The sequence below is a fragment of the Mytilus edulis genome, chromosome 6 (assembly GCF_963676685.1).
Source record: "Mytilus edulis chromosome 6, xbMytEdul2.2, whole genome shotgun sequence".
NCBI lineage: Eukaryota > Metazoa > Mollusca > Bivalvia > Mytilida > Mytilidae > Mytilus > Mytilus edulis.
This window is the reverse complement of record NC_092349.1, coordinates 26,178,684-26,250,772: the sequence shown is the minus strand read 5'-3', so window position 1 is coordinate 26,250,772 and position 72,089 is coordinate 26,178,684. Positions and strand designations below refer to the sequence as shown.

The following is a 72,089-nucleotide window of genomic DNA, read 5'->3' as shown; positions in this document are numbered from 1 at the left end:
TTATAGTTTAAAGGTTTACGAATACTTTATTTCTCATAAAACTTCAGTTACTAGTTATACAATACATACATAAAAATAACTATAAGGTACAATTAGTACATGCATGTGTGAACCATACAATTAAATTAATTTGGAGGAATGACTGACTGACTTTCATATTTATCTAATATTACAATATTTGATGAGTTAAACAGTTGATAACATTTATAGATATAAGGGTTTGACCAACGGTAGTTCAGTAAAAATGTCTTTCTTTCTAGTTTAAATGTTCCACATTTCATAATGTAATGGTACTCGTCACCAATCTCGTTTTAGTCACAGAGACGGCATATTCTGTTTTCTCTCTGTAAAACCTGCCACCTTCCAGACTCAATCGGCAAGTGGTGACTTCCACATCTATATTTGCATTATATATAGTTGAATTTGTTAGGTAAAAATGAAAAGTAGTTTTCAAATTTTAAATTCTTTTTAAAAGTCGAGAACATAAAGTTTTATGCGGTTCTGCAACAAAAGCAAACCATTCTTGTTGAAACTAGTCTTTGAGTTTTTGCTCAATACATTTGACAACCATTTACCAGCAAACTGCATTCCATATATTGGACATAGTTATACCGCAATTATCAAAAATATTTTTTATCAATGATATCCACTTAGTTTCTATTCCGTTATCATTATAGTATAAAAACGCAAATTGGATAATACAACACAAATGTTACTTTCTTTTCCATTAAGAAGTCTACTCTAGAAATGTATCATTCGCAACTCTACAGACATAGTAATCGGGTATCTGCCAATCACTGCAATCCATACACTATGAAATTTTGAGTAGACTGTTTTAAATGCAAGGAGCATTATCGTCTTTTGCATCTAGATCAAAGACTAAAATGAATTATTTTTGCTATTGCATACAGGAAAAAGAACTATTTCATTTTTTAATTTGAGATAATTACTGGACCACAGGTGATTTTTTTGGTTCATTCAACCTCTGCCAACATTTTGAAATTAACGTATAAAATTGTATGAAAATAAATGTTGGCTGATGGTCAAGTTATGCAATTAAATAAAGGTATTAAATGAAGACTGGGACATAATCAGATTTTATATTGTATAATCATGATGATAGTCCCAGGTAAAAAATGTTATGAACAAATTAAATTATTGGAAACAGTTTTACACGGTACACCGCTAGTTAATTATGGCTTTAAACTTTGAGAGAATCCATAGAATAAATTGCTCTAAATTAATTTCCCTATATTTACTTGTTTCATAAAGCTGGCAACAGTTTCTATGTTCCTTCATAAAGTTATAAAATGACAGAGCATAGTTATTTAAAAAAAAATAGAGAATTGATATTTTGAATTTGAAATTGATGGTGATATTTTATCTAGGAGAATAAAACGTTAATATATATGAATTTTTGCTGATTTATACAAAATGAACATGCCGTGTGGAGACAGTAGAGTGCCTCCCCGTGCTTCAGGTTTATGCTCTTATAATATGCTAGTTAATGGAGTGTGTGTCCGGGCGAGGACATCTCTATGTTTATTTGTGTGCCTGTCCCAAGTCCGGAGCCTCTGGCCTTTGTTAGTCTTGTATGTTTTTTAATTTTAGTTCATTTATATGTTTTGGAGTTTAGTGTTACGTCCATTTTCACTAAATTATACACAATTGTATTTAGGGGCCAGATGAGGACCACCTCCGGGTGCGGGATTTTCTCGATGCGTTGAAGACCCATTGGTGACCTTCGGCTGTTGTCTGCTCTTCGGTCGGATTGTTGCCTCTTTGACATATTCCCCATTTCCATTCTCAATTTTGTGATAACAATTTTACATTTTTTCTGCGGAGTTTCTCTTTAACTTTTTTTTCTGTAGTATTTTGTTTTATTTTGCTATCATGACACTATATCAAAATTCAATATTATACAACGAATGAATTATATATTCTCTCAAATGGAATTGAGTATTTCTCTTTTCGGTTCATATTACAACAATATTATATTTCATTTTCGTTTTTGTTTATAGTTTGTATTACATGCATTTCTATTTTGTGTTTCGTCATTGTCTTATGTATTTTATGTTTGTATTTGTATAAGGAGATGTGCTCAATCCCATTTGCTACTTTTGGAAATAAAATGTGTTTAAACAAAAACAAAACAAAAATAAGGTAAACGGAAATTAGTCACACAAAAAAATATACGTGAAAAGTAACATTAAACTTGTACATTTGATACATGTACGTGTATATGTAAGAAAAAACAGTCAAAGCAATCACTAATCAATATTAAGTTTTAAAAACAATACAACAGAGACTAATAATATGACTTCAATTTACTATTTTCTGTTCTTATAATTTATCTACAGACCGACTGCTGATACTCCATGCACCACTTATTTATAGAGAGAAATTAGGTTTGTATTAAATTTCAAAGATGTCATTGAGTTTCGAAGTTCAAATGGAACCTACAAAAAACATGCACCTTTTAAAATGGACATACAGCAGAATCATCGGACGAACAGCAAAACGGAGAAAAAGCAAAAGTGTCGGACAAAAAACAAAATAATCAGCCAAAAAACAAAACGAACCGAAAGCAACGGTCAAAAAGCAAAAGTGTCGGACGAAAAACCAAATTATCGGATAAAAAGCAACGGACAAAAAGCAAAAAATATCTGACAAAAAGTAAATCGCGGACCGAAAGCACCGTATCACATGTGTAATGATCATATTTTCTTGTTTAATGTGTAATGGCCGTATTCTCTTGTTTTATTTGTTATTGCCGTTTTCTCTTGCGGTGTGTGAAATGGTAGTTTTCTCCTGTTATATGTTTAATGGCCGTATTATCTTTGTATGTGTAATGGTCGTTTTCTATTGTTTTTCCTGTAATGGCCGTTTTCACCTGTTTGATGTATAATGGTCTATCCTCTTGTCTTATGTATAATAGCGGTTTTCTCCTGTTTTACGCGGAATGGCTGTATTCTCTTTTTTATGTTTAATGGCCTCATTTTCTTGTTTTATGTGTGATGGCCGTTTTCCCTTGCTGCATGTGTTATGGCCGTATTCTCTTGTTTTATATGTAATGGTCTTTTCTTCTTGTGTTATGTGTAATTGCCGTTTCTTCTTGTTTGTATGCGAACTGCCGTTTTCTCCTGTTATATGTGTAATGGTCGTATTCTCTTTTTTATTTGTAATGTCTGTACTTTCTTGGTTTATTTGTATTGACCGTTTTTCATCTGTTGCATGTGTAAGGGACGTATTCTGTTGTTTTATGTGTAATGGCCGTATTTTCTTGTTTTATGTGTAATGGTCGTTTCCATTTGTTTTCTGTGTAATGGCAATTATCCCTATCCTTTATGTTTAATTGCCGTTTTCTACTGTTGTCTAATGGTCGTTCTCTCCCGTTGCATGTGTAATGGCCGTTTTCTCTTGTTATATGTGTAATGGCCGTTTTCTCTTGTTATATGTGTAATGGCCGTATCCTCTTTTTGATGTGTAATGGCCATTTTCCCTTCATTTATGTGTAATGGCCGTTTTCCCTTACTTTATGTGTAATGACCGTTTTCTACCGTTGTCTAATGGTCGTTCTCTCCCGATGCATGTGTAATGGCCGTTTTCTCTTGTTTTATGTGTATTGGCCGTTTTCTCTTGTTATATTATGTGTAATGGCCGTTTTCTCTTGTTATATGTGTAATGGCCGTTTTCTCTTGTTATATGTGTAATGGCCGTATTTTCTTTTTTATGTGTAATGGCCGTTTTCACCTGTGTTATATGTAATGATCGTTTTCTCTTGTTTATGTGTAATGGCCATGGCCGTTTTTCCTGTTGCTTGTGTAATGTCCATATTCTTTTTTTTATGTGTAATGGCCCTTTTCTCCTGTTGTATGTGTAATGGCCGTTTTCTCCAGTTGTATGTCTAATGGTCTTTATCTCCTGTTGCATGTGTAATGACCGCTTTTTCCTGTTATATGTATAATAGCTATATTATATTTTTTTTGCCGTTTTCTCTTGTTTTATGAGTAATGGTCGTTTTCTCCTGTTGCATATGTGATGACCGTATTCTCTATTTTATGTGTAATGGCCCTTTTTTCCTGTTGTAATTTAAATGGTAGTTCTCTCTTATTGCATGTGTGTTGACCGTTTCCCCTTGTTTTATGTGTAATGGCCGTATTCTCTTTTTTACGTGTAATGGCCGTTTCCTCTTGTTTATGTGTAATGGTCGTTTTCGCCTGTTGCATGTGTAATGATCATATTCTCTTGTTGTATGTGCGATGGCCGTTTTCGCCCTTTGATGTAAAGGAGGGGGAGAATGGCCGTTTTCTCATGTTTTATGTGTAATGACCATTTTTACCTTTTGCATGTGTAATTGCCGATAGTCTTGTTTTATGTATAATGGCCGTTTTCTCCTGTTGTATGTCTAATTATCGTTGTCTACCGTTGCATGTGATAATTATTTTATGACTGTTTTCTCCTGTAATATGTGTAATGGTAGTATTCTCTTTTTTATGCGTAAAGGCCGTTTCCTCTTTTTTTCTGTGTAATGGCTGTTGTCACCTGTTTTATGTGTAATTATAAAAACGATAAAAACGAAGATGTGGTATGATTGCCAACGAGACAACTCACCACAAGAGACCAAATGATACAGAAATTAACAACTATATGTCACCTTACGGCCTTCTACAATAAGCGAAAGCCCATACCGCACAGTCAGCTTTAAAAGGCCCCGAAATGACAAATGTAAAACAAACGAGAGAACAAATGGACTAATCTATGTACAAAAAATTTACGAAAACAAATATATAACACATAAACAAACGACAACCACTGAATTACAGGTTCCTGACTTGGGACAGGAACTTACATACACAATGTGACAAGGTTAAACATGTTAGCTCTTTTTCTCTTGTTGCATTTGTAATGGCCATGTTCACTTGTTTTATGTCTAATGGCCGTTCTCGCCTATTGCATGTGTAATGACTGTTTCCCCCTGTTTTATGTGTAATGGCCGTATTCTCTGATTTACGGTTGATGGCCGTTTCCTTTTGTTTATGTGTAATGGCCGTTTTCATCTGTTGCATGTGCAATGATTAAATTATCTTGTTTTATGTGTAATGGTTGTATTCATTTGTTTTGCGTGTTATGGCCGTTTTCTCTTATTTTATGAGTAGTGATCGTTTTCTCCTCTTGCAAGTGTAATGGCCATATTCTCTTTTTTATTAGTAATGGCCATTTACTCTTTTTTTATGTGTAATGGCTGTTTTCTCCTGTTGCATGTGTAATGGTCATTTTCTCCTGTTATATGTATAATGGCCTTTTTTTTTGTGTAATGGCTGTTTTCTATTGTTTTATGAGTACATACATCATTTTCTCCTGTTATATGTATCATGTCCATATTCTCTTTTTTATATGTATTGGCCGTTTCCTCCTGTTTCATGAGTAGACAAGTGATCGTTTTCCCCTGTTGCATGTGTGATGGTCGTTTTCTCTTGTTTTATATGTAATTGTTGTTTCTTCTTGTGTTATGTGTAATTGCCGTTTCTTCTTGTTTTCATGTGTACTGGCCGTTTTCTCCTGTTATATGTGTAATGGTCGTATTTTCTTTTTGATGTGAACGGCCGTATTTTCATGGCTGATGTCTAATAGCCGTTTTCATCCGTTGCATGTGTAAGGGCTATATATTCTATTGTTCTATGTGAAATGGCCGTTATCACCTCTTTGATGTCTAATGGCTGATTCTCTTGTTTGATGTGTAATTGCCATTTTCTCTTGCTGCACGTGTAATGGCCGTGTTCACTTGTTTTATGTCTAATGGCCGTTCTCGCCTATTGCATGTGTAATGACTGTTTCCCCTTGTTTTATGTGTAATGGCCGAATTCTCTGTTGCATGTGCAATGATCAAATTCTCTTGATTTATGTGTAATGGTTGAATTCTTTTGTATTGTGTGTTATTACCGTTTTATCTTGTTTTATGAGTAGTGCGGTACCGTTTTCTCCTCTTGCAAGTGTAATGGCCATATTCTCTTTTTTAATAGTAATGACCATTTACTCTTTTTTATGTGTATTGGCCTTTTTTTGGTGTAATGGCTGTTTCTCTTGTTTTATGAGTACATACATCATTTTCTTCTGTTATATGTATAATGTCCATATTCTCTTTTTCATATGTATTGGCCGTTTCCTCCTGTTTTATGAGTAGACAAGTGACCGTTTTCTCCTGGTGCATGTGTTATGGCCGTTTTCTCTTGTTTTATATGTAATGGTTGTTTCTTCTTGTGCTATGTGAAATTGCCGTTTCTTCTTGTTATCATGTGTACTAGCCGTTTTCTCCTGTTATATGTGTAATGGTCGTATTCTCTTTTTGATGTGTAATGGTCGTATTTTCATGGTTGATGTAAAATGGCCGTTTTCATCCGTTGCATGTGTAAGGGCTGTATTCTGTTGTTTTATGTGTAATCGCCGTATTTGTTTTTGTTCTATGTGTAATGGCCGTCATCACCTCTTTTATGTCTATTGGCTGATTCTCTTGTTTGATGTGTAATTGCCATTTTCTCTTGTTGCATGTGTAATGGCCGTGTGCACTTGTTTTATGTGTAATGGCCGTTTTCTCATGTTGCAGGTGTAATTGCCGTTTTCTCTTTTTTCTATGAACTGGTCGTTTTCTCCTGTTGTATGTCTAATGGCCATTCTCTCCTATTGCATGTGTAATGACCGTTTCCCCCTGTTTGATGTGTCATGGCCGTATCTTCTTTTTAACGGTTGATGGCCGTTTCCTTTTGTTTATGTGTAATGGCCGGTGTCATCTGTTGCATGTGCAATGATTAAATTCTCTTATTTTATGTGTAATGGTTGTATTCTTGTGTTTTGTGTTTTATGGCTGTTTTATCTTGTTTTATGAGTAGTGCGGTACGGTTTTCTCCTCTTGCAAGTGTAATGGCCATATTCTCTTTTTTATTAGAAAAGGCCATTTACTCTTTTTTTTTGTGTAATGGCTGTTTTCTCCTGTTATATGTATAATGGCCTTTTTTTTTTTTGGTGTGATGGCCGTTTTCTATTGTTTTATGAGTACATACATCATTTTCTCCTGTTATATGCATAATGTCCATATTCTCTTTTTTATATGTATTGGCCGTTTCCTCCTGTTTTATGAGTAGTCAAGTGACCGTTTTCTCCTGTTGCATGTGTGATGCCCGTTTTCTCTTGTTTTATATGTAATGGTTGTTTCTTCTTGTGATATGTGTAATTGCAGTTTCTTCTTGTTTTCATGTGTACTGGCCGTTTTCTCCTTTTATATGTTTAATGGTCGTATTCTCTTTTAGATGTGAACGGCCGTATTTTCATGGTTGATGTCAAATGGCCGTTTTTATCCGTTGCATGTGTAAGGGCTGTATTCTATTGTTTTATGTGTAATGGCCGTAATTTTTTGTTCTATGTGTAATGACCGTTATCACCTATTTTATGTCTAATGGCTGATTCTCTTGTTTGACGTGTAATTGCCATTTTCTCTTGTTGCATGTGTAATGGCCGTGTTCACTTGTTTTATGTGTAATGGCCGTTTTGTCCTGTTGCAAGTGTAATTTCCGTTTTCTTTTTTTTTGTATGAACTGGCCGTTTTCTCCTGTTGTATGTCTAATGGCCGTTCTCTCCTATTGCATGTGGAATGACTGTTTCATCCTGTTTAATGTGTAACGGCCGTATTATCTGTTTTACGGTTGATGGCCGTTTCCTTTTGTTTATGTGTAATGGCCGTTTTCATATGTTTCATGTGCAATGATCAAATTCTCTTGTTTTATGTGTAATGGTTGAATTCTTTTGTTTTGTGTGTTATGACCGTTTTATCTTGTTTTATGAGTAGTGCGGTACCGTTTTCTCCTCTTGCAAGTGTAATGACCATATTCTCTTTTTTATTAGTAATGCCCATTTACTCTTTTTTAATGTGTAATTGCTGTTTTCTCCTGTTGCATGTGTGATGCCCGTTTTCTCTTGTTTTATATGTAATGGTTGTTTCTTCTTGTGTTATGTGTAATTGCCGTTTCTTCTTGTTTTCATGTGTACTGGCCGTTTTCTCCTGTTATATGTGTAATGGTCGTTTTCTCTTTTTTGATGTGAACGGCCGTATTTTCATGGTTGATGTCAAATGGCCGTTTTCATTCGTTGCATGTGTACGGGCTGTATTCTATTGTTTTATGTGTAATGGCCGTATTTTTTTGTTCTATGTGTAATGGCCGTTATCACTTGTTTTATGTCTAATGGCTGATTCTTTTGTTTGATGTGTAATTGCCGTTTTCTCTTGTTGCATGTGTAATGGCCGTGTTCACTTGTTTTATGTGTAATGGCCGTTTTGTCCTGTTGCAGGTGTAATTTCCGTTTTCTTTTTTTTTGTATGAACTGGCCGTTTTCTCCTGTTGTATGTCTAATGGCCGTTCTCTTCTATTGCATGTGGAATGACTGTTTCATCCTGTTTAATATGTAATGGCCGTATTCTCTGTTTTACGGTTGATGGCCGTTTCCTTTTGTTTATGTGTAATGGCCGTTTTCATCTGTTGCATGTGCAATGATCAAATTCTCTTGTTTTATGTGTAATGGTTGTATTCTTGTGTTTTGTGTGTTATGGCCGTTTTCTCTTGTTTTATGAGTAGTGTCCGTTTTCTCCTCTTGCAAGTGTAATGGTCATATTCTCTTTTTTTATTAGAAAAGGCCATTTACTCTTTTTTTTATGTGTAATTGCTGTTTTCTCCTGTTTTATGAGTACATACATCATTTTCTCCTGTTATATGTATAATGTCGATATTCTCTTTTTTATATGTATTGGCCGTTTCCTCCTGTTTTATGAGTAGACAAGTGACCGTTTTCTCCTGCTGCATGTGTGATGGCCGTTTTGTCTTGTTTTATATGTAATGGTTGTTTCTTCTTGTGTTATATGTAATTGCCGTTTCTTCTTGTTTTCATGTGTACTGGCCGTTTTCTCCTGTTATATGTGAAATGGTCGTATTCTCTTTTTGATGTGAACAGCCCTATTTTCATGGTTGATGTCAAATGGTCGTTTTCATCCGTTGCATGTGTAAGGGCTGTATTCTATTGTTTTATGTGTAATGGCCGTAATTTTTTGTTCTATGTGTAATGGCCGTTATCACCTGTTTTATGTCTAATGGCTGATTCTCTTGTTTGATGTGTAATTGCCATTTTCTCTTGTTGCATGTGTAATGGCCGTGTTCACTTGTTTTAAGTGTAATGGCCGTTTTGTCCTGTTGCAGGTGTAATTTCCGTTTTCTTTTTTTTTGTATGAACTGGCCGTTTTCTCCTGTTGTATGTCTAATGGCCGTTCTCTCCTATTGCATGTGTAATGACTGTTTCATCCTGTTTAGTAAGTAATGGCCGTATTCTCTGTTTTACGGTTGATGGCCGTTTCCTTTTGTTTATGTGTAATGGCCGTTTTCATCTGTTGCATATGCAATGATCAAATTCTCTTGTTTTATGTGTAATGGTTGAATTCTTTTGTTTTGTGTGTTATGACCGTTTTATCTTGTTCTATGAGTAGTGCGGTACCGTTTTCTCCTCTTGCAAGTGTAATGACCATATTCTCTTTTTTATTAGTAATGACCATTTACTCTTTTTTTTATGTGTAATGGCTGTTTTCTCCTGTTGCATGTGTAATGATCATTTTCTCCTGTTATATGTATAATGGCCTTTTTTTTTTTGGTGGGATGGCTGTTTTCTATTGTTTTATGAGTACATACATCATTTTCTCCTGTTATATGTATAATGTCCATATTCTCTTTTTTATATGTATTGGCCGTTTTCTCCTGTTTTATGAGTAGACAAGTGACCGTTTTATCCTGTTGCATGTGTGATGACCGTTTTCTCTTGTTTTATATGTAATGGTTGTTTCTTTTTGTGTTATGTGTAATTGCCGTTTCTTCTTGTTTTCATGTGTACTGGCCGTTTTCTCCTGTTATATGTGTAATGGTCGTATTCTCTTTTTGATGTGAACGGCCGTATTTTCATGGTTGATGTCAAATGGACGTTTTCATTTGTTGCATGTGTAAGGGCTGTCTTCTGTTGTTTTATGTGTAATGGCCGTAATTTTTTGTTGTATGTGTAATGGCCGTTATCACCTCTTTTATGTGTAATAGCTGATTCTCTTGTTTGACGTGTAATTGCCATTTTCTCTTGTTGCATGTGTAATGGCCTTGTTCACTTGTTTTATGTTTAATGGCCGTTCTCGCCTATTGCATGTGTAATGACTGTTTCCCCCTGTTTTATGTGTAATGGCCGTATTCTCTGTTTTACGGTTGATGGCCGTTTCCTTTTGTTTATGTGTAATGGCCGTTTTCATCTGTTGCATGTGCAGTGATTAAATTCTCTTGTTTTATGTGTAATGGTTGAATTCTTTTGTTTTGTGTGTTATGACCGTTTTATCTTGTTTTATGAGTAGTGCGGTACCGTTTTCTCCTTTTTTAAGTGTAATGGCCATATTCTCTTTATTATTAGTAATGACCATTTACTCTTTTTTATGTGTAATGGCCTCTTTTTTTTTGGTGTAATGGCTGTTTTCTCTTGTTTTATAAGTACATACATCATTTTCTTCTGTTTATGTATAATGTCCATATTCTCTTTTTCATATGTATTGGCCGTTTCCTCCTGTTTTATGAGAAGACAAGTGACCCTTTTTTTCCTGTTGCATGTGTTATGGCCGTTTTCTCTTGTTTGATATGTAATGGTTGTTTCTTCTTGTGCTATGTGTAATTGCCGTTTCTTCTTGTTTTCATGTGTACTGGCCATTTTCTCCTGTTATATGTGTAATGGTCGTATTGTCTTTTTGATGTGAAAGGCCGTATTTTATGGTTGATGTATAATGGCCGTTTTTATCCGTTGCATGTGTAAGGGCTGTATTCTATTGTTTTATGTGTAATGGCCGTAATTTTTTGTTCTATGTGTAATGGCCGTTATCACCTGTTTTATGTCTAATGGCTGATTCTCTTGTTTGATGTGTAATTGCCATTTTCTCTTGTTGCATGTGTAATGGCCGTGTTCACTTGTTTTATGTGTAATGGCCGTTTTGTCCTGTTGCAGGTGTAATTTCCGTTTTCTTTTTTTTTTGTATGAACTGGCCGTTTTCTCCTGTTGTATGTCTAATGGCCGTTCTCTCCTATTGCATGTGGAATGACTGTTTCATCCTGTTTAATATGTAATGGCCGTATTCTCTGTTTTACGGTTGATGGCCGTTTCCTTTTGTTTATGTGTAATGGCCGTTTTCATCTGTTGCATGTGCAATGATCAAATTCTCTTGTTTTATGTGTAATGGTTGTATTCTTGTGTTTTGTGTGTTATGGGCGTTTTCTCTTGTTTTATGAGTAGTGTCCGTTTTCTCCTCTTGCAAGTGTAATGGTCATATTCTCTTTTTTTATTAGAAATGGCCATTTACTCCTTTTTTATGTGTAATGGCTGTTTTCTCCTGTTTTATGAGTACATACATCATTTTCTCCTGTTATATGTATAATGTCGATATTCTATTTTTTATATGTATTGGCCGTTTCCTCCTGTTTTATGAGTAGACAAGTGAGCGTTTTCTCCTGTTGCATGTGTGATGGCCGTTTTGTCTTGTTTTATATGTAATGGTTGTTTCTTCTTGTGTTATGTGTAATTGCCGTTTCTTCTTGTTTTCATGTGTACTGGCCGTTTTCTCCTGTTATATGTGTAATGGTCGTATTCTCTTTTTGATGTGAACAGCCGTATTTTCATGGTTGATGTCAAATGGTCGTTTTCATCCGTTGCATGCGCAAGGGCTGTATTCTATTGTTTTATGTGTAATGGCCGTAATTTTTTGTTCTATGTGTAAAGGCCGTTATCACCTGTTTTTTGTCTAATGGCTGATTCTCTTGTTTGATGTGTAATTGCCATTTTCTCTTGTTGCATGTGTAATGGCCGTGTTCACTTGTTTTAAGTGTAATGGCCGTTTTGTCCTGTTGCAGGTGTAATTTCCGTTTTCTTTTTTTTTTTGCATGAACTGGCCGTTTTCTCCTGTTGTATTTCTAATGGCCGTTCTCTCCTATTGCATGTGGAATGACTGTTTCATCCTGTTTAGTAAGTAATGGCCGTTTTCTCTGTTTTACGGTTGATGGCCGTTTCCTTTTGTTTATGTGTAATGGCCGTTTTCATCTGTTGCATGTGCAATGATCAAATTCTCTTGTTTTATGTGTAATGGTTGAATTCTTTTGTTTTGTGTGTTATGACCGTTTTATCTTGTTCTATGAGTAGTGCGGTACCTTTTTCTCCTCTTGCAAGTGTAATGACCATATTCTCTTTTTTATTAGTAATGACCATTTACTCTTTTTTTTATGTGTAATGACTGTTTTCTCCTGTTGCATGTGTAATGATCATTTTCTCCTGCTATATGTATAATGGCCTTTTTTTTTTTGGTGGGATGGCTGTTTTCTATTGTTTTATGAGTACATACATCATTTTCTCCTGTTATATGTATAATGTCCATATTCTCTTTTTTATATGTATTGGCCGTTTTCTCCTGTTTTATGAGTAGACAAGTGACCGTTTTCTCCTGTTGCATGTGTGATGGCCGTTTTCTCTTGTTTTATATGTAATGGTTGTTTCTTTTTGTGTTATGTGTAATTGCCGTTTCTTCTTGTTTTCATGTGTACTGGCCGTTTTCTCCTGTTATATGTGTAATGGTCGTATTCTCTTTTTGATGTGAACGGCCGTATTTTCATGGTTGATGTCAAATGGCCGTTTTCATCCGTTGCATGTGTAAGGGCTGTATTCTGTTGTTTTATGTGTAATGGCCGTAATTTTTTGTTGTATGTGTTATGGCCGTTATCACCTCTTTTATGTGTAATGGCTGATTCTCTTGTTTGACGTGTAATTGCCATTTTCTCTTGTTGCATGTGTAATGGCCGTGTTCACTTATTTTATGTCTAATGGCCGTTCTCGCCTATTGCATGTGTAATGACTGTTTCCCCCTGTTTTATGTGTAATGGCAGTATTGTCTGTTTTACGGTTGATGGCCGTTTCCTTTTGTTTATGTGTAATGGCCGTTTTCATCTGTTGCATGTGCAGTGATTAAATTCTCTTGTTTTATGTGTAATGATTGAATTCTTTTGTTTTGTGTGTTATGACCGTTTTATCTTGTTTTATGAGTAGTGCGGTGCCGTTTTCTCCTTTTTTAAGTGTAATGGCCATATTGTCTTTATTATTATTAATGACCATTTACTCTTTTTTATGTGTAATGGCCTCTTTTTTTTTGGTGTAATGGCTGTTTTCTCTTGTTTTATAAGTACATACATCATTTTCTTCTGTTTATGTATAATGTCCATATTCTCTTTTTCATATGTATTGGCCGTTTCCTCCTGTTTTATGAGAAGACAAGTGACCCTTTTTTTCCTGTTGCATGTGTTATGGCCGTTTTCTCTTGTTTTATATGTAATGGTTGTTTCTTCTTGTGCTATGTGTAATTGCCGTTTCTTCTTGTTTTCATGTGTACTGGCCATTTTCTCCTGTTATATGTGTAATGGTCGTATTGTCTTTTTGATGTGAAAGGCCGTATTTTCATGGTTGATGTATAATGGCCGTTTTCATCCGTTGCATGTGTAAGGGCTGTATTCTGTTGTTGTATGTGAAATGGTCGTATTTTTTTGTTCTATGTGTAATGGCCGTTATCACCTCTTTTATGTCTAATGGCTGATTCTCTTGTTTGATGTGTAATTGCCATTTTCTCTTGTTGCATGTGTAATGACCGTGTTCACTTGTTTTATGTGTAATGACCGTTTTGTCCTGTTGCAGGTGTAATTTCCGTTTTCTTTTTTTTTTGTATGAACTGGCCGTTTTCTCCTGTTGTATGTCTAATGGCCGTTCTCTCCTATTGCATGTATAATGACTGTTTCATCCTGTTTAATGTGTAATGGCCGTAATCTCTGTTTTACGGTTGATGGCCGTTTCCTTTTGTTTATGTGTAATGGCCGTTTTCATCTGTTGCATGTGCAATGATTAAATTTTCTTCTTTTATGTGTAATGGTTGTATTCTTTTGTTTTGTGTGTTATGGCCGTTTTCTCTTGTTTTATGAGTAGTGACCGTTTTCTCCTCTTGCAAGTGTAATGGCCATATTCTCTTTTTTTTATTAGTAATGGACATAAATTTTACTCTTTTTTTATGTATAATGGCTGTTTTCTCCTGTTGCATGTGTAATGATCATTTTCTCCTGTTATATGTATAATGGCCTTTTTTTTGGTGTAATGGCTGTTTTCTATTGTATAATGAGTACATGCATCATTTTCTCCTGTTATATGTATAATGTCCATATTCTCTTTTTTATATGTATTGGCCGTTTCCTCCTGTTTTATGAGTAGACAAGTGACCGTTTTCTCCTGTTGCATGTGTGATGGCCGTTTTCTCTTGTTTTCATGTGTACTGGCCGCTTTCTCCTGTTATATGTGTAATGGTCGTATTCTCTTTTTGATGTGAACGGCCGTATTTTCATTTCTTTTTTATTAGAAAAGGCCATTTACTCTTTTTTATGTATAATAGCTGTTTTATCCTGTTGCATGTGTAATGATCATTTTCTCCTGTTTTATGTATAATGGCCTTTTTTGTTTTGGTGTAATGGCTGTTTTCTCTTGTTTTATGAGTAGACAAGTGACCGTTTTCTCCTGTTGCATGTGTGATGGCCGTTTTGTTTTGTTTTATATGTAATGGTTGTTTCTTCTTGTGTTATGTGTTATTGCCGTTTCTTCTTATTTTCATGTGTACTGGCCGTTTTCTCCTGTTATATGTGTAATGGTCGTATTCTCTTTTTGATGTGAACGGCCGTATTTTCATGGTTGATGTCAAATGGCCGTTTTCATCCGTTGCATGTGTAAGGGCTGTATTCTATTGTTTTATGTGTAATGGCCGTATTTTTTTGTTCTATGTGTAATGGCCGTTATCACCTCTTTTATGTCTAATGGCTGATTTTCCTGTTTGATGTGTAATTGCCATTTTCTCTTGTTGCATGTGTAATGGCCGTGTTCACTTGTTTTATGTCTAATGGCTGTTCTCGTCTATTGCATGTGTAATGACTGTTTCCCCCTGTTTTATGTGTAATGGCCATATTCACTGTTTTACGGGTGATGGCCGTTTCCTTTTGTTTATGTGTAATGGCCGTTTTCATCTGTTGCATGTGCAATGATTACATTTTCTTGTTTTATAAGTAATGGTTGTATTCTTTTGTTTTGTGTGTTATGGCCGTTTTCTCTTGTTTTATGAGTAGTGACCGTTTTCTCCTCTTGCAAGTGTAATGGCTATATTTTCTTTTTTTATTAGTAATGGCCATTTACTCTTTTTTATGTGTAATGGCTGTTTTCTCCTGTTGCATGTGTAATGATCCTTTTCTCCTGTTATATGTATAATGGCCTTTTTTTTTGGTGTAATGGCTGTTTTCTCTTGTTTTATGAGTACATACATCATTTTCTCCTGTTATATCTATAATGTCCATATTCTCTTTTTTATATGTATTGGCTGTTTCCTCCTGTTATATGTGTAATGATCGTATTCTCTTTTTGATGTGAACGTCCGTATTTTCATGGTTGATGTCTAATGGCCGTTTCCATCCGTTGCATGTGTAAGGCCTGTATTCTATTGTTTTATGTGTAATGGCCGTATTTTATTGTTCTATGTGTAATGGCCGTTATCACCTGTTTTATGTTTAATGGCTGATTCTCTTGTTTGATTTGTAATTGCCATATTCTCTTGTTGCATGTGTAATGGCCGTGTGCACTTGTTTTATGTGTAATGGCCGTTTTCCCCCGTTGCTGGTGTAATTGCCGTTTTCTCTTTTTTCTATGAACTGGTCGTTTTCTCCTGTTGTATGTATAATGGCAATTCTCTCCTCATGCACGTGTAATGACCGTGTCCCCCTGTTTTGTGTGTCATGGCCCTGTCTTCTTTTTAACGGTTGATGGCCGTTTCTTTTGTTTATGTGTAATGGCCGTTTTCATCTGTTGGATGTGCAATGATTAAATTCTCTTGTTTTATGTGTAATGGTTGTATTCTTTTGTTTTGTGTGTTATGGCCGTTTTCTTTTGTTTTATGAGTGGTGACCGTTTTCTCCTCTTGCAAGTGTAATGGCCATATTCTCTTTTTTATTAGTAATGGACATTTTCTCTTTTTTATGTGTAATGGCTGTTTTCTCCTGTAACATGTGCAATGATCATTTTCTCCTGTTATATGTATAATGGCCATATTTTTGTTGGTGTAATGGCTGTTTTCTCTTGTTTTATGAGTACATACATCATTTTCTCCTGTTATATGTATGACCATAGAACTAAACACATTTATTCTAAAAACAGTTGTTGGCATGACACGGGTTATGTTCTTCTCATATATGTTATGATGGTATGATACTAAACCCCTAACGGGAAGGATTGTGCCTGGTGTTCATATGATGAAATCACAATCTTTCAGTCAGTTTAATTGAAGTCTGGAGCTGGCATGTCAGTTAACTGCTAGTAGTCTGTTGTTATTTATGTATTATTGTCATTTTGTTTATTTTCTTTGGTTACATCTCTTGACATCAGACTCGGATTTCTCTTGAACTGAATTTTAATGTGCGTATTGTTATGCGTTTACTTTACTACATTGGTTAGAGGTATAGGGGGAGGGTTGAGATCTCACAAACATGTTTAACCCCGCCGCATTTATGCGCCTGTCCCAAGTCAGGAGCCTCTGGCCTTTGCTAGTCTTGTATTATTTTAATTTTAGTTTCTTGTGTACAATTTGGAAATTAGTATGGCGTTCATTATCACTGGACTAGTATATATTTGTTTAGGGGCCAGCTGAAGGACGCCTCCGGGTGCGGCAATTTCTCGATACATTAAAGACCTGTTTGTGACCCTCTGCTGTTGTTTTTTATTTGGGCGGGTTGTTGTCTCTTTGACACATTCCCCATTTCCATTCTCAATTTTATAATGTCCATTTTCTCTTTTGCATATGTAATGGTCGTTTCCTCCTGTTTTATGAGGAGTGACCGTTTTCTCCTGTTGCATGTGTTAATGCCGTTTTCTCTGTTTTATGTATTTTGGCCGGTTTCTCCTTTTGTATGTCTAAGGGCCGTTTTTTTCCTATTGGATGTGTAATGACCGTTTCTCTTGTTTTACGTGTAATAGTCGTTTTCTCTTGTTTATGTGTAATGGCCATTTTCACCTGTTGCCTGTGTTATGGCCGTGTTCTCTTGTGCTATATGTAATGGCAGTTGCCTCGTGTTTTATGTGTAATGGCTGTTTTTCCTGTCGTACATGTAATGGCCGTTTCGTTTTGTTGTATGTGTAATTGCCGTTTTCACCCGTTGTGTGTGTAATGGCCGTATTCCCTTGTTTGATGAGTAATGGTCGTACTCTCCTGTTTTATGTGTAATGGTTGTTTCATCTCGTTTTATATGTAATTGCCGTTTTCTATTTTTGTATGTTTAATGGCCATTCTCTCCTGTTGATGTGTTATGTTTTCTCCTGTTCTTTGTAAAATTATCATTTTCTCTCGTTGCATGTGTAATGGCCGTTTTCTCCTGTTTTATGTGTAATGGCCGTTTCCTCTTGTTATAGTTGTAATGGCCGTTGTCACCTGTTTTTGCGTAATGGCCGTTTTCTCTTTTTTTATACCTAATGGCCGTTTATTACTCTTTCATATGTAATGACTGTTATCTCTTGTTATATGTATGATGTCCATATTCTCTATTTTTATGCAATGGCTGTTTCCTCCTAATATATGTGTAATGGCCGTTTTGTCCTATTGCATGTGTAATGGCCGTATTCTCTTTGTTATGTGTAATGGCCGTTTCCTCTTGTTTTATGTGAATTGACTGTATTTTCTTGGTTGATGTCTAACGGCAATTTTCACCTCTTGATCGTGTTATTGCCGTATAGTATTGTTTTATGTGTAATGGCCGTTATCACCTCTTTTATGTCTAATGGCCGATTCTCTTGTTTGATTTGTAATTGCCATTTTTATCTTGTTGCATGTGTAATGGCCGTGTTCACTTGTTTTAAGTCTAATGGCTGTTCTCGCCTATTGCATGTGTAATGACTGTTTCCCCCTGTTTTATGTGTAATGGCCATATTCTCTGTTTTACGGTTGATGGCCGTTTCCCTTTGTTTATGTGTAATGGCCGTTTTCATCTGTTGCATGTGCAATGATTAAATTTTCTTGTTTTATAAGTAATGGTTGTATTCTTTTGTTTTGTGTGTTATGGCCGTTTTCTCTTGTTTTAAGAGTAGTGACCGTTTTCTCCTCTTGCAAGTGTAATGGCCATATTCTCTTTTTTTATTAGTAATGGCCATTTTCTCTTTTTTATGTGTAATGGCTGTTTTCTCCTGTTGCATGTGTAATGATCATTTTCTCCTGTTATATGTATTATGGCCTTTTTTTTGTTGTTGGTGTAATGGCTGTTTTCTATTGTTTTATGAGTACATACATCATTTTCTCCTGTTATATGTATAATGTCCATATTCTCTTTTTTATATGTATTTGCTGTTTCCTCCTGTTTTATGAGTAGACAAGTGATCGTTTTCTCCTGTTGCATGTGTGATGGCCGTTTTCTCTTGTTTTATATGTAATGGTTGTTTCTTTTTGTGTTATGTGTAATTGCCGTTTCTTCTTGTTTTCATGTGTACTAGCCGTTTTCTCCTGTTATATGTGTAATGATCGTATTCTCTTTTTGATGTGAACGGCTGTATTTTCATGGTTGATGTTTAATGGTCGTTTTCATCCGTTGCATGTGTAAGGGCTGTATTCTATTGTCTTATGTGTAATGGCCGTATTTTTTTTGTTCTATGTGTAATGGCCGTTATCATCTGTCTTATGTCTAATGGCTGATTCTCTTGTTTGATTTGTAATTGCCATATTCTCTTGTTGCATGTGTAATGGCCGTGTGCACTTGTTTTATGTGTAATGGCCGTTTTCTCCTGTTGCAGGTGTAATCGCCGTTTTCTCTTTTTTCTATGAACTGGTCGTTTTCTCCTGTTGTATGTCTAATGGCAATTCTCTCCTATTGCATGTGTAATGACCATTTCCCCCTGTTTTATGTGTCATGGCCCTGTCTTCTTTTTAACGGTTGATGGCCGTTTCATTTGTTTATGTGTAATGGCCGTTTTCATCTGTTGAATGTGCAATGATTAAATTTGATGTGTAATGGTTGTATTCCTTTGTTTTGTGTGTTATGGCCGTTTTCTTTTGTTTTATAAGTAGTGACCGTTTTCTCCTCTTGCAAGTGTAATGGCCATATTCTCTTTTTTATAAGTAATGGCCATTTACTCTTTTTTTATGTGTAATTGCTGTTTTCTCCTGTAACATGTGTAATGATCTTTTTCTCCTGTTATATGTATAATGGCCATATTTTTGTTGGTGTTATGGCTGTTTTCTCTTGTTTTATGAGTACATACATCATTTTCTCCTGTTATATGTATAATGTCCATTTTCTCTTTTGCATATGTAATGGTCGTTTCCTCCTGTTTTATGAGTAGTGACCGTTTTCTCTTGTTGCATGTGTTATTGCCGTTTTCTCTGTTTTATGTATTTTGGCCGTTTTCTCCTTTTGTATGTCTAAGGGCCGTTTTTTCCTATTGGGGGTGTCTAAGGGCCGTTTTTTCTTATTGGGGGCCGTTTTCTTGTTCTTTGTAAAATTATCATTTTCTCTCGTTGCATGTGTAATGGCCGTTTTCTCCTGTTTTATGTGTAATGGCCGTTTCCTCTTGTTATAGTTGTAATGGCCGTTGTCACCTGTTTTTGCGTAATGGCCGTTTTCTCTTGTTTTATACCTAATGGCCGTTTATTACTCTTTCATGTGTAATGACTGTTTTCTCTTGTTATATGTATAATGTCCATATTCTCTATTTTTATGCAATGGCTGTTTCCTCTTAATTTATGTGTAATGGCCGTTTTGTCCTATTGTATGTGTAATGGCCGTATTCTGTTTGTTATGTGTAATGGCCGTTTCCTCTTGTTTAATGTGAATTGACTGTATTTTCTTGGTTGATGTCTAATGGCAATTTTCACCTGTTGATCGTGTTATTGCCGTATAGTATTGTTTAATGTATAATTGCCGTTTCCTCCTGTTTTATGTGTAATGATTGTTTCTTCTTGTGTTATGTGTAATTGCCGTGTCTTCTTGTTTTATGCGTACTGGCCGTTTTCTCCTGATATATGTGTAATGTCCGTATTTTCATGTTTTGTGTGTAATGGCCGTTGTCACCTGTTTTTAGTCTAATGGCCGTTTTCATCTGTTGCATTGTAAGGGCCGTATTCTCTTGTTCTATGTGTTATGGCCGTTGTCACCTGTTTTAAGTCTAATGGCCGTTTTCCCTTGTTTTATGTGTAATTGCCATTTTCTCCTGATGCATGTGTAATGGCCGTGTTCACATGTTTTATGAGTAATGGCCGTTTTCTCCTGTTGCAGTTGTAATGGCCGTTTTCTCCTGTTGTATGTTTAATGGCCGTTATCTCCTTTTGCCTGTGTAATGACCGTTAAACTTTCCCCGTGTTTTATGTGTTATGGCCGTATTATCTCTTTTACGTGTGATGGCCGTTTCCTCTTGTTTTATATGTAATGACCGTTTTCACCTGTTGCATGTGTTATGTCATATTCTCCTGTTTTATGTGTTATAGCCGTATTCTTTTGTTTTATGTGTTATGGCCGTTTTCTCTTGTTTTATGTATAATTTCTGTATATTTTTTTTCTTTGGTGGGGGGGGGGGGGGGGTAGATGGCCGTTTTTCTCATGTTTTATGTATTATTGTCGTTTCCTCTTATTGTATGTGTACTTGCCGTTTCCTCTCGTTTTATGTGCAATCGTTGATTACTTTTGCATGCGTAATGACAGCTTTCTCCTGTTGTATGTAAAATGTTCATATTCTCTTTTTCATGTGTAATGGCCGTTTCCTTGTGTTGTACGAGTAATGACCGTTTTCTCCTATTGCATGTGTAATGGTCAAATTATCTTTCTTTTGTGTAATATCCGTTTTCTCCTGCTATATGTCTAATGGCCGTTCTCTCCTATTTTATGTGTAATGACCGTATTCACTTTTTTTATGAGTAATAGTCGTTTTCTTTTGTTCATGTGTAATGGCCATTTTCACCTGTTGCCTGTGTAATGACCGTATTATCCTGTTGTATGTATAATGGCCATATTTTTTTTATGTAATGGCTGGTTTCTCTTTTTTGCATTAGTAATGGCCGTTTTCTCCTGTTGTGTGTGTAATGGCCGTTTTCTCTTTTTTTTTTATGTCTAATGGCCGTTCTCTCTTATTGCATGTGTAATGACCATTTCCCCCTGTTTTATGTATAATGACTGTATTCTCTTTTTTACGTGTAATAGTCGTTTCCTTTTTTTTATGTTTAATGGCCATGTTCACCTGTTGCCTGTGTAATTGCCGTGTTCTCTTGTGTTATATGTAATGACTGTTTCCTCTTGTTTCTATGTATAATGTTGTTTTTCCTATTGTACATATGTATGTAAAGGCTGTTTCATTTGTTTTATGTGTAATGATCTCTTTTTTTTTGTTTTATGTGTTATGGCCGTTGTCTCCTGTTGTATGTCTAATGGTCGTTCTCTCCTGTTGTATGTCTAATGGTGGTTCTCTCGTGTTGCATGTCTAATGGTCGTTCTCTCCAGTTGTATGTCTAATGGTCGTTCTCTCCTGTTGTATGTCTAATGGTGGTTCTCTCGTGTTGTATGTCTAATGGTCGTTCTCTCCTGTTGCATGTCTAATAGTCGTTCTCTCCTGTTGTATGTCTAATGGTCGTTCTCTCCTGTTGTTTGTCTAATGGTGGTTCTCTCGTGTTGTATGTCTAATGGTCGTTCTCTCCTGTTGCATGTCCAATGGTCGTTCTCTCCTGTTGCATGTCTAATGGTCGTTCTCTCCTGTTGCATGTCTAATGGTCGTTCTCTCCTGTTGTATGTCTAACGGTCGTTCTCTCCTGTTGTATGTCTAATGGTGGTTCTCTCCTGTTGTATGTCTAATGGTCGTTCTCTCCTGTTGCATGTCTAATGGTCGTTCTCTCCTGTTGCATGTCTAATGGTAGTTCTCTCCTGTCTGTTGTATGTCTAATGGTGGTTCTCTCGTGTTGTATGTCTAATGGTCGTTCTCTCCTGTTGTATGTCTAATGGTCGTTCTCTCCTGTTGTATGTCTACTGGTCGTTCTCTCCTGTTGTATGTCTAATGGTGGTTCTCTCCTGTTGTATGTCTAATGGTGGTTCTCTCCTGTTGTATGTCTACTAGTCGTTCTCTCCTGTTGTATGTCTAATGGTCGTTCCCTCCTGTTGTATGTCTAATGGTCGTTCTCTCCTGTTGTATGTCTAATGGTCGTTCTCTCCTGTTGTATGTCTAATGGTGGTTCTCTCCTGTTGTATGTCTACTAGTCGTTCTCTCCTGTTGTATGTCTAATGGTGGTTCCCTCCTGTTGTATGTCTAATGGTCGTTCTCTCCTGTTGTATGTCTAATGGTTGTTCTCTCCTGTTGTATGTCTAATGGTGGTTCTCTCGTGTTGTATGTCTAATGGTGGTTCTCTCGTGTTGTATGTCTAATGGTCGTTCTCTCCTGTTGTATGTCTAATGGTGGTTCTCTCCTGTTGTATGTCTAATGGTCGTTCTCTCCTGTTGTATGTCTAATGGTGGTTCTCTCCTGTTGTATGTCTACTAGTCGTTCTCTCCTGTCTGTTGTATGTCTAATGGTGGTTCTCTCCTGTTGTATGTCTAATGGTCGTTCTCTCCTGTTGTATGTCTAATGGTGGTTCTCTCCTGTTGTATGTCTACTAGTCGTTCTCTCCTGTTGTATGTCTAATGGTCGTTCCCTCCTGTTGTATGTCTAATGGTCGTTCTCTCCTGTTGTATGTCTAATGGTTGTTCTCTCCTGTTGTATGTCTAATGGTGGTTCTCTCGTGTTGTATGTCTAATGGTGGTTCTCTCGTGTTGTATGTCTAATGGTGGTTCTCTCCTGTTGTATGTCTAATGGTGGTTCTCTCCTGTTGTATGTCTACTGGTCGTTCTCTCCTGTTGTATGTCTAATGGTGGTTCTCTCCTGTTGTATGTCTACTGGTCGTTCTCTCCTGTTGTATGTCTAATGGTCGTTCTCTCCTGTTGCAGTACTTATAGTCATGGAGATATGATTTGATTTGATTGGTGTTTAACGCCATTTTCAGCACTATTGATCCTAGTACTTATAGTCATGGAGGTATGATTTGATTTGATTGGTGTTTAACGCTACTTTCAGCACTATTGATCCTAGTACTTATTATCATGGAGATATAAACTCAGAAGTAAAAAAGACATTGTAAACCATCTGCTTTTTTATGTACAAGATATTAAGATAAGATAAGATATCTTTATTCCAATTAAATAGCTAATGAAGATTAAAGTAGTTTAATACCATGATTTTTCATAATTGACAGACATGTTGTTGACAATCATATACAAATATGAATATAATCAACTAAATGTAAAGATCTTAAGTCACAGCCAATCCAGAGCCATAAGCATGTGTACAAACATCAAGTAATTAAACAGATAATATCATGAATATATAATATTAACAGGCAAATATTCCTAATGGGTTACATATAAACATATCTGTACAAAATTGAGAGTTTTCTGATTTCAAGACATTCATTAATATATACATCATGTACATTCCAATAATTTTTAATACCTCTAGCATGTCTAGGTTTTCTTGAATAAAAAGACAATTTGAAATTGGCATTTGAGTTTGACGTTTTGACACTTTTACAAATGATATTATAGAACTATTTGTTCAAGAGATTATAACATGTATAACGAGGACATTCACATATATACAATGTTCGTCATCTTCAACTTTATCCAACACAACCTTTGTGATTTATCTATATAATTGTTTTTTGCATATCCATCCGGCTCTGTTTTTAGAGGGTGTGCAACTATCTTGCACACTGCTGGTCTTTCTTTAAATGCTTTCAATTCCAAATAATTTGCTGTATTTTTTTAATCATGTTAATTGAAAAACAAGCCAAGAGTTAGTAACCTTATCTGATTTAACTGTATTTTCACTAAAATCTTACCAATTGTACAGAAAAACAAGATATGTATATATGCTTAAAAAGAGATTTGTTAATATAGGCAGCAACCCAACAATACAATAAATAAAAAAAAACAAAATAGCTAAAGGTTAATGGAAGTATTGACTAGTGCCGATACTTCAAACTATAAACTAATTTCAGCTATACGAGGTTTTGAATAAATGAATTATAATGTATGAATTTGTCCAAATACAAACAATAAAAAATATCCTCCACTAGCATTGATCAGTTTGACATCAATGTTGATTTGCTCCTTTTTCTTTCAACAATGATTCTATTTCTATATGTCCTTGCTCCTGTGCTACTTTCAGGGGATTTTTACCTTTAAAGTCACATTTATTGACATCAGCTGAATGTTGTAACAGTTCTTTAACAACATCAACATGTCCTTCCTGACTTGCTATATAAAGTGAGGAACATCCATCATCATCACAGAGATCAATTTCAACATCATCACACTGAAGAAGTACACGTACAACCTCTATCATGTTGGTATAACAAGCAATCTGTAATGGTGTGGTGCCATCATTCGTACATTTATTGACATCAGCTGAATGTTGTAACAGTTCTTTAACAACATCAACATGTCCTTCCTGACTTGCTATACACAGAGGTGATACATCATCATTGGTACACGTATTGACATCAGCTGAATGTTGTATCAGTTCTTTAACAACATTAACATGTCCATTCTGACTTGCTATATACAGAGGTGATGCACCATTAATATTGTTACACTTATTGACATCAGCTGAATGTTGTAACAGTTCTTTAACAACATCAACATGTCCATTATTACTTGCTATAGACAGAGGTGATACATCATTATTGTCACACTTATTGACATCAGCTGAATACTGTAACAGTTCTTTAACAACATCAACATGTCCATTCTCACTTGCTATATACAGAGGTGATACACCATTATTGTCACACTTATTGACATCAGCTGAATGTTGTAACAGTTCTTTAACAACATTAATATGTCCTTCCTGACTAGCCCATAATAAAGGAAACCACCCATCCTCTCTACAATAATTAACATCACTATTCCTACTGATCAACCATTTAACAAGGTCAACTGTACCTATATAACAACTTCCACTTAGTGCTATATCTTTACTGTGAATATCTTTAGTAGAAACAAGTTCTTGTTGTTTTGATAGATCAAGTTGGTTTAAACGTGTTACCAAGTTTTCAGTAAATAAAGTAGAATTCATATTTCTGTTATGACATACACTGTATATATAACCGTTCTCCCAGGCTTTCATCATTCTTTCTATATATCTATTAATATGTTTATCAGGTATTCTTATTACAAACTCTATTTCTGTGCCCATGTTATCTGTTATCTTCCAAAGAAATCTCTCTTTAATGAAACCAGTATTAGCATGATCAATGAAAATCTGTATCATCTTCTCCCCGAAGTATTTGGCAAGGAAATCAAACAATTTATCGTGAATTATTTTGTATGTAGTACCCTCCTTGACCACATATGTACCTTCAAGTGTTTCAAGGGATTTCTTTAAACGTTTGATGGATGTTCCTTTATTCAGTTCACATTCTTCTAGTAAATCTTCTATCATTGCTCCTATCTTCTTATCTTTTGGTGACAAGTTTTCTTCTGTTAATGTGTTGTTAAACATGACACAAAGGACTAAGCTACAATACTGCATCTTACCAGCATCACTTTCTCTGTACATTTGTACAACTTGATCTTCGAAAACTTCAAAAGGATTGCTAAAAAAAGAGGTAATGCTTACATTTTTCTGGAGGTTCTGTTTATCATATAAACTACATAACAGTGGGAAAAAGTCATATTTTTCTGGCAATAACTTTACTTCATCAGTATTTTCCTTAAAGTACACTTCAGCTAAAGCCAATTTTTCAGCAGCACTTAGTTTGAATTCTTTTGAACTTAAATCAATGTTACACATTTTGAAAATAGAGAGATTGCTAAATAGTTCATCTTTGTAAACCTCCAATCTACATGTAGAGATGATTTTACAACATTTGTCTACGAGAAGAGATTTTATATGATCAAGTCTTTGTTTCCAGTCAGTGTAAATTTGTTGATTAAGAGTATATCTGCCACAGACGTCATCAAAGACAAACAAAGTTTTCCTCCCATGTTTAAACCATCTTCCAATATCTTTAGGTTTACTACATGGAATTATAGTATAGCCATGTGTCTTCATTATGAGGGCAATATGTTTAGAAAGAAAACTTTTTCCAGTGCCAGAATTTCCAACCAGGGTAACTGAACTTTGTGTCAAAATTTTTTGCATTACATGTTTCTCTACTTCAGTGCTTACAAACTGTTTATCATCCTTTTTCCACTGTTCCAAGCGTTTTTTGAACTGCTCTGTAAAAAATGGAATTCAATAAATTAACTTTCGATTTTAAGTTTCAAGATGTAATACCACAAAAATAAAGTATGTGACATCCAATTTCATCATGTTCATGTATCTCGGGTGTTTTTAAGCACCTTTTTTTTTATGCAGTTTTCTAATAAAATATTTTAAAAACTTAAGATGATGGTTTTTTTCTTTTATGCAAGGAAATGTGGTTTGAAATTTTCACTGATGAACTAATTTAAGGTTAAATGGTAAAATTGCTTTACTTAAATAAAAGGCACATACTGTTAAATGCCAGTTAAACAAAGACTAAAAGGAGAATATCAATGGTGGTATAACCCCTTAAGAAAAATACTCTATCCTGACAAGTATGTTATTAATTATCATTGTTGTGACATTTTTCGTGTTTAGTAGTAATTTTTATCAGAAATTCTATATGTTCATGCTACATGTACTATGTTTGTTATAGTTTTCTTCATAAAATTAATAAGTGCCGAGTTTATTATTCCAAAGCACGTTTTCTGCATGTTTTTAAGTCGGTGTCACAGATTTCTGAAATGACCATAAATGAACTGTAACATGCAAATAATTTAGATTCTACCTTTTAGTCAAAATACAAGCAGTATAAAAGTAGTCGATAAATACAAACTAGAAAACTTACACCGCCTGCACATTTTTATAGATGGACAGACAAAGTGAAAGTATAACATGTATAAAGCGCATGTATCCTTGATACGAGCCCTTATCAATCTAAACATATGTATTTTCCAGTTCTATGTACTTAAGATGCCTTGTTATAGATCATTAAGTGACATTCCAATGTTCTACATCAATAAACTTACCAAGTATATGTTTAGGAATAACTTCATCGTGATCCATCAGAATATCTAAAAATATAAAAACAACAAACTATGAACATGGTTCTCTCAGATTTGAACTTGTTGTCTGTTGTGTTTTGTATTGATCTGGTGAGTTAATAGAAATACGAAGATAAGCCCTTTTAACTGATTTTTATTTTCTGTTCTTTTGCTGTACTGTAACATCACTGTCACAAGTTAAGGGAGGGTTTGACACTGGTACACATGTTTAACCATGCCACATTATGTATGTTCATGCCCAAAGTCAGGAGCCTGCAATTCAGGGATTGTAATTGATTGCTGTGTACTAATTTCATACATTAATCAGGCTGTAAGTTGTCTTGTTAGAATTGTTTCATATTTGTCATTCCAGTGCCGCTAATAGCTTACTTTGAGGTATGGATTTTGCTCATTGTTGAAGGCTGTATGGTGACCTATATTTTTATGTCATTTAGTTTCTGGCGGATAGTTTTCTCGTCTTTTTGTAATTTTGATACTGTAAATGTTGAAATTAACATAGCAGTACGTTTTCATAGAAGTTATGCAAACATTCAAAGTTAATGAACCATGACTGAAGGTACATGGCTTTTAAAACAATCTCCATAGAAATGAGATGTGCCAATACTAATACAACTGCATGCCAAATACCATCGACTTATCATAAGTCCTTCCCTTAAAACAAACATAAACACAAACATTAACTTGTAAACTATGTAAAAGTGTCCAAGTCCATGAACCATAATGAGATGGTGGGGCTTTTTAATCTCCATGGAAATATGAGACTTGAAAATGCCAATAATTTGCATACCAAATATCATTGACTTAACAGTATTAAGCGGTTCATCAACTAATACATGTAAACTAAGCAAAAGTTTCAAAGTCAACAGACGATGTATGAGGGGCAGGGCACATATTCTCATTGGAAATGAGATGTGTGAATGTTTATTCAATTGTATACCAATTAACATTGGCCTACCACTAATGGTTTCCTTTGAACTAACCTAATGACAAACTAATACATGTTTTCTATTCAGTGGTTGTCGTTTGTGTTACATATTTGTCATGTTTGTTTTTCATTCATTTTTTTGTACTTAAATTAGGCTGTTAGTTTTCTCGTTTGAATTGTCATTTCCGGGCCTTCTTTAGCTGACTTAATGGTATGGGCTTTGTTCATTGTTGAAGGCCATACGGTGACCTATAGTTGTTAATCTCTGTGTTATTTGATCTCTTGTGAAGAGTTGTCTCATGGGCAATCCCACCACATCTTCTTTTTATAAGTAAAAGTTTCAGTCAATAGACCATGACTGAGGGGGTTAGGCCAAATGATCTCCATGGCAATGAGATATGCAAATGCTTATACAACTGCATACCAAATATCATTGACCTTCCACTTGCGGTTCTCCTTAAACTGACCTAATCACAAACTAATACACGTAAACTAAGCAAAAACTGATTTGACTGACGGATGGACAGACAGACAGACAGACGGATGGAGTGCAAATCTAAAGTCCCTTTCGACTTCTTCAGTAAGGGACTAAAAATGGCTGTAGATAATCACACTAAGAGTAAAACTGCTATAAAACAATTAACATCAATTTGAAAAAAATATACATCTTTCAGTCTTGCCAGAAGTTCAGTGAACTATATTATATTATATATGGTTACCTCTTTTGTCATGTCTGTCTTTGAGTTTCTTCATTCCTGAAACAAGACAAACTGCCTAGATGTTTCAGTCTAAATATTTCTATCACTTAACAATTTGTACAAAATAATTTTGTCATAAACATGATAAAGGTAAAGAAGAAACAATATTTAAATCGCCAGTCATTTTTTTATCAATAATTTTACAAAATTGAAGATTTAACAAATTGAACACAACTGACGAACATGAAGAAAGAATTAATAAATTACTATTAGCAGTTAAGATAGACGGGGTGTCTAAATATTGGCCAATAAATTTTTCTTATTCTTCTGTAATACTTCTTTGTCAAGGAACTTTCAAAATTTAGTATAAAAAACTGAAAATTTGGGACCATATTTTTTTGTTAAAATACATTGAAATTTACGAAATCACAGTTATCATGGTTATAAGTGTAATATTGGGGCAACTTAATTCTTTTTATTGAGGAAACAACAAACAATAGATTTTTTTTAAATTCAATGAGGTGATTGCTTTTCAAAATACCTTCAAAATATCAAATAAAATAAGGGGGTCACGGGACTTATTTGCTTGGAAAAAAAACAAGTGAATCTGTGAGCTACTGCTCACAAATGATACCCCCGCCCCGCTAAAAGTATAAGGTAAACAGGAAGTTGTTGAGTGATGAATCTGAAAACACATCACACGCTATACATCTATAGCTGACTCATATAAACCTTGAAACCAAATTTCAGAAATCCTTGTAATGTAGTTCCTTAGAAAGATGCGATGAAAAATGTTCATGGGACGGACGAACAGACTGACGGATGGATGGATGGAGGGACAGACAGACGGACAGACAGAGGTAAAACAGTATACCCCCACTATTTTTTTTAAGTGGGGGTATAAAACATAACTTGTCCTTTCAAATTCAATATAATTATTTGTCCTTGATTTTAAACGGACTTTCCAGAAAATTATAAATACAAGAGTGCACAGAATGAAATGACTCTCCTTCTTGACTAACCATTAATTTTATGTTTATAGTGCTAAATATAAAGCTCAACTATGACTATCACATAAACTTAATAAGATCCAAGGAAATGAGGTCAAGGTCAGATAAACCAAACTGGAAATACATGTACACCTTGCAATCATTCCATACACCAAATATGCTTTAAATATAGTTGACATATCACACATATTATCTAAGAAACAAACTTAACAAGGAAAACATTGATCAATGAACCATGAAAATGAAGTCAAGGTCAGATTTACCCTGCCAGACAGACATGTACACCTTACAATCATTACATGCTTTAAATATAGTTGACCTATTGCATACAGTGTCTAAGAAACAAACTTAACCAGGAAAACTTAAGATTGACCAATGAACCAGGAAAATGAGGTTATGGTCAGATAATAATTTCCAGACAGACATATACACCTTACAATCATTTCATACACCATATATAGTTGACCTATTGCTTAAGGTACAAGAAGAACAGACCAAAAACAAGAATGTGTCCAAAGTACACGGATGCCCCACTCCCATTATCATTTTCCATGTTCAATGGACCGTGAAATTGGATAAAAAATATAATTAGGCATTAAAATTAGAAAGATAATATCATAGGGAACATGTGTACTAAGTGTACTTCAACTTCATCAAAAACTACCTCGACCAAAAGCTATAACCTGAAACATGCACTTTCATTTTCTATGTTCAGTGGACCGTGAAATTGGGGTCAAAAGTTTAATTTGGCTTTAAAATTAGAAAGATCATATCATAAGGAACATGTGTACTAAGTTTCAAGTTTGATTGGACTTGAACTTCATCAAAAACTACCTTGACCAAAAACTGTAACCTGAAGCGGGACAGACGGACGAACGAACGGACGAACGAACAGACAGACAGACAGACAGACGGACGGACGAATGGACGCACAGACCAGAAAACATAATGCCCCTCTACTATCGTAGGTGGGGCATAAAAACAACTTAACATTGAGCAATGAAACGTAAAAATGAGGTTGAGGTCAAATAAAACATGCCAAACTGACATGTAAATCGTAATTAAATTAACGGTACCAATTTTCCTGCACCAGATGCGCATTTCGACAATACATGTCTCCTCAGTGATGCTCGTGGCCAAAATATTTGAAATCCAAAGCTTATATAAAAGATGAAGAGCTATAATCCAAAAGGTCCAAAAAGATTAGCCAAATCCGTGAAAGGAATCAGAGCTTTGCATGAGGGAGATACATTCCTTAATTTATAATAAGTTCTATCATTTTGTAACAGCAAATTTTAATAACACAAAAATCCGTATTTTCATGCCAGTACCGAAGTACTGGCTACTGGGGTGGTGATACCCTCGGGGACTAATAGTCCACCAGCAGAGGCATCGACCCAGTGGTAGTAATTAAATTAACGGTACCAATTTTCCTGCACCAGATGCGCATTTCGTAAAATATGTTCATACACCAAATATACATGATATAGTTGACCTATTGTATACAGTGTAAGAAACACAGACCAAAACACAAAAGCTTAATTTAACCACTGAACCATGAAAATGAGGTCAAGGTCAGATGACACCTGCCAGTTGGACATGTACACCTTACAATCATTCCAAACACCAAATATAGTAGACCTATTGCATATAGTATCAGAGAAATGGACTACGAAAACTTAACCTTGTTCACTGATCCATTCAATGAGGTCGAGGTCAAGTGAAAACTGTCTGACGAACATGAGGACCTTGCAAGGAACGCACATACATGTACCAAATATAGTCACAGAGCTCCAGATAAGAATTCACAAATTGGGTTTTTTTACCCACCATTTTCTTATATAATTGGGTGATAAAGTTTTTTAATTGCATTATCAATTCCAATTCACCCCTCATGTTAATATCAAATTGGGTTTTTCACCACCAAGCTCCTGAATGTATTGGTTTTTTTCATCAACACAATATTGAATATTTAGGCAATATCAACTTCAGATTTTTTTCCATCTTAAATATGTTTCTTTCTTTGTTTAGCTGTTTTATTTGGTTTAGGGTTAGGGTTAGGGTTATTTGCTAGCTGTTTTATTTGGTTTATTCACGGAGGAGCAATTGTAGGTTTAATTAGTGTCCCGTTCCAAACCTTCTGCCAGTTTTGTATTTTCTCACAAAAACAGATATATATGTGTATTCACAGGCACTCGTCTTACACCTTTATATAATAAATTCTGAGACCGCAGTGACTGTGTGTGTATTCATTAATTAACCGTAAAATGAAAACAAAAATACTACATAAACTCTAATTATACTTGAATGATATTGGTTTATTCAATTTATATAAATCTGGGTTTAGTTATCTTTTAGGCCTAAATTAATATATTGTTTGTTTCCCCAATCCCTACCCTGCCAAGCCAGGTGTGGGTAGGTAGGTAGGGAAATAATTTTATTTTTTCCTAAAAGCTGGAACAATGCCGGTTGATCTGGTAAGCATGAAAATCGGAAATGAATAAAATAATATTTGACTAAGTTTGGACAATTAAATTTTATGAGTAGGATCGTTTTTGCAGGGTCGGTCGGGATTGGGGAAACAAACAATATTTTATTTTAGGCCTTATTAGAACTTTTGGTTTCTCATGCTTTATCATGTCATAATTGATTTGGCCTTTCACTTTTTCCAACTGATTTCCTTTTTGACAAAACCCCGTGTTTATTAGCAACGTTCTCGTAAGAAGGTACGCACACACGCCCGTGCTTTCGATGGACGCTTCCTAAAACACTGGCTGAGTCTTGTTATCATAACTTTCCCTCAGCTTTTCAAAAGAAGCCGAAAACATGCTTCTATTTAATATTTTTACCGGACATTCACTTTCGTTTTAATTCAATGTATGTTATGATAAATCTCGAGCAATGCAAAAAAAATATGACTAGATGACACACGCTAATTGGATAAACGCAGAGAAGACAGAAATATTTTCAAAAACATGTGTACCTATTGAGCAACGGAAAACTCCAACAGGGACCCATTTCTGCTACTAGCCGGGGGTCCTGGCTAATCTTGTCAGTATAGCCAGGCGTGTAGCAATATACTGCCTGTTAATGATTGGTTAATACTAATTTTGTCGCGCAATGTTTGTTTAACATCAATTAGTAAAAATTAGACTGTAATATTTTTCTTTATTAATTGATGTATAGTGTTATCATATCTTATTATTAGTATGGTGATAATTAGTCAGCAGAAAAGGGCTAATTCTTATCAGCAATCGCCTGGTGAGAAAGTTAAAAGTTTAAGATTTCACAATAACCAAGGTGTGAATTGGATTTCAATTTTGCTGGTTTACCATGTTTACATCAAACATCAAATTTATGCAAATATTTATTCAGCCTCACTTTAGATTCAGAGTCAACTGGCACTGAATCGATCACATGGTATTTGTTCCCCACCTGGCCCTTACGACGCGCAGCTAGATTGGGCCAGATACCAGGCTATTCTGCTACTTGATGCAGGGATCTATTTCATGTATTTTTAGAACGAAAGGAAATTTCCAATTATAAATATTATAAACATAGATTTACGCGACGACTGTAAACAGATAAGGGTAAATAACGCAAACAGTACGCCAATTAAAGGGTTGAGAACTCATTGTTTGGGCATATAATTGGGTTTTCCTTTGAAATAATTGGGTTATTGAACCCTGCAATGGGCAATTGCATTGGGTTTTTTATTATTTTTATTGCGTGATCACTCAAATACGCAGCTTATCTGGAGCTCTGTATAGTTATACTATTACTCATATTAAGAGAGAAATTAAGAATACTAAAATTCTTAACTTTTTTTTCCAGTAGTCACTGAACCATGAAATTGAGGTCAAGGACATTTGACATATGACATGTGGAAACTTCGTAACATAAGGCATCTATATACAAAGTAGGAAGGATCCAGGTCTTTTACTTTCTGAAATATTAAGCTTTTATTTAAGAAGTTAGCTAACGCCGCTGCCGCCGGATCACTATCCCTATGTCAACAGTCAAGCTTTCTGCAACAGAAGTCGCAGACTCAACAATAACCAAAAACCAGTTTTTAATAGTTCCTGTCTCTTTTCTGATTTAGCAATATGTTTGTTTCCAACACTAGATCATTCATCTTACTGTTAAACATATATTGATGAAAATGTGTCTGTTTTTTTGTTGAATTGGATACTTTTTTTTTAGCATATTATGTATCCGATTAATATAATGGGAGGGGGCACTGACTGCCTGAGAGGGGGGCCTACTCCAGTCATGCTTCAGTGATTCCCTAAATAATCAACCAATTTTTTCTCACAAAAGGGGGGAGTAGGGGCTGGTCCCCTTCCCCCTTAAATTCCGCCTCTCAATACATACACTATGCTTTGATCTTCAAAAAGTTTGATGTATAAAAAAATGGGCAGTTTTTATAATAATTTTATAATTATGTAAAATTTATGAATTATATTGGAATCATCTAAGTAAATCAGGTACAAAATTAATTTCAGAATCTGCTATAATTACCTATTTGACACAATTGTATTTCTTGATCTGACAATTCTGTCTTCTCCATTTCTGAAGCAACATCGTGGTATTCTCCGTGTCTAACAGCTTCAAGAAGGTGTTTGTATGCATCTCCACCTTTGCGAATCAATTTGTTGTATAAAAGTCTATTACTTTCCTGTTGAGTGAGTGAAGAATTACAAATTTCCTCTTTTTCTTCAGCACTTAAAACATCAGACTGATACAGGTGGTCAGCTATGTCTGTTTTGGAGTCAACACCATGGACAAACATCATGTAATTCTTTTGTAGTTTAACTTTGTGTTTATTCAAAACTGAAATATAAGAAAGGTATGAACATGATGAATGAAATATTCTTTTCCTCTTTCACACACATAATTTTTTTCCCCACTGTGATTGGCTGTTTTGTTAAAGTTACTACATTAAACATGTTAAATATCAATTGAAGGAGTAAATTTTTGTGTTTGAAATATTGGTGTTATTCCAAAACACAGAACAAACAACTGTACCAAGAGTGCATAATACGTAATAAATAGAATTACATTATGTATATTAAATTAGACATGTAATGCATGTTAGACAATGAATGAACAAAACAGTATTTTTAAGATTAAAAGGCGGAAGATAGCAAGGGGATATATTCAATACTCATAAGGCTTCAGAGAGTCTGACAATGCCATGGAGAACTGGGGGCTCTTAAGAGTCTTGGTCACTCAACTGGAGCTATGGGAAACATGAAAAATGATCTTTCTCCAACATTGTAGACTACAATTTAATGCATGACTAAAATCGCTTTCTTGTTGACCTTGTATTGCTGAGTTTTTTTATCTTTTTAGTTTCTCCCTATATACTATCGATTCCAAAATTAAAATAAACGTCAAGAACTTAAAAGTTAGAAAAAAAATTGTCTTTTATATAAAGCATGATAAGGGGTCAGCCAATAGTTTGTCATATTGGCATTCTTATATATATACCAATCATTTTTGAGGATAACAGTTTCTATATATATATATAATTCTTTTGTATAGGCCTTGTACATGTTGTATTGTTGATAACTTTTGTTTACAAATTATACTTATCTAATTATCTATAATTACAAAATGAATTATAGTTTTCAAGATAGAAGGCAAAAATTTACAAATAACTCAAAAATAAAATTTGAAGGGCAATAACTCCTGTAAGGTCAAAAAAAAATATGTCTGTTTCCTGTTTCCCGACCGACCCTGACTCAAAGCCCCCGACCCTAGATCTTTTTATTCAATTCCAGAAAAAAAATGTGCTACAATTAAGGTTTAAAAAATGTCCGCACTGGGAGGATTATTCAATTAAAGCTTCTGTAAAGAGATTAAATGATTTTAGGGTACAGGACCCTAACCAAACATGACATATAAGCATCTGCAAATCAGACAGGGAGTGCAAAAATAATAATAAAAAAAAATAAAAAAAAAAATCCTGACCTACCGACCCCTGATTTTTTTGCCTTGGCAGCAGGAAACAGACATATATTTTTTGTTGGCCTAAGGAGTCACCTGATGGTTTGAATTTCATTGTTGTTTTTTTTTGTAGATCTTATATATATGTAATTATTTACCTATCTACCTATCTTATCTATTATCATGATTATCATGATTATAGTCAACCATTATAGTACTTGTCCAAAATATTGCTTATATTAACCTATAGTACATGTAGTACAAGTTTTATAAAAATCTGGCAAGAATTGTACATGTGAGAGCACTAGCGAGGCCATTTTCCATAACTGTAATATTTACAAGGGGTATTATAAACTCTTTTTAAACAAGAGTGCACACGCTGAAATGTCTCGCCTTCTATACTAATCATTGATATTATGTTGATAGTCCTAAGTATAAAGCTAAGCTTTATTACAACTGTCACAAAAACTTAACATTAACCAAGATAACTAAACAAAGACCAATGAACCATGAAAAAGAGGTCCAGGTCAGATGAACCATGCCAGGCAGACAGGTACAGCTAACAATGCTTCTATACAACATATATAGTTGACACATTACTTATAGTTTAAGAAAAATAGACCAAAACACAAAAACTTAACACTGTGCAATGAACTGTGAAAATGAGGTCACGGTTATATAAAACCTGCTCGACTGACATAAAGATCATAAAATATTTCCATACACCAAATATAGTTGACCTATGGCATATAGCATTAGATAAAAAGACCAAAACTCAAAAACTTAACTTTGACCACTGAACCATGAAAATGAGGTCAAGGTCACATGACATCTGCCCGCTAGACATGCTAGACATGTACACTTAACAATCATTCCATACAACAAATATAGTAGACCTATTGCATATGGTATGAGAAAAACAGACCAAAACACAAAAATTTAACTATAACCACTGAACCATGAAAATGAGGTCAAGGTCAGATGACACCTGCCAGTTGGACATGTACACCTTACAGTCCTTCCATACACCGAATATACTAGCCCTATTGCTTATAGTATCTGAGATATGGACTTGACCACGAAAACTTAACCTTGTTCACTGATCCATGAAATGAGGTCGAGGTCAAGTGAAAACTGTCTGACAGACATGAGGACCTTGCAAGGTACGCACATATCAAATATAGTTATCCTATTACTTATAATAAGAGAGAATTCAACATTACAAAAAATTTGAACTTTTTTTTTCAAGTGGTCACTGAACCATGAAAATGAGGTCAAGGACATTGGACATGTTACTGACGGAAACTTCGTAACATGAGGTATCTATATACAAAGTATGAAGCATCCAGGTCTTCCACCTTCTAAAATATAAAGCTTTTAAGAAGTTAGCTTACACCGCCGCCGCCGCCGGATCACTTTCCCTATGTCGAGCTTTGTGCAACAAAAGTTGCAGGTTGACAAAAAACTAAACAAAACCGACCAGAGTTTTAATCCATTTTAAGAAAAAATTCTCAAAAATTATTATTAATTTTGATGATTTTCAAAAAAACAACAGGCATGACAGGACAAATGACTTTCAGGAACACATTAAAACAAGTGAGATTGTAAAGACAATTAAGTCCCTAAAAAATGGGAAAAGCACCGAGCTAGCTCTACTGAATTATTTCAAATGAAATGTTGAAAAATGGAATATCAGTCTTAACAAAACAATTACAAAAGCTATTTAACTTTATTTTAAAAAAACGGCTTGGAACGAATCATTTTCAATACATGTACTTCTACATAAAAAGGGAAGTAAAGGTTACCCTGGTAATTACAGAGGATAATAACCATTACTTTGAACCTGGGAAAATTGTTTAATAAAATAATCCTCTCTCGAATACTCGCTCATATAAATGTTAACAAATTAATAAATAATAACCAGTTTGATTAATTGATCAGGGTTTTCAGGAACAACATGCAAATATTTCAGCATCCTCAAAATTAACATTTTTCCAGAGCGTTTTCAAAATAAGTGAACGGGCAGGTTATGTTGATGCTTTGAGAAATAGATCAGAATCGATCATCATTGTGTAAATTAAGAGTTAGTGCTCATAACCTTGCCATTGAAAGTGGAGGATATTGAAAAGTGCCTAGAGATCAAAGAATTTGTGAAATCTGTAAAGGTGAAATTGAAAATGAACAGCGCATGCTGCTACACTGCAGAGGTTACTCCAGTATTAGAGAGACTTTTGTATTGAAAATGTTCAAAATTACAGGAAAAAAATATAAGGCTGAGAAAAAAAGATCGATGTTTCTGGTAACCCGACCGACCCTGTTTTTTAGCCCCGACCCTAACTTTTTTATTGGATCTTCAAAAAAAAAAAAAATTGTATCAACCGACCCCGTTTTTTGACACAGGGTTCTGATAGATGACATAATATTTTTTCTCTCTTGCTTTTACTTGCATAGAAAGCCAGTAAAACATTTTATTAATGTCAAAAGGTATTCCAAATAGGTTAAAATCCACGAAATTTGCACAGCAGGTGCTTCAAAAACATTGCAAATGGCACACTTCCGGTTTTTGAAACTAATTACGGATCTGGACTTGGAAAAACAATGATAATTTTCCGGATTTCATTTACGATGTCAAAAAAAAAAGAATTCCGACCTACCGACACTATTTTTCAAAATGATGTTACCGGAAACACATATCTTTTTTTTTTAGGCCTAACCACATTGTGCGATAAAAATAAAATTAATCTATTGCAATAGATTTTCATTATACCTTTAATTTTCTATTCACAAATATACAATTAAAATTGAGAATTGAAATTGGGGAATGTGTCAAAGAGACAACAACCCGACCATAAAACAGCTAAGAACAACCAACAGCACAATTCAGGGTTGTCAATAAGATTTAAAGTAGGAGGTTAAATAATAAAAGTAGCAGGCAACAGCGGACGGCGTAGCCCTTTCGGCTCGACGAGCTTGCTCATTGCCCTTCATGGCGAGGGTGTCTGTGGGCCGCTTAAGGCCCCCAGAATTTTTTATAAAAATGGTGCAAAATCCTGCACCCTGGGGCGCTCCTGAACTCTAATTTTGTTCTTCGCAAACACCATTTTTTTAATGATGATAAGGTAAATGAGCAGCAAGATGGTCATATTTTCTATAAAGTTTATCACATATCATCAAGAATTTCAGCTAACAAGTTATTGAAGTTGTTTGCGGATTTTTGAGGAAAATAATGAAGGCATGACTCTGTAAGACATGGTGATCATTCAGGAAAAGATTTAAATTTGATTTTATTAGTTGAAAATATTTTTAATTTAACTGTAGACATGCAATTATTCAAATAGTTCTAACCCATAGAAAACATTTTTCAGTATTAATAATTTCAAATACTGATCACAATAAATCAAATGATGAATTCAGTGGACTGTTGTTTAAAGGCAAAAAGGATGCACTTTGGTGAAATTACAATAATCTAGAATTTAAAATTGATACCATAATTCAGAAGAGCATTAGTTAAGAAGCAAACAAAAGGAAAGAAAGAAATATAAGATCTGCTTAAATTTTGGTATTAAAATGACTTTTTGTGAGTTATTAATTGAAGTCTTATATTTAAGAAAGGAAAAATGGGGTCATCATGGTTATGGGTCAAAATATTTTACACTGTATCATAGGAAAAAAACAGAGATTAAACATCTGACAGAAATTCCAGAACCTGGCCAAAGTACATCCTTGAATGCATAATGCAAGACTCACACTTCTTTATAATCATAGGGAGACATCATCCTCATCCCGACATCCTCATCCTCATTTTTTATTATTATAACTTGGATCAGGTGAGTCAGGGCATGATTGTGTGAGATTTCTTTTTTAATAGCATTGTGTCATGTTTGTTTGGGGAGTGTTAAGCAAGACCTGTCATGTGTGATAATAGTATATCCTCCTTTACACAATATATCTCTTGGTGTCAGGTGGTGCTCGTAGTATTTATGACTCTATTTGAAGCTACACAATGACATGCAGACGAGCTATCTCTACATTTTTTTTCTTTCATTTCAAAAGAAAGGCCATGGGACAGGTATACATATGATTTATGATTTATGGTAAAAATAAAGAGTGCTGTTAAGAGGCTCTATCACAAGTTTGAAAACAAGAAAGTGAAAATCACTTAATGAAAATAATGTGATGTCTGCTTTAAATTTACGAGACAAGACATTGCTCTTTTTTTCATTTCATGGTAGGATGACGATCATGCACTTTCATGAACATTACCAAGGAGGGTGTCTTCGAGGCTGTTTTCGAATAAGCTGTACATAAACTAAATAATTGTAAAATTTAAGCGATTTCTGTAATTTAGTTCTTTTTTTTATTTTGATATTACAGTCAGGGGTACCACTTGTACAAGTGTATTTTATTTACTTGAAGAAGTAAAAAAAAATCTACACATATAAGTAAATAAATAATGTTTGAATAATCTCCCCTTAATTTTCTAAAAAAATTACTTGTATAAGTAAATTTTTCTTACAATCCTACAAAAATCCTCAAGTTTTGAGATGTAAAATCATGCCTTTAATGATTTTTTCCAGGTTTGCTCAAATTTTTTCATTAAAGTTCAATGTTTCATCTCATTAATTCATCAAAGAAACTGATTGAGCAAAGATCTTGTATATTTGCGCAAGGCAATCAAAAATTGCTCCTTTGGGGCTTGTAAATGAGCAGTGTTATGAAGATTTTCATTGTCCATGAAATTACACTTAAATGATAAGTAAAGACATCTGTAAGGGTACACCATTTAAAATTCTATTAGAGCAAAGAAATCTTAAGAATTCAAGAAAAGAAGTAAGGATGATTTTTTTACTTATACAAGTAAAAAATTCTGAATGCCTAAGGGACATAACTAAGCCAATTTTTTTTTACCTATACAAGTAAATAAAATTCACTTGTATAAGTATCCTACAAATTTACTTATATGTGTATATTTATTTTTACTTCTTCAAGTAAATAAAATACACTTGTACAAGTAGTACCCCTGACTGTATTACCGCTATTTCTCCTATTAGTTCAACAGAAAAAAGGACATTAACAAAAATGTATGCTTCTTTCAAATGCAGATTGTGAGCGTAAATGAACGGTGATATAAAAAAGAAGATGTGGTACATGTATGATTGCCAATGAGACAACTATCCACAAAAGACCAAAATGACAAAGACATTAACAACTATAGGTCACCGTACGGCCTTCAACAATGAGCAAAGCCCATACCGCAAAGTCAGCTATAAAAGGCCCCGATAAGACAATGTAAAACAATTCAAACTAGAAAACTAACGGCCTTATGTGTGTAAAAAAATGAACAATGACCCCATTTTTTTATTTCATTTTTCTATTAAGTATAAGATAAAGTATATTTATAGAAAAATATAGCGAATTGTTATATCAAATAAAACTAGAGGCTCTAAAGAGCCTGTGTCGCTCACCTTGGTCTATGTGCATATTAAACAAAGGACACAAATGGATTCATGACAAAATTGTATTTTGGTGATGGTGATGTGTTTTGAAGTTCTTACTTTACTGAACGATTTTGCTTCTTACAATTATATCTATAATGAACTTTGCCCATTAGTAACAGAGAACTATATTTGGTAAAAATTTACATATTTACCAAATTAATGAAAATTGTTAAAAATTGACTATAAAGGGCAATAACTCCTTAAGGGGTCAATTGACCATTTAGGTCATGTTGACTTATTTGTAGATCTTACTTTGCTGAACATTATTGCTGTTTACAGTTTATCGCTATCTATAATAGTATTCAAGATAACCAAAAACGGCAAAATTTCTTTAAAAATTACCAATTGGAGGGCCGCAACCCAACAACCAGTTGTCCAATTCATCTGAAAAATTCAGGGCAGATAGATATTGACTTGATTAACAATTTAACTTCTTGTCAGATTTGCTCTAGATGCTTTGAATTCATAGTTATAAGCCAAAAACTGCATTTTACCCCTATGTTCTATTTTTAGCCGTGGCGGCCATCTTGGTTGAATGGCCAGGTCATCGGACACATTTTTCAAACAAGATACCCCAAAGATGATTGTGGCCTAGTAGTTTCAGTGGAGATTTTGTAAAAGATTACTTAGATTTATGAAAAATGGTTAAAGATTGACTATAAAGGGCAATAACTCCTAAAGGGGTCAACTGACCATTTTGGTCATGTTAACTTATTTGTAGATCTTACTTTGCTGAACATTATTGCTGTTTACAATTTATCTCTATCTATAATAATATTCAAGATAATAACCAAAAACAGCAAAATTTCCTCAAAATTACCAATTCAGGGGCAGCAACCCAACAACCGATTGACCGATTCATCTGAAAATTTCAGGGCAGATAGAACTTGACCTGATAAACATTTTTATCCCATGTCAGATTTCCTCAAAATGCTTTGGTTTTTGAGTTATAAGCCAAAAACTGCATTTTACCCCTATGTTCTATTTTTAGCGGTGGCAGCCATCTTGGTTGGTTGACCGGGTCACGCCACACATTTTTTAAACTAGATACCCCAAAGATGATTGTGGCCAAGTTTGGATTAATTTGGCCCAGTAGTTTCAGAGGAGAAGATTTTTGTAAAAGATTAATTTAATTTATGAAAAATGGTTAAAATTGACTATAAAGGGCAATAACTCCTAAACGGGTCAACTGACAATTTTGGTCATGTTGACTTATTTGTAGATCTTACTTTGCTGAACATTATTGCTGTATACAGTTTATCTCTATCTATAATAATATTCAAGATAATAACCAAAAACAGCAAAATTTTCTCAAAATTACCAATTCAGGGGCAGCAACCCAACAACCGATTGACTGATTCATCTGAAAATTTCAGGGCAGATAGATCTTGACCTGATAAACATTTTTATCCCGTCAGATTTCCTCAAAATGCTTTGGTTTTTGAGTTATAAGCCAAAAACTGCATTTTACCCCTTTGTTCTATTTTAAGCCGTGGCGGCCATCTTGGTTGGTTGACCAGGTCACGCCACACATTTTTTAAACTAGATACCCCAAAGATGATTGTGGCCAAGTTTGGATTAATTTGGCCTAGTAGTTTCAGAGGAGAAGATTTTTGTAAAAGATTACTTTAATTAACGGAAAATGGTTAAAAATTGACTATAAAGGGCAATAACTCCTAAACGGGTCAACTGACCATTTTGGTCATGTTGACTTATTTGTAGATCTTACTTTGCTGAACATTATTGCTGTTTACAGTTTATCTCTATCTATAATAATATTCAAGATAATAACCAAAAACAGCAAAATTTCCTCAAAATTACCAATTCAGGGGCAGCAACCCAACAACCGATTGACCGATTCATCTGAAAATTTCAGGGCAGATAGATCTTGACCTGATAAACATTTTTACCCCATGTCAGATTTCCTCTAAATGCTTTGGTTTTTGAGTTATAAGCCAAAAACTGCATTTTACCCCTATGTTCTATTTTTAGCCGTGGCGGCCATCTTGGTTGGTTGACCGGGTCACGCCACACATTTTTTAAACTAGATACCCCAATGATGATTGTGGCCAAGTTTGGTTTGATTTGGCCCAGTAGTTTCAGAGGAGAAGATTTTTGTAAAAGTTAACGACGACGGACGACAACGACGACCGACGGACGACGGACGACGACGGACGCCAAGTGATGAGAAAAGCTCACTTGGCCCTTCGGGCCAGGTGAGCTAAAAAATGATTTAGACCCGCGAGCCCCCTTTAAGTGTACAGTGTATCTTTATCTATTATAATTTTCCATTATATGTTGCAAAAGCAACAAAAAAACGAGTGTGGATAGTAAACCCCCCATTGACAGAAACAAGTGCCTGTGTGTGATTTACTTGGTAACAGAGACATATATATAATACAATATGTATCTGTTGGTAATCAAATAATCCATACCTAATATACATGCCATAATGCCCATACTGTGAAATTAAAATTTCTCACATGACACCCTTTCTTTGGGATTGTGCAACTGAATCATTACCATTTTAGCATTATGTTTTATATGTTTAAACCCAGTACAAAGGACGTTCCACTCCATTATTGCTGTTTACAGTTTATCTCTATCTATCATTTGTCTATACTAATATTCAAGACGGCAAAATTTCCTTAAAATTACCAATTTAGGGGCAGCAACCCAACAACAGAATCTCAGATTCATCTAAAAATTTCAGGGCAGATAGATCTTGACCTGATAAACAATTTTATCCCCTGTTAGATTTGCTCTATATTCTTCGGTTTCAGAGATATCAGCCAAAATTTACATTTTACCCCTATGTTCTATTTTTAGTTATGGCGGCCATCTTGGTTGGTTGGCCGGGTCACTGGACAAATTTTTCAAACTAGATACCCAAATGATGATTGTGGCCAAGCTTGGTCATGTTGGTTTAATTTGGCCAAGTAGTTTCAGAGGAGAAGATTTTTGTAAAAGTACGACGGACAACGACAGACAACAGACGTAAAGTGATGAGAAAAGCTCAATATGCTTTACGGGCCAGGTGAGCTAACAATGAATAACTTCATCAAATAGATTTCAAAACAAATTATTTCCTTAGTAGAAAATTAGTATTATAAATAGTTTTGATCACAAATTATTTTCTTCTAGTAGAAATTTATTATTATATGCTTATGATTACCAATCAAAGTATTTTAATAAACGTAATCAAAGAAATAATTATCCAATTTTCAATTCTGCATACCAACTTGAGGCAGTATTCCAAACCAATTATAAACATGATAAAAAAGGCTTTGTTCATGTTTTGTTAAGTTTCTTAACTAAAAATACATAAGCCCATAACTGTTAAACTGAAATTTGTAAAAAATATCTATAAATTGATTCCAAAATAAGACCATGAAGACAGACTCTTAACTTTTTTTTATTAGAGAAAACGACAATTGTGATTATAATTCTTTCCTTTTTTGTCTGTTTCTTTTTTCATATGTATGATATTATCAAGTTATCAACTGAGACATACCACATGTCTTATTTTTGTATAAAAAAAAAATCAAATTAAACATATGAAATAACACGTATTTACCATGTTTACATGATTTATGTCTGCGACTTTCTATCCTACAATTTGCATACCTGCTTACTGTCATTATTTGCGGGGGATTTTTCCAAATGAAAGTTCCTAAAAGGAAATTTTGAAATTTTGAAAGAGCAACTTTCAAAATTATTTTGTTCACAACCAAAATGTACTACATCATTTCACATTGTACTAATCAATAGATTGCTGACGTAGCATGGGCTTTCTCTTCTTACATGTATGATGTGGCCAATTAAATATAGAATGGAACTGCTTTGTGTTCATCACCTCACACTGCGACTACTATAACACATGTTATAGTAGTCTCAGCCTCACACCATTCTGAAACAGCAACCCCCCCCCCTTTTTTAATAAACCCTTATCATTGATACGATACAAATTTAAAGAGTTATTTATATTTTATTTCACATTGGGAATTCAATCGTTTTCAAAACATTTAAACTGTGGACATTGTGTACAAGGTTCCAATATAAACTCATCAGAGCATGTTGTGATTTACTTGGTAATCAAATAATTCATACCTAATATACATGCCATACTGTGAAATTAAAATTTTACCATTTTAGCAATATGTTTTATGTATAAACCCAGTACAAAGGAAGTTCCACTCCATGTTTGATGTATCCCGCCTTTTCTACCAAGGGATCAATAGACGCAGGGGAGTGAAACGTAGCCTATGCTTAAAACTTTTCTCCAGGTAAAAACCGTAATAAATGTTTTGCAGAAAAGCATTGTTAAGGATGTTCACTAGTCTACTCTGTTATAAAATAACAAACTTTTTTAAAGACTGTTCTAAATTGATAGTATGTTACAGTAAATAAAATAACTAAAAAAGCAGAAAAAAATGAAGGGTCCGTGTCACAGGCACTTATATATGGATAGTCGACCTTCCTATGGATAGAAACAAGTGCCTGTGGTCCGTGTGCTTGTTTTCGAGATACTTGCCATTGAAAAAGCGGGAAATAATTCTCTTTAGATTTTGCATACATTTAACATTATCACCTTTTTTCTTTCAAAAATGATGAAAAAATAACAAGGATTTTATAAGATTTTCAAAGATAACATTTAAAACTATATGGTAATAAAATTCTGGAAAGAAAAGTATATAGGGATTAAGGATGCTCGCACCTCTTGTTTTTGAATTGTTGCCAGATATTCGTTAGCCTATTAGTTAAGGATGCTCGCCAGGGGCGGATCCAGTCATTTAAAAAAGGGGGGTTCCCAACCCAGGACAAAAGGGGGGGTCCAACTATATGTCCCCATTCAAATGCATTAATCGGCCAAAAAAAGGGGGGTATTCTTGTTTTTGTTTTGTTTTTTGCAATACATTCTTATTAATGATGCAGGCCATTCCCCGGTAAAATTTTGTTTGGAAAGTAGAAATCGAAATTATAGAAATGCAATGTGTGAAAATACGGGGAATTGTACCACAATTAATGCAATTCCGCTAAGAAGCCCATTCGTTACCGAAAAACGTCGCTAGAAAAATAGAAAAAGGAAATTTATTTGTAAAAGAATACCGATAAGATTTTGCGGGAGTGGGAGGGAGGGGAACCACCGTACAGGCAGACGTATAAACTCAGACGAAAATGGTTTGTTTGCATGGAATAAAAAAGAAGGGTAGTTGAACTTGGCTATTTGGCCGAACAACTTTCCCTATGTTTCAAATGTAAACTGTATTTAAAAGCTATTGGACTGCACATGAGAAGTCCGATATATGGTTTCGGAAGATTACTTATTGTTTAAAATAAACTACTAGCATTGTAATCGTATAAGCACAGTCTATACAGGACAGCAACATCGGAATAAGGAGAAAGTTTACAAAGGCTTAAACATATGGGATATCAACACTAAATGTGTACTCGGTATGTACGAAATAAAATTGAATCATTCAGATCCCGTTACATTTTTTTCTTTCAATTCCATTCTGAAAAAAATGATTTTCTCGAAATTTACAATCAAACGATTCATTAAAAACCTGTGGCCCCACCATAAACGAATGATCGGTGCTTCGATGGAGGTAAATCCACTGAGAAAAGCGCTTGGAACGCAAACAAGTTACAAAAAAGATATTTTCATTAACCTATTTATTCAAACGGCAAAAAGAATCTTTTTTCTCTCCCACCTATTTTTTGTCTCCCATCTCCCGCCCCGCCTTCTCATACCTCGCCACCTCCCTCAAAAGCTGTCCATCCCCTAATTTTAGATTCATATTAATTTGCACTTTGGTCTTCTGGGATGTGTGTGTGTTTTTGGTGTTTTGAGTTCGACGTGATGTACAGGTACAGCTGATAAAAAAACGCAACTTTGCACAAAGTAGGGAGACAAAACGACTCACGGACGATTAGTAAAAGTGCCTTTAGGGGGGGGGGGGGGGTGGCATATTGCTCACATAGGCTTCGGGAAAAGCCAGAGAGTATTCGCAGTGTTATAAGGACAAGTTCCTTCCATCTTATGGTGTTTATATATCTCAATTTGTACGATTTGCTCGTGTATGTAACAACGTATTAGATTTTAGCGAGAGAAATTTATGTATTACTAAAAAATTATTACACCAGGGTTTTCGATATCACAAACTAGTCAAAACATTTAGTAAATTTTATCATCAGTATAAGAAAATAATTCGTAAATACACCTCAACATGCAGACATCTTATACGTTTAGGTATTTCACATCCAATCTTTTATGGTAATATTCTTTACAAAGCACAAACATGTCAGTATTCACCTCAAAAGCTAACAAAACCTTTAAACAGGCTTATTAAGAAGGGATATAGTTACGATACTGTTGTCAGGTCATTAAAGATTTCATATTTTGGCTTTAATTTTGATTCACTTATAGGGTCTTTGCATCGGAATTAAACACATGTATTCCAAAACCAGTTGTTGGCATGACACGGGTTATGTTCTTCTCATATATCTTATGATAGTATGATAATAAACCCCTAACGGGAAGGATTGTGCCTGATATTCATGTGATGAAGACATAATATTTCAATCAGTTTAATTGAGGTCTGGAGCTGCCATGTCAGTTAACTGAATTTTAATGTGCGTATTGTCATGCGTTTACTTTTCTACATTGGCTAGAGGTATAAGGGGAGGGTTGAGATATGTTTAACTCCGCCGCAATTTTGCGCCTGTCTTAAGTCAGGAGTCTCTGGCCTTTGTTCGTCTTGTATGATTTTTAATTTAAGTTTCTTGTGTATAATTCGAAGTTTAGTATGACGTCCATTATCACTGTACTAGTATACATATTTTTAGGGGCCAGCTGAAGGACACCTACGGTTGCGGGAATTCTCGCTACATCGAAGACCCATTGGTGGCCTTCGGCTGTTGTCTGCTCTATGGTCGGGTTGTTGTCGCTTTGACACATTCCCCATTTCCTTTCTCAATTTTATATATAGCCGCTGCGATATTGAACGCAATCCAGGAGGTGGTATTTTTAAGTCCGATGGAGATCGATCCTTCTCATTTTTGCAATACTAAAGATCGGCAATCTTTATTGTAAGTGGAAGGGGGTCTTAAATTTCTATTGATTTTAAGTAATTGCTATAAAAAAAAGGAACATAATTCTTAACCGAAATTAGAATTCATGATATCGGAGGCAAAGTTCTGTCTTGTCTTTCAGATATACTTTGACTGAACTATGAAAAGATATATTCACTATTTTAAGAAGAATTTCTGTTCAAGACAGACATGTAAGCATTATAAATAACCTGAATAGAAATGTTGTTTATAGAAATTATTCGTGAGTACATTTGTATATTGCATTGTTTTCCAACCACCGCATTTATATTACGTGTCTGTGAAACTGACTGAAAACTAAGTACTATCATGATGTGTAAATCAATGTGCATTTATTGTAGTTGAAAACAAAAAAAACAACAAAACAGCAAATTACGAGATCTGTTTTGTCCATAATTTGTAAGAATATCGCCCAAACCGGCCGAACGTCTTTCGACGTTGTTTTAGAATTGGCGCAATGTATTCGCCACAATTCAAATTGTTAAACCCTTTTTTTTTTTAGAAATATCTCTTTTTCCATTCCGGTGACCCCATCTTTTTATTTCATGATTTTATTTAGATATAAACAACGCTTATTCTGTTGAATACTCAAAGAGAAATTATTAGTCAATTTTTATTAAACTTATTTTTTCTTATAGGTATTTCACAATAAAAAAGGCGTGAAAACTATTTTTGCAACTTATCGTTATTATTTTCCACTCAGACAATGGTATTATTATTAAAAAAGTTTGTATTAACAAACTATTTGTCTTAGATGCATGATTTTTTATTAGTTGTTAGTGGCTTTAAACTAGCTGTCAGATTACTGCGAGTACTCTCATATCTGTTTTTTGTGTCTTTTTGTGTCGTTATGTATAAGTACCCGGCCACGTCCACTTGTATTTTTGTCCATCTGATGAGTTAAGCCTTTTTCAACTGATTTTTATAGTTCGTTCTTATGTTGTACTGTTATACCACTGTCCCAGGTTAGGGGAGGGTTGGGATCCCGCTAACATGTTTAACCCCGCCACATTATTTATGTATGTGCCTGTCCCAAGTCAGGAGCCTGTAATTCAGTGGTTGTCGTTTGTTTATGTGTTACATATTTGTTTTTCGTTCATTTGTTTACATAAATAAGGCCGTTAGTTTTCTCGTTTGAATTGTTTTACATTGTCTTATCGGGGCCTTTTATAGCTGACTATGCGGTATGGGCTTTGTTCATCGTTGAAGGCCGTACGGTGACCTATAGTTGTTAATGTCTGTGTCATTTTGGTCTTTTATGGATAGTTGTCTCATTGGCAATCATACCACATCTTCTTTCATATAGGTTAACAGAACAAACAAGTTTTTATTGGATACAGACTTTTTAAAAAATATTACACTGCTATTATCTCGAAGTCCCGATTTCCAAATTCCATGAAAAATATGGCGGTTTAAATCGAAAACGAGGTCGGTGACTCCATTTTTTTATTTGCTTATTTTGAAGCTTAAACCTAACCTAAAGTAAAAATAAAATATAAAGAAGATATTATTGGTAGATCTGAATAGCACAATTTTTTACCATAGGATGAAAGAGCAACTATAAATTGACGACACTCTTCTCAATTTATTTTCGACGGTGGACGATATTCAGTATTTTAAACAAAAATATCAATCCTTTGAGAGTGGCAAGTAACCAAGACCATATGATATGCTATGTTTAAGTCTGTGATATTCTCCTGATACATATAGCAAATCTTGACATATTTTAAACTTGCATATTTGGAAAAGAAAAGATATAAGGTATGTAAAAAGTAAAATAACAACAAATGGCAAAATCAAAATTAAACGAATAAAAAACAACTGTTATATTCCTGATTTGGTACAGACATTTTCCTAGTTAGAAACTGGTGGATTGAACCTGATATTACAGTTAACTAAACCTCTCACTTATATGACAATCGCGTAAAATTCCTTGTATTGACAGTAATGTGTGGCCAAAGCAAACAGACAATAATAGGTAAAAAAGTCCAAAATTTGGTATAGCAGTCAATATTGAGTTATTATCTTAATTACTATTAAAACAAACAACTATGTCAACAACAAAAAAAACCAACAAAACGGCATGTAAACACATTATAGACAAAACACATAGCTAACGCGACGTTTACCTTAAGGATGTTCTACTTTGTTTCAAAATAACAATCTATTTAAAAGACCTATATAAATAATAGTATATAAATAACGGAACTAAAGAAGCAGAAAAAAATGAAGGGTTCGTAACCTTGTTTTCGAGATATAAGCTATTAAAAAAAATGCGGAAATGATTCTCTCTAGATTGTTTGTTACCTTTAACATTTTCACATTTTTTCTTTCAAAATCTTTGGAAAAAACAAGGATTTTATAGGATTTTCAAGTATGGCTTTTTTAAAATATATGTTATAAAATTATGAAAAGAAAAGAAAGGGTTACAGAGCAAAACTATGTATCAGCACTACATGGATAAAACTAGAGGACTCCGAGTATCTGACACTATATCAAAAACAGGAGTAACGAACTTCCTTAATATCAAACTGAATAAAACTGTACGTGTATGTATCTTTCTAATCTAATACGATTTTCAATCTGAACTGGACTGAATTATACATAAAGCGACTTTGTATAGTCAAAGTCATGGCAAAAAAACTTGATTAAACAAAAGCATCAGTCTACAAAACACAAAAAGAAAAGTAAAGATTGAGCAACACAAACCCCGCCCCAACGTGAGGGTGATCTCATGTGCTCCAGAAGTGTGAGCAGATCCTGATCCACATGTGAAAACACGTATCTTCTTTCATTCCTATTCATTTATATACCATTTTCTATGGCTTTTTGCCCATGTTAAACACACCCAGGGTCCCAAGTATCCCTATGAAAATCATAGAAGATACAGAAAATCTGGCAGGACACACACAATTTGAAAGTTGTTAAATGAATCCTCATAGTTTTTGCACCTACTGACGATTTTTTACACCAAAATATATTTTTTTTCTTTGTAAAGTGTGTTAGGTATGGGTCATGAATTCCTACACAGATTCCTTAGATTCTTTATGAAACTATTGCAACAGGGTTGCTTTTGGATTCCAGAGAACAAAACCAGGACAGTAATTCAGATGTGGTGATGCCACTTGTCTAAAAACATAAAAATCCAGATTTAATGACGCATATCATGCAGTCAAAGGAATTAAATGGTAAAGAAGAATTACAGATATGTCACATCATCGATAGATCAGGTATTACCAGGGGTTGTAGTATTCACATAACTGGAAACGTTTAACTAATATGGTTAACAGATTATAACAATGTCCTTTTCCATACCGACCAGGGTATCATTCCGATACTCCCATATCAGCCCTGGTCGCTAGCCGAAGGCTCAGATGAGTCAAGGGATGACGGCATGGGCCATACGGAAAAGGAAATGGTATAATCTATTGATCACCTATTACAAAATTGCTTAAAAAAAGTGAAGAAAAAACATATTATTTGGTCTGGCAGGGACAGACATTTTTTCCTCCGCAGACATTTTAATCGACGTTTACAAAATCAGCAGGAGTCGGTTTCACAAAAAAAACTTACGACTAAGATCAGGAGTCGGTTTCACATAAGAACTTACGACTAAGATTTATCGTAAATGAGGGTGGTAAAGGGTTATTTTCGTGCAACGTGATCGCCGTTTTTTATTTCACGTTCAACGTGTTTTTACTTTTTTATTTGACGTTCAGTCGTGCAAGACGGGTGCCTCGTTCAACGTGTTCTGCTCATTTAATTTTACGTGCATCGTGATTTTCAAAGTCTTATTTTGCGTGCTCGGTATTTTTCAAATAAAATTCAAACACTTGGAAGGATCGTCAAGAAATACTTTTTTAAAAGCCGTTAACCAATTATATCATAAATGTGTATACTAAATCGGGAATATTAAGTAAAACAAAGAGTTAATAATATAAAGGAAGACAGTGACTCAGTCACAAAAAGTTCACATAAAAGTATTTATTTTTCGTGCAACGTTCATTCAAGAAATTATTTTACGTTCAACGTGAAATTATGTCTTATTTCACGTTTTTTTCGTGCAAGCACCCCCATTTACTACCCTCGTAAATATGGTGAATTTTTCATGACTTACGATCAATTTTAATCGTAAGTTTGTTTTTTTTAAACCGACTCCAGCTCCCTCGTCCGTCATTGATAGAAACGCCACTGACGTCATTCATAACAGAGCCCACTTATCGGTTGTTTGCCAGGGCAGAACTAATCGGTGATTTCCCCTGGACATAATTTTGACTAGAACAAATCTAAGTGTATTCCATATGCAAAACATAATGTTTGCGTTACAAATATGTGATAGTACATAAAATTGAATGCACTTGTTTTGTGAAAACTATAATCAATAGTTGTTTCTACAATATTTCATGACACGTGCGTCCATGCTTTTTGTTAACATCATAAGCCTATATGTTTTTAATATCTAATCTACTATTTTATCACGACAGATATTGTCATGGTTACCTCTTATAATGTTGACCATGGAGACAATTTCCTATCTTGTCATAATTGCACTTTTACTGTATCTATTAGGCAGCAACCATTTGATTTTCTGAAGGGGGGGGGGGGTGGCTATGGTTTTTTTTGGAAAAAAAGTTTGTTTCCAGTTTTTGGAGAAAAAAAATAATTTGTTTTTGATTCTGAGAAAAAAAAAATTGTTTGTTTCACCCTCAGCTGCCACTATATGTAATGCTAAAATTGAAAGAAAAAAATTGTTTTCGACTTGTCCAGAAAATCAGATGGTTGCTGCCTTAGCGTATGATATATGCAATACATTGAGTTCAATACACACGTTGCATATAATATAATTTCAGAAGGAAAATGTTATCTATGAATACAATAATTTCAAGTAAACGCTGTTAACAGAAATGAAGTAGTCTCCCTTTCCTTAATCATTTTTTTGTCAAATTAATGCTTGAAATGGTTTGTTTCACGAAATAATACATATTTATTGATGCATGTCATCAGCGATGGTTTCAAGATACCGATTAATTTTCAAGGTGCAATATTTTTGAAATTGAAGAGCCGTTTTGATTATCGTATACTTTGGCCAAAAATTTCAACATGTTTTAATACAATCAAAATATAATTCGGCGATAAATGTTGAAGTCATTTTGATACAACATTATCAATTGTACATGTGTTTGAAAAATCATCGAACGACATCACAAACCAAAATAAACTAGTATGTACAAGATAGATAATATATACAACTTTAGCAAAAACATAATTTTGGTCTTTCTTATTAATTTTTTCCCTATATATCTTTAGATAAATTCTCATAAGTTGCCAAATTCTGTTAAACTTTCTGTTTTTTGGTTATCGTCAGGCTTTTATAACGTGGACAACTATTACAAATTACGCAAAGATTGACATACTTTTTGAAATGATCCCTATCAATCCAGGTGATATTGGAACTACCTCTGTGATCTTCAAGTCAAATATATCTTTAATATGAATTCGCATGTACAAACGCATGAGTCACGCAATAGACACACGGTATTCACAAATAGAGAGGTGTCTATGCTATATACGTCAAGATCAAGAATGTATTGAGCATTCACATGTTATAAACGGTTTGGCTCCTTCCTCCTTTTCTTATTCACATGTAACCATTAATCCTTCGTAAAACATGGTGCAATAAAATTGGTACCGTTTATGTTGTTAATTTTAAAGTTCGCGGATCCATTACTGATTAAGCTTAGCGCACCAAAATAGGCTTCTGCGAGTTGTATTTTCCGTTAGAACAATTTATCTACTTAACTTAAACTATTGCTGTCTTAAACGTTGCATAAAATACGTAAAGATTATAATGTATGCATTAGTTGGATCATGGCATGATTACGAATATGAAAATAGATGAGGTCTTGCTTTTTAAATTTGAACTATTAATCAAAGAACAAATACAACAATAATTGCTTACATCCACTTAAATGTGAACTTTGGTGGATAGTTGTCTCAATTGCAATCATATCACATCTCATTATTTTTATATATATATTTAGAATGTTGAAAATAAGAAAAGTGAACGATGTGAATTTTAATGCAAAGGGACAACCAACGCATACGCGTACAGAATCACAGTCTCCTAAACTTCTCTAACAGTCTGGTATTGGGAAATACATCTGTTTGACTGCTTTGTAAACAATCACATCTGATCTGAATGAGAAGATTCATTGAATGCAGTAACCAGCCTTCAGACCGTGTAAAACACATTTATAGCTAGCTATAAAACCAGGTTTAATTCACCATTTTCTACATTAGAAAATGCCTGAACAAGTCCGAAATACAACAGTTGTTATCCAATCGTTTGATGTGTTTGAGCTTTTGATTTGGCCATTTGATTAGGGACTTCCCGTTTTGAACTTTCCTCGGAGTTCGGTACTTTTGTGATTTTACTTTTTTTTCTCCTATTCAGTTGTCCGTTTCGATCCTGTGTGCCAACAAAAACTCAATTGAGTATTTGCTAAATAAGGTATCCTCTTAAATGTGGCTGAAATGTTTTATCACTAGAAATAAGAAATCAACTACAAGATACTTCCAGTAGTCGATACAAGAAGGAAAATCTGTATGATTTATTTGCCAGAAATCAGATCCATGGACGATGTGTCATTGGAAAGTATGGAATTATGGAATTTAGTGTAAACAGTTCCCAATCACTACACTTGGAACCAACACAAATACAATTAATATTAACGTTACTAGAGCTTTCTTTTTCTATTTCTTAAACCGTAATTGATATTTAAACTGTTTTTCTCGTCAAAAACTTACACAACTACCCTGTTTTGCTAAATAAAGACAAAGAAAACAACTTAACTTATTCGCTGTGATAAAACGTTAGAGGGTTATCACTCGCCTGAAATAATAATCTCATAATACGCCTCACAGATTATTTCACACCACAAATCAGGGGTGTTTTTATAAAATACCATCGTATTTAAATGTTTTTGTCGATACACGATATTTCATTAGTCCATTCTTGTTACACTTTGATGGGCAGAGTAATTGTATTAGTTTTTTATAACATATGGGATATTTAACATAGCAGCAGTATAATATAGTTGGATCAGATAAGATTGAATGAATGACTTTTTGATCCTGGTCAGTTACAAATATGACATCTACACTACATCAATAAAGGCCTTTAGGAAAATCAAACAATCGAAAAGCAGGATGTGATTCCCCCATATTTGAAAATAGTTTACTTGGTACAACTACTCATATATATCAAGTCATTCTAAAATTAAAATACGCTGGAAACCATGTGACGAAAAGTTCATATAGTGATTATAGATAAAGGCTTCTGGGAGTCAGAATCACTAGAAGGATGTGTTTCGCCAAGATAGCAAATGAATGCTTCTTTATTCAATCCAAAGGAATAAACAAAACGGTGATTTCCTACTATGGAACATTTCTATATAATTTAATTTTGGATGTAACACGTCTTCTGATTGGCTGAAAATGTTTTATCTATCAGCCCATAGACATTATTTTGTCATGTGACCGTGACGTCACCAACGTTTTTTTTTTTTAAATTTACTCCTTAAAAATGGAATTTAGAATTAAATTATAAGGAATGACTGTAATATTTTTTCTGTCTATTCGAAATAACATAAAAAATGTGGTGTACACTTTTAAATAACCCGCTACGCTGGTTATTCAGTGTGCACCACATTTTTTATGTTATTTCTTCATAGACAGAAAAAATATCACAGTCATTCCTTAAATAATTTGGGTTAACTTCCTTTTTTATCTATTCATAAATAGAAAATATAACAGTATTTCCATAACGATTCGATGTAAACTTTGATCTCGCTGACCTTTTAAATTTTTGAAGTGAGCAACACTTATTACTCCATCACATGATCCCTGTTTAGTTTGTGTCATTGAAATCCAGTCAGAAATATGGAAAAGTTTTCATTAAAAGATACTGCTGCATTGTGTGTGCGCAAATATGCATAAGAACATTACAAGTTAGTGTGGATGGCACACTCTAAATCTTTTTTCAACAAATCTTAAGCTGAAACTACTTACCAATATCATGTCCTTGCCAACTAATGTGTTCGTCCCTACTTTCAGTACTCATCATTCTCTTGACAAGCTCTTGAACACAACTATTGGATGGTTCAGATTCCAGTAAGACATCCTTGAACAAATGGAATGTAGGGTATGGTCGTTCAGTCAAGATATCCAGTAGAACCTTGTTACGTTCACGTTGTGTGGTTGGTTTGACAATTTCTTCTCTGTCCTCTATCATTAAAATACATCTAGAAATCAGGTTATCTAAAACCATCTTGTCAAGTACTGTGTTATCTAATAACTCATCATAGTAACCAATAAGGTCGTGATGTTCATGATGTTCCTGATCTGAAATTTTCAAATTTGATTTTAACAATTATTACAAAATGAGATCTCCTCCAAGTTTGAATTACTATGACTGTCTTAATTTACAGTACTCCATTTCACAACCGAAACGAACTTAAGTTAAGGGAATGTAATTAACAGTTGACATGTACAAATGTAAAGTGTTCTATTTATTACAAACTAAATAACTTGTAACTGCCTACCCGACCTAACATGAGAGTGAACAAAAAATTTGAAAGGTTGTTAATTTACCAGTTCTTACATGAAGTGCTTGTTATTTGTACGTAACAGTATTTGGACGTTAATCAGATTTTATTTCATTGGTTAAAAACTTTTCGTTTTTCTATGTATATTGATAACATTTTTATCAGCAGTAGTCAGCACTATTGTGTTGACATGAAATATAACTGATACATACCTTCTTTGTAAATGTACTGTTTACAAAATGAAGAACTATTTAAAGCACTTATTTTTTTCTATGCCAGGGAAAAAAATGCCTAAGCCGAATTTGGCAACACATCATTTTGTAATTTTCGGTTTTAAAAGGCTCCTCAAATTTGATTTGGTCTTCCATTAGAACACAGAAACTCAGAATTTAACCAATCAAAATACTGGATTTGGCGTTTTTGCGCTCCAAGCACTGAGTAAAGTTTTATGACCGTAGTAGGCCTAAAGTTTCACATTTTAAACCTGATATCTTTGATTTTTTTTATAACCAATGTGTCGAAACAACTGCTGGTGGACGTTTCTTTCCGATCACGTATGTATTGAAATGAAATATGATTAATATGCACATATATTTTTTTTTATATATGAATTAAGTGTGTATAAGATGTTGAATTATTCAAAACGTTTGGGAATGTTCGGTCTTAATTCTCTCCAACTTTGTTTTTTAGTTTGCCTTTAACCTGTTTTGATTCGAGCGCTACTGGTGAGTTTTATATAAACGAAACTTACTTTTGCCGTTCGTAACTATAAGCCTGATATCTTCGATAAGTTTTTACAATTTTAGAAAAAAAGAATGAATGTTGAAAAAAGATTTCATGGATATTGACCCCACAGTTTCTACAATTGCATAAAAAATAAGAATCTGACATCACATGTGTATGCCATTCAGGGGAGTTTTGTATCATAAATTAAACTAGTCTGAAAGAAAGTATACTTCTTCTCTACGCCGACGACATTGTACTGATCTCAGATATAGTAGATGGATTACAATCATTACTTCATTGTGTAACCGATTGGTCAAAGACATGGCGACTTAAAGTGAATACGGCCAAAACGAAGATAATTCCTAAGAATGATTACGAGTTCCAGCTAAACAATATGACTCTCTAAACAGTCTCGAAATACAGATATCTTGGACTTGTAATTACTGAAAATTTGGGTTATAAGGAAACAACAAACGAACTAGTTTCCAGTGGAAGCAGATCATTAGGTTCACTTGTGTCGAAATATTATGCAATGGATGGAATAGACTTTGATACATATACGAAGATTTTTGACTCGACAGTTTTATTTGGTTTTGATGTTATATATATATATATATATATGTTATATTTGTTATTCTCGTGGGATTTTGTCTATGTGTGTTACATTTTAGTGTTATGTCGTTGTTCTCCTCTTATATTTAATGCGTTTCCCTCGGTTTTAGTTTGTTACCCCGATTTTGTTTTTTTGTCCATGGATTTATGAGTTTTGAACAGCGGTATACTACTGTTGCCTTTATTTACCTATACTAGAGTATGGATCCGGTGTGTGGGGACATAAGCGCTATGATTCATTAGAAAGACTACAATAAAGAGCTATACGTACTTTTCTCGGTGTAAGTCTAACAACGCCGATACCCGCAATCACTGGAGATATGGGATGGTATCCGATTTATCATATAATTCAGGTCAATATTGTGCGTCTTTATTGTAGACTAGTTAAATTACCTGACACTAGAGTATGTCGTAAATATTTTGTCTGGGATCAAAATATATCTACCAGATATTGTGATACGTGGTTCAATCCATCAAGGAAACTGTTTGATTCATGCGGACTCAACGATGTATTTTTTCTAGAGAATCGACATATAACGCCATACTTAATCGATTCTGTGATAAACGCATTTAGAAAACGAACATAAACATTCTTGGTTAGACAATATTCAGCAAATGCCTGAACTGAGAACGTACAAACGTTTTTAAAACAGAATTTGAAACAACAAATGGAAGTTTTTAACGACCTTGACTGGCTATACAGCCCTTGCACGGTCGGTAAGAATTTGAAACAGAAACTTTTCTAAAACGTTGCCTAATGTGGGACATTTCCTTTATAAATCGAAAAGGGACGAGTTAGAAACATTCCAGTAGAACGCAGAACTTGTAAAATGTGCGATACAAACTCCGTTGAGGACGAAATACACTTTTTGATCCACCGTCCAAAATATACAAAGAAAAGAAACAAACAGTTTGAAAATATTTGTGTAACATTCCGTGATATATCTGGTCTTTTTGACACTGATAAACTGTATGATCTTCTTTATAGCCATAAACTTAGCAAACTCGTGGCAAGTTTTATAGCTGTCTGTTATCATATCAGAACTATAACACTATGATAATTTGATTTGAAATTATTTATCTTATCTTTTTTACAATTCGCTTATATATATATAACATAACACTAAATTTTATGAACGATGATAAAGTCTCTTAATTATATTTATGTTAAATAACGATTCAAAGAGTGCATCATAAGCCTATTTGGCTTGTTGAAGTTTTATATTATGTATTTAATGTAACGATATACTTTATATTCAGGTTGAACTATAATAAACAATTCTTCTTTTTCTTCTTCTTCTTCTATAATTTTGCCTTTTTAACATACACAGAGCACGTTTTTTTTTGTGTGGGATCGCCCTACTTAATAAAAGAATTTTATCTCAGAAAAATATACATCTAAGGGTCATCATATATCTATATCCAAGACAACCAGAGTTTTGAAGAAACAAATTACCGTTTCATTGAACCACAATGCACTGAAAATCAAAATTCAAGTACATTCCCACGTGTAATACATGGATAAAAATCTGAAAAGAATATTACCTTTGATTACACTTTGTGTGTATTTTTGTGTGGTGTCTTCTTTCGGATGGGCTTTTTTCTTCTCGGATGTCTAAAACAAAAAGGAGTTGAATCAATTATCTTTACATATTACTATTATTTTATCTTGCCGCATCGGATGGATAAACAAATACAATGTCATTTGAAAGGAACTAACCGTATGTAAACAGAACAAGAATATGCGACCATAATAACCATACCCTGTGCACACTATATTAGTTCCATGTTTAGTAAACTGTAATATTGGTCAACATCGGAGTAGGGTATACATAAAAAAGAGTTAACCACTGACCATGTGTACACAGTTTCAAATTAACGTGAGCACAAGCTATCCTAAACAGATCTTCAATCTATACCGCCTCATATCTATATATCATCTGACCTCAGGATATAATTAGTTTTTGTACATCGACATTAAATGTTCAATCAACAGGATTCGAACTCTATGTATCAATTAATACATTAATGACAAAACTACATACAGTGTTTCATGCATCTTAAATTTTCAACCATGCAACTAGACTTTTCTAAACAATACTACTCCTCCAGAGTTTTATTGAAAATATTAAAAAGGTATGTGAAGGTGTTATACCACCATTGATTTCTCGCCATTAGTCTTTGTTAAATTTGCACTTTTAAAAAAATTGTGCAGAATTTATCTTTATTACAAAAACAAAATTACATGGCATGAGTAAAGTTTTATCCTGTCCAGTTCTATAGAAAAAAAAAATCACATAATGTTTCATTGCATATAAGAAAATAACCATCACTGGAAGTTAGCCAATCGAATTTTCACCCTTTTCTTCCTGTGTTCAAGCTTTAGTAACCATGTAAATAAGGCAAGAGTAGTATACCGCTGTTCGAAATTCATAAATCGTTTGAGAAAAAAACAAATCCGGGTTACAAACTAAAACTGATGGAAACACATCAAATATAAGAAGAGAACTACGACACAACACTAAAATGTAACACACACAGAAACGAACTATAATATAACAATGGCCATTTCCTGACTTGGTACAGGACATTTTAAGAAAAATATGGTGGGTTAAACCTAGTTTTGTGGCTAGCCAAACCTCCCGCTTTTATGGCAATGTTAAATATTACATTAAAATGACATCATTACATGACAGGACTCAATACAAATAAATTGGAGAATATATAGGGCAGAGAAACACACAAATAATAGCTATCAAAAGGTACCAGATTTATAATCTAATACACTAGACGCGAGTTTCGTTTACACAAGACTAATCAGCGACGCTCAGATCAATCAAGTTCTAAAGCCAAAGAAAAACCTCAAGTCTGCAAAATATTCTATAAATAAAAAAAAATAATGGTGCTGGAAACACCCAAGATATATGTCTTTGATACAGATTTTTTTTTACTGCAATGAAATGTAGGATAAATTTCCTACAAATGTCAAATTCAAGGGAATATTTTGTTCGACCCTTTTTTGTATGCAACCGGATGTGATGTACTATGATTTGGTGGTATTAAACCTAAAAAGTCTTAAACCTGTACAGTCACACACTATGGCCTATTGAAATGATACAGTTAGCTTATCCAGATAGAGCACATTGGGGCAATGCAGAGGAATATTACCTTCATCTGCATTGTAAAAAATCTTCAGATGTAACTTGAAAAACAAATCCTAGTACTAAAATTCAGAATAAAATAATACTTCTCTACAAACAATTATATTGCGTACAAAAATAAAAGAGCAAATGCGTATGGACGATTCTGGACCCCACTACATAAAATAATTTCTTGACTTATTATCATTTATATTTTAAATTATACTGCAGTAAACAGTTGATATATGTATTTAACCTTATGCATATACATGCATGCATACTATAGTTAAGATTTAAGTGACTGTGTGTCAAAAGTTTGTACAATTGTGAGCGTCAGTAGCCTTTTTTCAGTAACTTTATTCTTATATGATAGATACGAATTAGAAGAAAAAAGTGAACAGTCTTGTACATATTATTCAATGTTTACCCCAAAAACTATAGTAAGGTGTTGAGTTTCAGGGTACTGTAAATCCTGACTCCTGAAAACAAATAAAAGATTATAAAAAACCGTTTGCAAGCATTTTCTTCGGAATACATTATCCGTTTATATTTCGATAAGATTTAAAATGGAACTTTTGCTATTTCATCAATTAAAAAAAATAAGCCGTACATAACTTGTAAGTTCTTCTTTTTCTTTTGTCTTGCTCTCGAGCTCTTGTATGGATTTTTGCAACTGTGGTACCTCGGAATACTTCCCAGGCATTGAAAAGGACACTGTATCAGGCTTCAAGCTTCCTTGCGCTGGAGGCGTTGTAGAATCATCAGATTTCTTGATGTAGCTAGGCACATACTTATCCTTTCCTGACAATACAAATAAAAATGTCAAATTGAAACATAAGCGACGCTTTGTTAAAACGATAAATATGCCTTTTTGCAAGCCCTTTGAAAGTTAAAATGCTTGTAAATAGGATATGGATTGGGTATTAAAATGAATACAGACTTCACCGCAAAATTAGTTTGTTTCTTGATATAAAATAGCTGTACGATAATAATTCATGGTTCACTAAGCAACCTCATATTTGTGCAGGGAGTTAACCAAATGTTAATTCAATTATAACTGCGTTTATAAAATGAAATTGTTATACGATAATGACTGATGTACCCATATTTTGACTATTTTGTTTATTGTGTCTGTTTGTTTAACGTATCAATGTAAATATATCGGAAATTGATGAGACTGTCATTCAAGTGAGAGGGTTAGCGCTATAGAACCAGGTTTAATCCACCATTTTCTACATTTGAAAATGCCTGTACCAAGTCAGGAATATGACAGTTCTTGTCCATTCGTTTTTGATGCGTTTTGTTATTTGATTTTGCCATGTGATTATGGACTTTCCCAATTAATTTTCCTCTAAGTTCAGTATTTTTGTTATTTTACTTTTTTAAGGGTCATTAGCATCGAGATATTTAAAAAAAATATGATTTTTTTTGGTTCAATCATTAATGAAAATGAAATGAAATGAAATCCTACGCTTATGGGAGTGGAAAAAAAAAACAGTATCATCAATAACATCAATAAAGATTATGATAACAGAAAATAAAGGGGAAATCTGTCCATAGGGACACAGAATATGCCCCGCTAGCATATAACGGATATAACGGGCTATAACAAAAGAACTAAAAATGCGAAGCTGCCAATATTTGAACTTAAACTGAGTTAAGTGGTAATAAGCATTATATATACATTTCATTAAATTTAGTTGAGATAAACTTAAATTAGAGAACGGAAACGAAAAATCAGCAATTTTTCCATTCGTAAAGGGGCATAACCCTAGAATGGTAATCAAAGTGCTTGTGAGCACCGAATAGTAAAGATTGTTTTAATTTATCAGTGGGAAGTAAAATTGAATATTGCATTGTATAAAAGCATTGATTGTAGTTGATTCCACTCACATTTTGGACAAAGAAAGATAAATCCAATTTTCAAAGAAGATTTTAGAAATGACACATTTATTTTTTTAGAACAGCAATTTTTCCTTTTGTAAAAGGGCATAACTCTTGAACTGTAATAGTGACGCGACCAAACTTAAAACTTGTCTAAGCTGACTTGTGTTTTGTGGTTATAATCATTGTGTATAAGTTTCATAACATTTAGTTGAAGTAAAATAAAGTATGAGAACGGTAACCAATTGTGGAACGTACGGACGGACGGACAAGGGTAAAACGTAATGTCCCCTGCTACTGCGGGGCATAAAAACTTGTTCAAATCCTAAGGAGATGTATGGTTCACAGTAAATGTTAATTGTAAGCTTACATTTTCAGTTCAATACAAAGATAACTGTTGGAATTAGTTAAAAAATGTTTAAGATTGAAATAAAAGGTATGTTAAGGTATAAATTGGTTAGGTATTGAACAATTTATGCAAACGCACTACTAAGGGGCTTTGCCAAAAAAGAAATATATGTACATTTTCATTTTCATGTCTAGATGTGTTATGATGGTGTTTTATTTTCGGAAAGTACTAAAATCACCTAAAATTATGGTGTGATGAAGCAATTACTCTCTCCTTAATATGTTTTTCAGTACTCTTAACTTAAAGATAACTGCGCAATTATCATGATGAAGGGATCGTAATCTACATTCTTCTTTTTGTATCTAGTAAAGGAAATAATGACGCACAAAAACTCAATTTTTTTAGCCTTAATAAGTTTTGCAGTATAGATGCACCATTCTAGAGTGCATTGCTGTCTGTACCAACATCATGTGTGAGGATGCCGTGACTGGGTGGTATAACTTACAATGGCAGTTGAAGTTGTGATTTGATCATTTTTTAAAAACATCTGTACATATTATATCTTATTTTGGTTTGATATTTGATATTTAATTTTGATAGACTTTTTAGTGTTTAGCACCAGTTTCTTGTTCTCAGGGTTCTCTTCCCTTTTCTTCCTTGCTTCCAGGCTCAAGAGGGTGTAACAATTTACCCTCACAGTTTGTACGGTATTATTTGCCAATCCCAATTATTTAGTTGCACAAACAAACTTTGAATCATGCTTGGCACCGATAATAACCGCAGTATGTATACCAAGGTATAGCTACGTCATACGCATAGGTAAAGGATTTTGACATCTGTTAATGAGATGCCTCGTTGCAAATTTGGAAATGAATGTTAAAGTTACATCCTCTTCAGCCTCAGGCTCCATTTCTAGAATGACTCTCCTCATTTACATTCCAAGTTATACTTTAATGAGAGTCAATGCTGCACAGGCAAGGATGTCCATCGTTAGCAAAGTTTTAAAACAGAATGAAAATATAAACCTGCAAATGGTAATATGAATTCCTATGGATGGATGCTTAAAGAAGTTATGTATACCACCATAAAAGAGGGGTTTGACAGGAATAAGGGAAATCTAGAACTGAAGGACTTAAAGCAAGGATGAAAAGGGAAGGGAACCCAGAGAACAAGAGGAATAGAAAATAGTGATATGATAGAAATGTTTCTGCAAGTAAAGGGGGGAGGGTAGGGAGTATAGGGGAATCAGGGACCTCTTACCTCATGAAAGGAAAAAAACAGACAAATTTATCATGAATGCATAATTGATCAGATCATAGAAAATTCCATAAGGCTAAATTATTGTGTTAGAAAATATATGTTTTTAATACAGTTAAATCCAATGTCAAATTTAATAGAACATTTCAGATACATTTGGATGTAAAATAAAAGTCAAATGAAGGTCAATATAATACTTCCATTGATTTTGATTGGTTTTAACGGAAATTTTAAGCACCGCATTTAGGCTATTTCGTGGAAGCCAGTTTTTATTAGTGAAGGAAGCCGGAGTGCTAGGAAAAAGCCACCGAGCTGCGATAGGAACACTGACATTTCTGGTCAATTAAGATTAGAGTCGAGTGCACTAACAAGAGTGCGGTTCGAACTCACAAACTCAGTGTTTACTTACCAACTCGGCCACCGAGGCCCCGACTTCCATTGATAGACTGACTTAAAACAAGCTTAGGTTGTTATTTACAAATGTTGGTTCAAATAATTTCTGATATGACAAATTACATACTTTACAAGAGATATCCCATAAAATCAGAAATTTTAAGTCTTGCTTCTAACTTAGTTTTGAATACAAGTATTCCGTAATAATAAGTGGACTATTGGGGAAATTGTTTCTCAATAGTCAAAATTTTAGGGAAATTGTTGAACATTAATGACATAAGAAAAAGTTTGTGTAAATCTGTATTTTCATGTGTACCTTACAGAATGACACATAATAATGTACAGTACATGTACACACAACGCAATTAACATTTTCTTTGAATAAAATGCGGTAAACTACTGTTGCCTTTATTTATGTGTCCAGATTGGAAAAATGATTTAACGTCCCCAAACAACCACACACCCAACATAAAATTACTGTATAATCAGTATATTGTCCAGTTCCGGCACTTATAAAAATATCAGATGAAAAAGATACAGAAATGATTTTGCACAAGCATTTCCAGTTTATTGGTTGCGTTACCGGTGAACCACTAAAAACAAAAACTAAAAAAAAATGTATTTTGTAATTTATAAATAAACTTATCATAGATACCAGGACTAAATTTAGTATATACGCCAGACGCGCGTTTCGTCTACAAAAGACTCATCAGTGACGCTCAAATCATAAAAAGTTAAAAAGGCTAAATAAAGTACGTAGTTGAAGAGCATTGAGGACCAAAATTCCTAAAAGTAAAACAGCTAAGGAGATCTATGCCTCAGGTAGAAAAGCCTTATTTCAAAAAATTCAAAAATTTGTAAACAGTAAATTTATAAATGTAACCATATCAATGACAATTCATGTCAGCATTAAAAGTGCTGACTACTTTGCTGGTGATACCCTCGGGGAAATAAATCTCCACCAGCAATGGCATCGACCCAGTGGTTGTAAATAAACTCATCATAGATACCAAGACTAAATAAAAGAGCATAACTTTAGAAAATTCAATCTTGACCTGGATTTGAGGTAATAAGTATTGTGTATAAGTTTCAAATCATTTGGTTGAGACAAAATAAGGTTAAGGAACGGAGACTAAAAAAAAGGTGATTTTTCCATTTATAAAGGGGCAAAAATCTAGAACGGTTAAAGTGAAGCCACCAAAATTCAAACCTAACCTTTTAAACTAAATGTAGTAGTAATAAGCATTGTGTATAAGTTTAATAACATTTAGTTTATGCAAATTCACGTTAGACAACGGAAACCAATTTTGGGACGTACGGACGTATGAACATATGTACGTACGTACGTTCAGACGGACAAGGATAAAACTTAATGCCCCTTCCGTTTTGACGGGGGCATAAACAAAAGTTTTATAATAAGTCTTTTGTAGACAAATCGCGTGACGCGTACAAAATTAAAATCTTGGTAGCTCTTTGAGTTTATTTTATACGCTATTATAAGCTGAACAGAAGCAGCAGTATTTGTAAAAATATATAATGATATCGTCATTTAATATATATGGTAATATCTTCTTTAACTTCCCAAAATAGTAGGGTTCTCTTAAAATGATTCTCTTTTTTCTCCGTTTGATTAGCAAATAAATCTTAAGTTTTATGAATAAAAAACGAATCACTTTTATTAATCCGAGTGTCATCTTTATGTTAATTTTCAATGTTTTTGATTACAGTGAGGTCTAGTTTTAGGTTTTAGGAATATACTTTTAGAAACATTATGTACAAGTTGAAACTATGGTTTTTTAATTCATTTTTTTAAAGATGTAAACTGAGAGTGTAAGTGTGCTGCTAATCGAAGCCATTCCTAGGACATACTAATATATATTTGACAAGTCAATGTATTGACAGTAGAGAGATTGTTTTATTTGTGTAAGTTTGTTTTTGGAAGAAAAAAAGAGAGTTTGTTTTTCACAAATGTTAGAACTGTGGTTGGTCTCAATTCCTGTCCAAGTATGTTTTCTTAATCATAACTTATAAAACATTGAAAATAAACAGATGAAGTATTACGGTAATTTATGTACACATCTGTATAAAAAGAAAAAAATAGTGTTTCTTTCGAGCTCCACAATTTTCATTCAGCGATTAAGCACCTCAGTTTTTATTTAAGAAAATCACTTATGCATAGTATTGCAACTTTCTTAATTTATGGTTTACCTGGATCTTTAGCCCACTGAAGAAGCGTGCTTTTGAACAAACGAACATGTATCGACTTCTTTGCCATTCCAACCTTCTCCATGACATCTTTGAATTTCCCATCGTCTGCTTCAGATAACTGCAGAACATCGCACTCACCTAAAACAAAGTTGAATAGAAGTTTGTCTATTTAGCATATTAAATTAAACGGTACTACTTGTACTGCACTAGATGCTTATTTTGGTAATGAACTTTTCTACGGTGATGTTCTTGGAAACACGATTCGAAAATCTAAACCAAAATATAAACTTTACAGAGATGATTTAACAAACAAAAAAAAAACGAAAAACACAGATATATAATAATGTATTAAAATTGCAATAAATCGTACAAAAAGTAAACTACACGCTGGTCACTTTTTGCTTACTTTTTTATCAGTGTGTTGCTTAAGAAATAAGTGCACAAAAAAGGTGAAATATTTCATCTTCATGTGGCAACTTCCCAGATGCACCTGCATGTGAAGTATATATCTCATTGACACGTAACAAGTATGAGAGTCGTAGTGTAGTGGTTAGTGCATCAGACTACTAACACAAAAATTGCTTGTTCTATTCCCATTCCGGGGTGAAAAGTTCAGGGACTGAATTTAAGGCTCTCTCCTGACACCATTTGCGAGTATGGTCTTTTTGAAACGATGATAGTCCGTCGGAAGGGAACAATAAATGACTGACCCGTGTTATGAGCGCTATATCTTGCTCGTCAAAGACACCCTTGTAGATTTAAAAAAGAGCAGGCTAATGCAGCTACATGGCAGGACTCGCACCGCAAAGTGGGTTAACATACGTTGCAAAACCTGTTTCCCAATACACTATCATTAAATATGTTTAGATTAAGTATCTACAGATAATGTTTATGATTTATAACTTCGCCTAAAGATCGACATCAAATCCCTTAATTGCATTATTCAGGTAGTATATGCATCGACACTGGCGAGATAACTGACAAACGGAATGCACAATAACATAATCACTGGTTAAGCTAAAACAGTTTGTGAGTGTTCATTATTTCTTCCAGTTACAATTAGTAAAATAAGGGTAGGATAAGATTACATATCAGTGATTGGCATACAAATAACCGTCTTCAATTATACGGGCACATACTACACAACACATATCATTCGAAAGTTGACACTGGTGAAAAGAAAACTGTATAATGCCAGAACATCATTTCCATAGTATTTAGTCAAGATAATGTATCTTTCCGTTCCTGAATGTGTGTTGTGTTCATTATGTGATATAAATATGGTAATGTATGATTTTAGTTTCTGGTAGAACAGTCGATGGTATACCTAGAATACTGTATCCAGTTCACTTTACTGAAACTTTAAGTAAACATATAGCAATTCGAATTTTTATTAGTTTGAAAATGCCGGTAACGTAAGGTACTTTTACTAATTCACTAATGAATGACACAATAACATCTTCTTGGATGCTAACTTTTGTCGTTTCTCTTTTGGTAATCAAAAAAGTTCTTTCAGAAAAACAAACAGAAAAATAAAAGAATCATTTCCATTTTGTTTTGTAAAAAAATAACAATGATAAGTACATAAGGTTTTTAAGTATTCATCCCTTGAACATTGTTGAAAAAAAGTTTTACACAACAATGTAGTATTGACTATTTTCAATTCAGGTCACGATATCCGGAATTTAGTTCCTCATCTTTGCTAAAATTATGTTTCTTTAACCTTTTTTTGTCTGAGATGGGTGTTTCTGCCATATTGAATTATTGCTGTCCAAGGAAATAAGACATATGAATAATGCATTGTGGGAACGTAAATCCTCAGTAAAATTTAACCCACGGTTAATTTTTTTAAACCGACGGTTGAACAACAGAATTTTAACCCTTGGTGAAGTAACCGTAGGTAGAATTATTTTACCCTGGGTTATCTTCAACAGAGCGTTGAATTATTTAACCTTGGGTTATCTTTAACAGAGGGTTGAATTATTTAACCCTGGGTTATCTTTAACAGAGGGTGATAACCAAATGATAAACAACTAGTTCCAGGGGTATAACGTAAATAATGTTATTGACTGATTCGTGTACGTCAGACGTCATTTCATCTCGATGACCTTAGTTGCATTCTTAATGAATATCACAACTTTTCAGAACTAGTATTAATTATGTTCTTAAATTAATTCGTTTATCGTAATATCGTTTTATATATGTTGCCTATGTTTTAAATTGCTTCGCCTTGGTGCGAATTGAAATATTATGCATTAAATGTGTATAAATGTCATTTTTCTGTGTAACTAAATTTATTATAACAAAACAAAACTTTGTCCATTCAATATACTTACCATGTTTCATGAAGCTCTCATAATACTGAAGAAGACTTGCTCTTTTTAGAACACAATGCAGCTGCCATTCTAACAAGTTCTGGGGTTCGTTTGAAGCCATACCCTGACGAACACAGCAACAAACCTATGCAAACAAATACTATTAAAGTATTGTGCTTTTATAAAAGAAAATATAGGAATTGTAGTTAACTTCTTTAATAGTTATCAAAGGTACCAGACTTATTGTTTAATACTACAGACACGCGTTTCGTCTACATAATAGATATAGGAAGATGTGGTGTGAGTGCCAATTAGACAACTCTCCATCCAAATAACAATTTAAAAAAAGTTAACCATTATAGGTCAATGTACGGCCTTCAACACGGAGCCTTGGCTCACACCGAACAATAAGCTATAAACGGCCCCAAAATTACTAGGGGAAAACCAACGGTTTAATCTATATAAAATAAAAAAACGAGAAACGAGAAACGAGAAACACGTATAAGTTACATAAACAAACGACAACTACTGTAGATCAGATTCCTGACTTAGGACAGGTGCAAACTCATCAGTGACGCTCAGATTAAAATAATTAGAAAGCCAAACAAGTGAAAAGTTTAAGAACATTGAGGACCCGAAATTCAAAACAGTGGTGCAAATAGAGCTTACGTAATCTATGTCTTGTGTTTTAAATACAAAAATACTATGTAAATGTGCAAGTACAAATACTGTTACTGTTACCCAGATTTGAGTTTTACACATCATAGGCGATGTAGTAAAAAAAATCAATATAAAAACTTTTCTGGCTGAGAAAAATAGCACCTTACTTTTCAGAACTCACCTGTTTATCCTGTATGAATTATCATTAACCAATTTTTTTTATTCATCCCCCTAAATAATCATTCTAATAGTCTGTTGAAGGACTTCCATTAAGTTCATATTTCAGACGGAAAGTTTATGTGTGGTCAATCGTATGTGCACAGTTATAAAAAAGCCTAAACTTTAAATTAACAAACCCCATGATTATCGATATGTTGCATTTAAAGTAATAAGATCACCGGGGTAGATATTTTTTAAAGATATTCTTATAAAAACGCCTTTTAAAGGTAGTTTTTTGTCATAAAACCAATTATGTTTATAAGTGGTTGTTTTTTTTGTCATAAACCAATTATGTTCATAAGTTTTCTATCTTGTATTATGAGTGAAAAAAAGTACTAACGTTTTTCTACTTATTTCGCACAATTCAAATATTTTTGAATACAAAAACAAACTGTGTTGCTAATTTTCCTTTAACTTCCAGCACGTTCTTGAATATATACTTTAAATCTACAAATATACAACCCCTCCCTTTATTTAATCAATTTCGTTTTAAGAACGGCTAATCTTGTTTAAAATGAAACATACAGAAATCATTACACGTAAAATATGTAATTTCAAATACACAAATAGAACTCAGGCCAATAAAAATTCCATAAAAACACTGCAGAATTCGCATAAACTCAAGAAGGAGTGTGACGTAGTATGTCGAGAAGATAAAAAGTAAAATCACAAAAATGCTGCACTTAGAGGAAAATTCATGCGGAAAGTCCATAATCAACATTGTATTAGTATCTTAATCACTATTGAAACAAGTAGTTAAGCGTCTACTGCTATCCCTTATATAATATTACATCAAGACCACATAGTGTAAATCATACATAGTATAAAAAAGAAATAACTGTAATGTATATAAATATTCATACATCTTTAAGTTTCAACATTGCACACCAATTATTGCAGAATACAGACAATACAAGTTAAGTTTGGTCACGTCTTTCTGCACAATCTTAGCCTTTGCCTCGTACAGATGAAACACTTTTCGTCTATATAACTATTACCTACTTGTAATCGCTTCATTTTTAGGAAATACGTTTTTCCGTTTAAAATTTATATATATATATACAGGAAGTATGTTATTCTCTGTAATACAATGTACATGATGTATGATTCACAAATCACTAAAATTTTGAACAGGAAGTTTTTTTCTATTGATCTTAATTATTCGTTACCTAATTAAAACTATTTTTCATGGTATATTGAAAAAAATGTATACTACTAA

General features: G+C 34.0%; 2 protein-coding genes and 1 long non-coding RNA gene across 3 annotated transcripts in view; all 3 read right to left on the bottom strand.

The window, feature by feature from the left end:
• Positions 1-24,306: 24,306 nt before the first annotated feature.
• On the bottom strand, positions 24,307-26,428 carry LOC139526316 (putative ankyrin repeat protein RBE_0220). The gene has a single exon (XM_071321448.1). The coding sequence runs from the start codon at positions 26,356-26,358 to the stop codon at positions 24,307-24,309; it is 2,052 nt and encodes a 683-aa protein (XP_071177549.1). The 5' UTR covers positions 26,359-26,428.
• An 803-nt stretch (positions 26,429-27,231) lies between these two features.
• LOC139526315 (uncharacterized) lies at positions 27,232-64,728 on the bottom strand. The gene is made up of 7 exons (XM_071321447.1): positions 64,632-64,728; positions 62,196-62,386; positions 59,991-60,060; positions 56,572-56,904; positions 34,460-34,771; positions 28,950-28,985; positions 27,232-27,314 (listed from the first exon to the last, which is right to left on the bottom strand). The coding sequence occupies exons 1-7, from the start codon at positions 64,726-64,728 to the stop codon at positions 27,232-27,234; spliced, it is 1,122 nt and encodes a 373-aa protein (XP_071177548.1).
• Positions 64,729-67,676: 2,948 nt separating this feature from the next.
• Positions 67,677-72,089, bottom strand: part of LOC139527419 (uncharacterized) — a 6,320-nt gene continuing 1,907 nt past the window's right edge. Inside the window, exons 2-4 of the long non-coding RNA XR_011665359.1 lie at positions 71,211-71,317; positions 70,013-70,136; positions 67,677-67,814 (exon numbers count right to left, since the gene is read on the bottom strand). This is a non-coding gene — a long non-coding RNA (uncharacterized lncRNA). The remainder of the gene's footprint in view (positions 67,815-70,012; positions 70,137-71,210; positions 71,318-72,089) is intronic.

Coding starts and splice junctions, on each gene's coding strand:
- LOC139526316 (XM_071321448.1), bottom strand. CDS start 26,358: ATGCAAAAAATTTTGACACAAAGTTCAGTTACCCTGGTTGGAAATTCT.
- LOC139526315 (XM_071321447.1), bottom strand. CDS start 64,728: ATGGAGCCTGAGGCTGAAGAGGATGTAACTTTAACATTCATTTCCAAA. Junction 28,986..34,459: donor AATACAATTGTGTCAAATAG/GTAATTATAGCA, acceptor GTCTTGTTTCAG/GAATGAAGAAACTCAAAGAC. Junction 27,315..28,949: donor AGACAGACATGACAAAAGAG/GTAACCATATAT, acceptor TTATATTTTTAG/ATATTCTGATGGATCACGAT.